Consider the following 72,089-nt stretch of genomic DNA (forward strand, 5'->3'; position numbering starts at 1 on the left):
TTCAGAGTGCAGCCAGAGTAAATTTTTTTGCACAAGTCAAGGTAATTTTGCAAATGGACAATGCCTTCTCATTGAAAATTTAATCACCCTATTCATGGGGTTGATAGCTTGAGCAAAGCTAAGATCTCTGTTCATTTGTGCTTTCATTTTGGGATGTTGCAGCTTAGTATGCAAGAACAGCAGAAATCAGTGCAATAACTTTGGCAATTATCACAGTATTCATTTTGCTTCATGTGAACAAGACTGATTTATATGGGTTGCAAGTGGCCTGAAGGAATAGCCTACTAAATTTATTTTCCCTTGATGTAAATTCTGGATCAATGTAGCAGACAAAAGGAGCTTTGCTACCCCAGTACTCCACATTCATTCTTTAGGCGGCTTGAAGCTCAAGTTTGCTTCAGGGTACCGAAGAGCTGGTGGCAGATACTGTGCTAGAACATCAGTCTTCCATAAATTCAGTCAGCTGTTCCCTCTTTTACTGGATTTCATGGAGAAATGATGACCCACAAGCTCAGAAGCAGTGATAAAGATTTTCTTTGTACAGTGAATGTTCCCTGTTTTGAATATGTATTTTAAAGTCAGGAGTTAATAAGAAATGTTACAGAGTTTTCCCTAAATTATAATGTCTTAAAACCCATAAGAATTTTTCTCCATGTAAGATACATTGCAGAAATACAGACATTTGCATGACATTCAGTGTCCTTTTTACTATCTCCTCTTGGCTGGCTGCCTTTACCTGCTTTTTCTTTATGACTACTAGAAGGTTCAGACCTTTTACCACTTCACTCTCAGTCTAAGAACTGTTGTTTGGTTTGGGTTTTTCCCCCCAGCTCAGACTAATTGTGTGAAAACGGCTTCCCATTCACTTTTACGTAAAGACTGAGCCCTGTGTCTCCTTGGGGCTGCGGCAGCAGCGGAGCAGCAACAGGTGCAATCTCTCCTAGATGGTGGGATGCACTTATTGTTCCTCCTGCCTGCATCCAACTCAGCGAAGGGAAGGCCATGGAAAATACTGTTAACACACAGCTATAGCTTGTTAGGTTTTGGGGGGTTTGGTTGGTTGGGTTTTTACAAAGCAAAAGAAAGCAATGTAACCTTGTTTGCGGAAGCATCAGCAATATGTGCGGAATGTTGGTCAATCAGCTGCCCTTGGAGCAATGCACAGCGATTTGCTTGGGTTTTGGTATCCATACTAGTATTGAGAAATCTTAATCAAGATGATGGCCTCATTATTCCTGTACAAACACATTCAAGAAAGCAAGTTATATTGCAAATATAGTAGACTGACACAACATGAGTGAAAAGAAGCCTGGACAACCTGTGTCTATGGGTGGGAGAGAGGAAGGTAGAGCGGCAAACCCAAGGTCACCCCGTGCCTGTAGAGAGCTGGCTATAAGCATAATCTAGACATGATGGCCAAACCAGTCTGCGCATCTGTTGACAAGCGCGGGGGATAAAAATTAATGTACTTAATCTAAAGAGCATGAGCTTTCATCTGTTAAGGAGAACCAGATGCCTTCAACAGGAAAGAAAAACATACCCCAAAATGCTTAATGGGCTCACCAAGAGAGAGGAATTATAAAACATTTCTGACTCACCAGTATATTGAGAAGAATTTGTATTCTGTAACAGAATTCAGGACAGTTTGCGCTACTTTCTTGTAATAAAACACCATAAAGAAACAAATAGTAATTATGTGCACTTCCTTTATATGCAGCTGAGAGATACTTTTAAGTACTGTGACAGCTTGCTAATGTACCACTGTATTTGAATAAATACCTGAAGTAAATAGGTTTATGAAACCTCTCATAAACTGCCAGGTGGATAAGGGGCTATTATGGAAGTACCAAAACTTGCTCTCCGTTCTCTTTGTACGCGCTGTTCCTGACCAGATCTATAGGTGACTGGATGCAGACAGCTGAGGCAGACACGGTATTTCAAGGAAAAGGGCACTTTCATGATGTGAATTCACCCAGGCTGCACCAGACTATGAAGACCAAATACCCCAAGGTATACCTGTGAGTTGCAATTTAGTTTTCAGTAATTAATCTCAGACTACTAAAATTATAACCTTCCTCATTGATTTTCTTGGAGGTCGTTTGGAGGCCAGCCTTAAGCACTATCTGCTGCTAACTCAATCACCAACATCTGAAAACCTTACCATTCAGTTTTACGTGATTATGTGTTTTAAAAGATATTGATATCAATTACAGGATAAATTTAATAATTTAGAAAAATATAATCCCAGGATTAAACCTATGCCTTTTATTTGTAGTGGTTGGTACTCAATCTTAGGCCAAATAGTGTGTTACAGCCAGGCTACACTGTATTTTTCCTCTTTTTCTATCAAAGCACTGAGTCAAGCACCTTCTGCATTTTGGGTTTTTCGTAAGTTCAAGAACCATAAAACTGTTCAGTTTGGAAAAGACCTTTAAGATAGAGCCCAACCCAGCACTGCCACGGCCACCACTAAACCGTGTTCCTAAATGCCACATCTATGTGTTTTTTAAACACTTCCAGGGATGGTGACGCCACCACCTCCCTGGGCAGCCTGTTCTAATGCTTGTCAACTCTTTCTGGTGAAGAATTTTTTTCTAATATCCAACCTAAACCTCCCCTGGCACAACTTGAGGCCATCTCCTCTTGTCCTATGATCCCAGTCTGATTCTCTTCTCCCCTGCCCCCCGCGTTCCCCCACCCCCGCCCCCCATCCCCGAAAACTGTAGAAATCTCAAAGTCTTGTTATCCTTCCCAGAGAGTGACTATGTTCCCATTTCATGGTAGCTTACAAGGCAGATTGTTTTTTTGGAGCAGACTGCACGGGGCCAGGCACTTGACCTTGGCAGGGATACGTAGTTATGTAGCCCTATCAGCAACAGGGTGGCCAGGGGAGCGAGAGCCACGAGGTAGCACAGCTTCTCCCCCTCCTAACGTGCCAGCTCCAAGGTCTCTTCCCATGGGACCAATCCCAGCACTTTAAGGCTGGGATAACAGTCAAAATATTACGCAGGTTTTCCTTCTGAGTTATGTTTTCCATTCCTCATCTGCTGATTAAATCTTTTTATTTCTGTAACATTTTGTATTTAAAACACTTTAGCCTGGCATGAGACATTTGTTATCTAAATGATAGTGGGGCTACGGATGCTCTCAAAAGAACACTGACCTTTAAGCATATGTACAGCATCTGTAGGAAACAGCTGGAAAGCATATAAGGTGTTTCTTCAAGTGAAAGTGCAATGTCGTGTTCCTGCAACACCTTTTTCAAACCTCTTCTCTTCACATCATGCAGCACACAGCAGTGCTATTCATTAAAAACTGCAAAAAAAAAAAAAAAAAAAAAGTCCTCTATTGAGCGGAATATTCTAACAGAGAATATAAAGTTGTAGAGCTTCCCATAGGTGAAATTGGTAGTGCAAAGAAAAAAGAAAAAAAAAAAGGACCAATGAACTTTTTACTACTGCTTTTAGCTTTCAAGCACTCATTTGCTAAATAGCCTCCTTTTTAACGTCCATTTTTCTCCCTGCTAAATATGCGCTACTAAAATGACTCCTCCTGTCTAATCATTCCTCAAGTATTTACATGCATTAGCTAATTGGTTTGCAGGGGTTAAAGTGAGTGGTTAGTAAACCTCAGATAATGCTGGTAAACATTCAGAGGTTCAGATAATTATCCAATATTTATCTAAACTCACCTCAGCCACCTCTGGCTAAAACCTCAGAGGCTGCACTTACAATAAGGATTGCCATTTTTTCTTGTTTCAGGTTGGCCGTAAAAGCAGCAGGTGTTTTGCTTGTGTTGCTACTTTCAGTTTTCCTTGAGACACTTTCCATGTGGATATATGCTGCTTATATACACCCGGCTTTTATGGGCAAGCAATCTACCTAAGTGGATGGCGGATTGTGAAGGGAAGGGATTTTGTCCCCAAGTTTAGGGCATTGTATTCTGGATTTGCTCATGCAGCTACGTTATGTGGCCATGGCAAGGCCCTGTAGCGGGGCATGCTGTTGGTAGTTTCTGATCCGTTCAGTGCAGCCACTCCAAGAGCATCCACCTTGTGCTGGTGCCTGCACTTGTAGCTTTTTTTTTTTTCTTGCAGGATGCAGCTCGTGACGCACATGACCTTGGCATGGAGACCGAAACAAACCAGTCTTAGGCAAGAACAGTCTATGGGTCTGGAGAAAAGAACAAGCCTGACCATTTGGTACATTCTTTTGGCCGGGCTGAATAAGTGGTAAGTTGTTCTAAATGCTGCCTTGTTTTCTGAGGCAGTCCTCTGTCCTCGCCTTACGAGGGCTTGCTTTAGCCGTGGCTGCTATTACGGTAAAACCAAGCCCTGCTTCCCAGCTACAAAGGCATTTCTCAGCTCTCTGAGGCTTTTCACGTGCTCCCTGCCCTTCTGCTTTTCTCGGCCGTCTGGCCACTGTGGGTTGGCAGCCGCCTCTCCTGCTTCCCACTGGGCAGTTCCGATGCGGCTGGGGCTGCTGGCCTTGCAGGGCACGTGGGGGTGTGCTGGGGGCCACCAAGCGTGATCGTGCCCCTGAAGCAGCCCTGCCTCTGCGCATCGCCTATTGGAGCAGGGGCAGGAGAAGCCGGTTTCAGTGTGCTATGCTATGTAAACATGCCATAAAGCAGAGCGCCTGGGTCATTTACTCAGCATATCAGACTCGCACCCTTCACCCCTGCAGCTAAAGTAAGGGTAAAAGACAGTGGAGGATTTGACTGTCAGCTTTAGAAATACATAAGCACTCTTCCCCTCTTCTGCTGTCCCTGAACTTTGGGCTTGTATTTCATCACTATCTGAATGATCATGGAAGGTTTAACCTGCAAAATTACGCGCTGCAAATGACAACCACTTTCCTTTCAAGGTGAGACTTGGAGACAGAGAGAAAGAGGGAGAAAGAGGCCCAGTTTCCATGGCAACCCTATGAAACTTATACGCCATAAGAAAATGTCATTTTCCAAAAAAGACAAAACTTCATGGACAAGTGGTACAGTACATCAGAAAAGGAAATTGCAGTTTTAAAATGAAAAGCTAATTTGCATTTATGGTTTTGAGTTTCATTTTCTAGTTACAAGACCCAATTGTGCACAATTTAGTGGAGAAAATTATATTCAACATTTCAGGTGGGTAATGTAGATGAAGATCAAGTTCAGCCAGAAGTTCATTGTGACAGACTCGGGTTCGGAGAGCGCAGGGGTGGATGGATTCTGCTTTAGCTGGGTTAATGCTGCTGCATCACAGAAATCAGCTGGCATTTTACACTCTCTAACAGACCTTGTGAAGTCAGGATATGTCCCTGACTGTCAAGATTCCTGCCGCAGCTTGCAATTTCAGCATGTAAAGTTATACCTTCTAGATTCCATGTTACCTTTGATAACATCAATCACCATCCATTGTAAGCCACACTGCATAGGAGAGCGTTTTATGATGAGCATTAGCGTCGTAATATAGCAAAGAGCATTGTTAATGAAGCGTGGAAAAAGAATAAATTCAGCTAATGGGTATATGTGTCAAATTTCAATTAGGGATATGTTGGAGACTGAAAGAGAGAGATGAGCATACAAATTAAACCTTTGACCTTCAGAGTAAAGGGAGAAAAATCTGAGAGAAAAAGGGGATGTTCAGAGATGTTTTCCTTGTTGAATGCCAGAAAGTTTGAGCAGAAACTTGGAAGTACCGTTTTCTCTTGAATTACAGCTATATAAGGAGTGACTAAAAAAACCACCGGTTGGATTCAGCTGGTTTATTGACAGCTATGTTAATGTTTGTGCTATTTACTGCATGGGGAACTTAGAAAGGTGGTGAGCAGTTTATGGTGATGGAAGACAAAAATCTCACCTATGTGAAGCCCAGGCAAAGGATATTAAAACTGCCTGCCTGCGAAATGCTACTGGAAAGAACCTTCTTCTTGCTCCTCTTAAGCTTTCAAACAGGCCTTTGTGCTTGAAGCCTCAAAGTGTGCTTTAATGCATAATCTGATGATCACGGGTTTTGAATGCAAATAAACAGTCGCAGGAGGAGTTGCAGTAGGAGCGCAGCTGAGCAAGCTGCAAGGTCCGGACACAGCCCACAGCACCTGGGAATTGCTAGTTGATGTTTGTTTCAATACTGGAGTGCACGATGGCTCAGATTGGCAGCAGTAGGTTTATACAGGTGCTACTGCACCCATGCATGCACATGATTTAATAGTGGTTGCTCTACTAAGACAATGTGGGTTGAATTCAGCTTGAATTTCTTAGGGCAAAGTTGCTGTTAAAGGCATCTATGTCAGGGTTTGATTTAACTCATTTGTCTGCATGAAGAGCAAGAGTCTCTTTCGCAGAGCACTGCAGCTCCTGGGAGAGTGATAAGACCTGAACGCAGGCAAGGGTCACCTCTTAAGTACCGTTGCCCTTGCAAAAGCTAACGGGCTGATGCCTGACTGAGAAAGGTGCTTCCCTTGGCACTTGTCCCAAGGAGTCTGGCTGCTCCCCGTACCTGTTACCTCAGTGGATGCCTGCACCCCCCTCGCACCCAGCCTGGGGGGACACCTCAAAGGGGCAAGGCATGGGGATGCTTCCTGCCTTGCATGAGGGCAGTGGGCCAGACGCGCCAAGCAGATGTTTCACAATGCTTCTGTGATGGATGTGAGTTTGTGTTTCAGTTGTAGTCTTGGTGCAGCAATTTTGTACAGCACAGACCTGAGGGCAGTGCTGGGATGGACACCTCTGAGTATGCCCCATCAGGTTCAAAGGCCAGGCAGAAAGTTGCTACTCATTGGCAGCCTAGCAAGGAAATAAAATCCATTTGGATTATTTTCCCCCCAATCACCTAATATCTGTAAGTGCCAAAAATAGTTGAAGGTTTGGCCAGAAGACCAATCCTCTCTAGATCTTTTAGTGCGGTCTTGAGTGGTTGCCATGGATTTTTATTTCCTACAAAAGTTCATCATCGTGAGGCTCTTTCTTATCTTTATTTTGCCTTCCCTGACCACAAAAGCCGTTAGGCCCTTGATGGTGCAAGGCTTTCCTCTCATTGCCAGACATCCCTTCTGTCATCCCAGGGAGGCCACCTGCTCCATGGGTAGATGCAGCCAGATTCAGATTTAAACATGGTACGGTGCCCTGGTTTGAGTCAAATTCAATGCAGGAGGCAAGACTGCCCTGTTACCTGCTGTGCAGTAAGACCTGGAGAGGGATGAAGGGAGGGAATCTCCACGTCTCGGGAACACTTCTCGTCTTCAGTGTCAAGCAACCTCAGGCTCACCAGTGGAGCCCATGTGGGCCTGGAAGGACCTCGGTGCTGTCTGGCCAGGTCTTACTCCTGCAGGGTTTGGTTTCTGTCTACAGACGTAAAGCAGGTTTTTCAAACTTCACAATCCCTGTACGCCAAATACTAGATTTGTAGTAAGTATATGTAAATGAGTGCTATCAGGACGGTTTATTACATGGAAAGTTGTGTTCTTCTTCAAAAGCTTATGAAAAGACTAGAGAAACATTGAATTTATCCTTCACTCAGAATAACTAACGTTTTTCTTAGTAAATTTTTTCCCTATGACAGGTAGCTCAGAAATATTGGCATGATTATGCTTAGCATTTGATAATGGAAATATGGAAAGCAAATTAACCTGTGAAGTCATATAACATCACTTCTTTTTCATGGCTGAATGATGTATGTCTCTGTAAATTGGTAATACAGGAGTATTTTTAAATGACTAAATTTGCTTTGACAAATCCTGCAGTCTGAAAACTAATATTATTTTTTTTCCCCTCTGGTAGTACATATTTAAAACTATTTTTCTCCTTCTTTTGTGTTTACATTTATTCAGTAGTTAGAAAATATTTTCAGTAGAATAGCTTCTCTGGTATAAGGAACACCTACATGTTTATTTCTAACTATGTTGATGGCCTTTAATTGCCATAAATGGGTCACGTTGTTATTATTATTGGATAAATATACCGTGGAAGCATATTTCCAGTGTTAGTATTCTCATTCACAGGTTGTAGAAGGAGGAACCTTCTGTGAACTTCCTCCAATATTTACTTTCAGCTTCTGTTTAAGTGAACATTTTTGCTAGAAAAGTTGTTCAATAGCTTATTTGGGGAATGCAAATACAACAGAAAAGCTACAACAGTGAACTGAATTACATTTCTTCATCAAGCGAAAATTCATCAAGCTCTGTGTGAAATGAAGAAAGTCAGAAACTGGCTGTGTAGCTGCTTTCAGGACATAGTCAAATCAGTTTTCTCAATCTCAAATATTAAAAATAAAAATTGTTATATTGGGATTGCTTTCATCATTTTAATCCAGTCTCATTTTAGTCACAGTACCTTTCAGAGTTTTTAATTGCTGTAGTGGTTTTGAACTGTAGGAAAAATGCCATTATATTTTGTATTTTTAAAGCCAATCCCACAACTAAGAAAGGCTTTCTTTAAAAACTAAACCCTACATAAGCTGAAGTTCTCCAGGCACTGCAATGTTCAGATACTGCAAAGGAACTCGGACACATCTGTGAGCAAAGACAGCAGTTTACACTGGGAAACGAGGTCCTCCAGGTTCTCATCTGGCTCACATCATCACAGAACCTGGCATAAAGATGCAGCTTGCAGAGCAGGTGAGTGATCCAGCACTGTTTTAACTCAGCGTTTCTGGAGTGGCTCCTTGGGAGGTGGGTACTGCAGAGGCCCCCTCCGCAGCCCCTCTGTCCTGCCTGCATCAGTGTTCCCCAGCGGGGAATTTGCTCCTCTTCAGGCAGATGCTTTCCAAATAGGTACAAGCCTCAGATAACTCTTTCTTCCTTTCCACAAGCAGCAGACGTGATCAGCTGAGTGCTATGGGCTTAGTCCTGCCAGGCAAAGGGTTCACGACTACAGAACTTCTTGTCAAAATCAGTGAGGAATGTCTTGACCCAAAGCTACATCCCAATTCTCTCTTGCTAGTGAGGATGAAGATCTGCCTTCCTTGCCAGCTGTGGATTTCCCTTGCTGATTAGAGACGATATCTAACGCAATATAAATCCAACACTGGCGTGGTGCCACCAGACATAGACATGTCCAGCGCATTAGAAGGAGGTGCTGGGTGAGTCTGAGAATAAATTAGCCTGCTTTAATTTAGGTCTGGATATGTGCACCGCACCAAGAGTTCAGTATGCTCAGAGACTTGAATGGATCAAATGCAGTAATTTGTTGCTGAGACAAAGGATTAAGCAGAGTGGATGTGTGTTTACATTTTATATCCCTAACCTTGCCTCTGATGTGCAGATTTTAAAATTACGTCAGTGGGAAGAAGATGAGTATGGCGCTAAATTCAGGTGTAAAATGGGGGGCTTAGGAAATTTAAGAGACTTTCTACAACTCAAGGAATTTTTCAGGACCTTTTTGCAATATGTGTTTCTACAATACATTGTTAGGAGAATGCCATAAAAGATAGATTAATGATTGCATTTTCATCCTTTTGATGTGCCATTTAATGAAGTGTATGCTCTTTCATATTTGACATCAAAAAGACAACCGCTGGAATTCTTCACATATACATCAAATGAATTTTTCTGTTAATAGGTATAATCATCTAGGCAAAAGAATGCTGCTTTTATATCAACTGGTTTACAGCTGATTTGATATAGACTGTCTAGCACTAGTGTTTACTTACTAGAGTAAAATGAAAATGTATATGGAAGTTTTGCAGCCCCCGTCGATTCTGCTTCCCAATCCCAAATGAAAGGGAGCAAGGTCTCCCTTTCTGGAAGTTAGATTAAGTTTGTAATTTAAAGACTAAATACCTAGTTATCTCTGGTACCCTTGAAGGATAGTAACTAAAGGCGATGAAGTATATTAAAGCTAATGAAAGCAGTGTTGCAGTCAGGCTTATCCATTCACTGCTCTGCTAATGCTGGTATTTCTGTAGCCCTGAAACACGTAGAGGAGGGAAGCTGCTCCTGGACCCTTGGAGAGAGGAGCATGGACTGAACTTCCTGCTTCCACCCCTCTGAGCTTTTTCCATTCCTTGTGGCCTCCCAAATGAGAATTAAGTGTTGTTTGTTGATGAGACGTGAAATAGGATGTGTCTTGTTTGTCAGCATGTGGACCCAGCAGTTTGACTCCCTAAACACATCTCGTATTTGAACATTCAGTAGCACTGCAGTTATTCTTTTCTGTTATTTGGCTGTTCTGTTGGTATTTAAAAAGAAAGATTTTTTTTTTTCCCCCCAGTCTTTTCTAGGCAGGGAGTAGCACTTCATGGGTAGTGGTCATCATCAGGCTGTTCACATCATAGACTGACAGGTCCAAAGCAAATCTTCATGGTACCAAAAACATAATGGTTGTACTGATAATCATACCTACAGTTTCTCTGAGTCTGTGCGCACACTTTTAAACCTGTCCAGCATACTACCAGCATTTGTAGCTTTAATTTTAATCAATGTCCTCCTTTTCAAAGGGTCCTACTTTTAACAGTTCCAGCTTTTATGATTGTGTCTATAAAGTGAATGCAATTACTCTGAAAGCACTCAGCAAAAAACTTGTCAGGTGGTATGTTTGAAAGATGTTCAGCTTTTCGTAATAGTCAATTTGCTTCTGCAGGTAACTATCATTTTTAAGTAACAGTCACACCACAGGTATCTTGAGCAAGTTTCAACTTGCAGAAAAAATTACCTTCTAGAAAAAAAAACGGTACATTATCTGGCTCCGCTGTTAAAAGGGTTTCATTTCACTTGAAACGCCAGGAACATACTGGTGTCTCGGTTCAGGCAAGTTGTGCAACTTTTACTGCTGGTGGTGCCCTTGTACTCACGCAAAAGCTATCAGTGTTGGGAGAACATGGACAGACTTTCTTCCTTCAGAGGATTTGTTCCCATTGCTTTCAAGCAGTGTATTTAACTGTTGGTTAGCTACAAGTGCAATGTCATTGAGCGTTTTGGTTTTTGCACAACTTCATGGTGTCCCTTAGTGGGGCTAAGTCATTTAGCATCTGGCCACTGTCTTTGACTCCTTGCCAAGTCTGCTGCCATGGACATATTATTCTCTGCCATTTCAATGGCCTTCAACGTGGTTTGAACAAGTGTCCCAGTAGATAGCAGTATTGCCTTTAAGTGTTGGGAATTTGTATGAAGAAAGCTTTCTACTATATATTCCTAAAATCCATGCTATATCTTAAGACTATTCATTCAAACACAATAAGGGTAAATTGCAGGATGTCTCCCAAAATATAAGCTGTAACAAGTATGGATTTCGATATTCAGTCTTGTACATTTCTGCATTTTATCAACCTGTTCTGCTCTGTGCCACCCAGTCATTTAGCGCTTAGATTCTAAAGACAGTCTAGAAGACCTGTGGAATGATTTTTTTTAAAAAAAACCCAAACACTAATGAGAGAGAAAGCTCTGTTTTGTTTTAGAAAAAAAAATATTAAAATTATGATCTCCAGTCTCATTATAATGATTTGACACACAAAAGCTCTTTTAAAGTTCTTTCTCTCTCATCCCCAGTGGCAGGCTCAGCTGAAACATTTCTCTAAAGCCACACAGGACAGTCCTATGTGCCCTTTTGCAGATACGCCATTGCTCTGAACCAAGCTGAAGGTTGGCTTGCTTGGAGCAGCATGCAAGTGAGTAAATCCGCTTTTTTTTTTTTTTTTTTTTTTAAGTATTGGGATTATAGTAATACATGCCTATTTGTCACTGATTAATTGCTAATCTGTTAACTATAGCTTCAGGTCCTAAATTTAACTACTGCTTTCCTAGGGTGGTAACAGCAAGGGGATATATGGCTAAAAAATGTCTTTTGAACCACGTTTGTAAATAAGACAGATGATTGTGTAGTTATTGTGTATATGTTGCCCAATTTTCTTAAGTCTAATTTCACCAAGTCCTCTCACTCTGACAGTAAACTTTATACATATATATGTATATTTATTGTAAGAATTTCTGAAATGTTAAGCTGCAAACTAATGATAATTACAGTGTTGAAAGTTTTGAGCTAGAAGCCCATTCTTCCCATGGACCTTAGACTGACAGGTGGCTTTGCAAGAGTTTTTAAATCTATCTTTGAAGATTTAAAAATAGTTTTATACCAGAAGGCAAATATACAGTTGCTTCTTCTGTGAAGCTTATCTTTCAATTGGCAATAAATAGTGTATGGCTCAGGGATTTTTGATACAGTTTGGCCTATTTATTCTGTTATACCTGAATGGATTGCTTTAATATACTATTGAGATGAGCTCCAGCTCTGGAAGGTCATTATATGGTAATGAATTATCGTCTTTTCTTATGCCAGATACTGCAGCACAGCTTTCTCAGTCTGCAGTGCTATCAATAGGGTCTGCAGTGAGAGGGCAGCGGGGGAAGCGCTTCAGGCGCGGGGCTGTAATCTGTGAGGCACGGGCAGCCTGCAGACCTTGCCTTTTATCAGCGAGCAGCTATCTCCTGGGAGGTTGCCACGTCTTTGTCACACAGTAGACTTTAAAACATATCTTTCCCCCTGTGACTTTCTACTGCTAACTTCATTGGGAAAGGTGACATTTAAAGTGTAACATCATTTTCTATATTTTTGTTTCTGACATTTGTCTCCTTCTCTCCCCCCCGTTATTTATTTATTTGTTTAATAAGCATTTGTATGAATATTCTCTAAAGCAAAGCAGATTTGGCAGGAAAGCATGGATTTGTTTTTTTTCCCCAGAGGATTATATCATAACAACCATATAGAACTATTAATAACCTCTAAGTGAAAACTTCGTTTACCCCATGTTTCACTTTCTAAGTATAAATGAATACTGCGTGAGTAAGATGTCTAGTTTGAATGGAATTGAAAATTAAGGTGAATCTTGGGGAGCCAAGTCCTTGGATTGTGTATTGGCTGAAGTTTTTCATTATTCAATGCAGGTAAAATAGCTTTTATTCAATACATGTCCTGAAGAAGACAGTCTGTGATATTAGGGGATGCCAACTAATACATTGATAACTGAAGGTACATTGTACGTGAATTCCTCTTACACACAACTCTTCAAATGCTGGCAATAACACAATAATTCTGATAAATAAGCCGAAGAGCAATTATTGAGCAGTGGGATGGTTAGCTACCTCCTGAAGGCATAATACTGTAAGACAAATGCACGTGGACTTTGACAACTGATAAGATGGCAATCTAGACAGCAGAAAACTCTCCCCCCACTTACCACTTTAAAATAACGTCATTTGATTATTATCATCCATCTTCCACATTATATGGAAAATGGTGTTCTAGTGGGGGTGAGGTACCTTAGAAGTTACCTACTCTTTCTCTTTTATAAGTAAAAGGTCTTTGTCCTTACAGTATACTTTCATACAAAATCTTTTCTGTCAGAGGTGGCCCCATCCCAGCTGATCCATGGCGCTCCATTTTCAAGGAGCAGGCCGAAGGGCCTTCCTGTGGGTGAGCGGCATTACGGTGTTACAAGGCAGTAACGGAGCTGTGCAGAGGTCTCGCCAAAGCTGAAATTCATCACGTTTCTTCTGTTCTGAGTTCAGCTGCTGCATCTGATTTAGGAAATGTGCTGGAGAAAAAAAACAAACCCATGTTCAGCCCGTTTAGATATCACCTGTAAATATAGTTAATTTTATACAGGTTAAACGTGGTTTTAAGGTGACAGGAAAGTCAATGATGCATAAAACAGGCCTTCCAGAAAATAATTCTACATTAAATTGTACTTTTGCTCATAATGAAGCTATATATAAACTATACAATGAGGCAAGTCATACACATATTGAACTAATGACTAACGTGCCAGACTTGCTATTATTACTTAATTATTCTTGATTCCCTTATTTCCTACATAATTCTGTTGTTTACCACTTAAAAAAATATGTTATTTTCTGTATAAAAGAAATCACAAAAGTCAAGAAAAGTATTACTATGAGTATATACTGCACATAAACTGAATGATTTGTATTGTCCTTCCACTCTTACAGAATAACAGCAGGATCAAGTTTTAAAGATCCATAGATGGTTCAGGAGCACACATTAGAGAAGTAGTGGGATGAACAGCATAGTCTGTTGTCTACATTTTAACCTCTGCTTCCTCTTCGATGGTGGTAAGTTTTAAAAATTTGACTATGGGATGTATTGTCTAATCTAAGGAAGTGGGTAGATTGACAGTCTCCGTTTTCATTCTGTCTGATTGCATAAGAATGAATGATACCTTGAGAAAGTGTTGCTGGAGAGGGGAAAGGGCTGGTCACTGCAACCACTCTGCCATCGTTTTTGGTAAGCTCTGTGCATCCTGGTAGACAGAAGCTTGTCATGTGGCTATTTATGTAACAAAGATTAAAGGCACGTTTTAACAGACATTTGTTTTTTTTAACTTGCTTATTAAAAGGAAACAATGGCTTTTTTTCCCCATGTGCTACTTTAACATAATGGAAATCACTGGGACGAGCAATCATTTTTTTAAGCAGGTGCTTAGCATCATTACCCTGTATTAGGAAATATAAAGACATGATATATAAAAATGAATCTCTGGTGTCACTAACTCTCTAGTAAATGAAAAATAATTTCACTCCTGTCAGGTGAGCTTAACCAACATAACATTAGTGCAAATGAGATCAGAATAAGACCCTGAGACTATGCAAGACATCGAAGAAGAGATAGTGAAGTGTATTATCTGTTATTAAATTGATTTTGTATTTCCTCAAACTATTCTTGCTGTCATGAAGTACGCTGACTCTATTTTAAATATAAATATCAAATTATAACCTGAGTACGCTTTATTTGTGTAAGCTGTAAGTTAGAATTTGCTTGCACAGCTAGGAGTGGCATTAGCAAGGTATTTAAATAAAGGAAAAATCATGATAGGTTTACTAAAGAAAACAGTAGAAATATATGCTCAGCTAGAAGACCTTACATTAAGGAAACAATCTACAATAGCAACATGTACTGAAATCCTTGCTAATTGTTGCACTTAGAACAATGTGCTGTCTGCTAGAATGCACCATAACTCTTGAAGGCCAAGAGCAAATTATTTTCTTGCTGAATGAAATTCAAAGACAGCAATCCTTAAAATCATTTTGATGTAAAAACCATTCATACAGAAGTTTACATACTCAGATTTGGTTTAGGTCTCGGTGTATCTGTATGAATATTCTTGATTATTGCTTGCTTAATTGAACGTAAATTTATATTTGTCATGTGTAGATAGTTGACACATGGGAAGTTTACATTTATAAATAGTTTCTTAGGCCCACAGACTCTAACAATCCTTGAAAGAACTCTGGTCTTAAACTACTAGCCATGCAACTAATTGTTTTTCTGTGGTAATTGGAAGCCTCAAAACATTTTGCTGCTTTTTAATTGGAAACTGTTTCCAAATTAAGGATTCTTGCTCAGACTTTGTGCCTGTGCTTTGAGTGCCCCAGGAAATTAATCTTAATAGAAAACAATCAAGTTAAATTTATGTGTGCTCTGAAACCCATGTAGATTAGAAGCTAAGGTACTTTTTCATGTGAAAAGCTGTACCCCAGATCAGTCTGACACATAAAAACATTCCCCATCCAGAACCGGTTAGGCAAGATGGTGTTGAATGAACAACTTTTCTCTGACAATGGGCTTTTGACTGCGTAGGTACGAGTGCAGCCTCACACAAGGCTGTTCTTCCCTTGTACTCTCATGGCAAGGTGCTACACCTATTGCTGCAATTAGGAATTCAACACATTCTAATTTTGGAAAGCAAATAGCATTCTTAGCGCAAACCTTTAGTTGGGAAAAAAACACCATACTAAGCTATAATTCCCAGAAGTCTTTGACAGAACATTTTAAAGCTGGCAGAGAAGAGAGAAATGCAAAGAAAAGAAAACACTTTGAAAGCATGTTTGAGGCAAAACATTTCAAAATGCTACCAATAAAAAACCAATAAAGGCTTCCATTACCACATCACTTCAGAATTGTAAACCTGTGCAAATACCTTTTCTTAAAGACACCCCAAAAAACATCAAACCTCTTCTGAGGAGTCACCACCCAAGCAGGCCTAATAGCAGCTGCCTGGGAGTTCAAGAGTCTAGGTGAAAAATTGAAGAAATCCTGCAGCTGCTGACTCACTTCACACAGAGGCGATTGCAGATGACCTGAGCTAGGTCCTGCCTAGAACAGAATGGGGGAAAGTCACAGAAATGGGCTGAGGCAGGTTCTGTGTCCCAGTGGCACAGCTGGTGGGACAAAGTTAACCATCTCTTGGGTTTTAAGCCATTGGTGAAGGGAAGAAAACCCAGCAAAACATACGTACCTCTAGCTAACCAGAGGAGAGAAGATGCTATCTGAAAATATGAGAGAGCAAGACTAAAGAACAGCCTGGAAATCAGACAGAGGAAAGACCTTTCATTAGGTGGATGCTCTGACTTTTGAAAAAAGTTCAGGTCCCGTTTTGTCCTCAAATGCCATATGGCTCTGTGTAATGGCAAGATCTTCCGAAGAGGTCAGTCAGCGAGACAGAAACTAGTAACTTGGGAAACCATAAATATTATAAAAAACATTGTTAGAGGGAATTTATTTCTCTTGTGTTCCCATGACTGATAGGGTTACCTCCTCCAAGTCTACTTTTGCAGTTACACATGGCGACATTCAAGCAAAGTAGACAAAAAGTGGCGTACTTCACACAAGATGCACTTTCGGGCTCTCCTAACTACCCATAGTAAGACTTCATCCAGGTGAAAATAGCATCCCATAAATGAGGCCATATCAACCAAGAAGTCGTTCTTCTGTTATCTTAGAAAAATGATGGATTCAAAGGCAGTAGTCCAGCTGGGATACTGATCGACTGTTTTGCAGTCTGCTAAGTGGTAATTTGTAACAGTCGGAAGATATGGTCTTCCTCTAAACGTGGCAGGATGACACCACCACTCATGGTTCTGGGACTTCCGGGGTGGGGGTGGGGAGGTGGGGGGGAAATGGCTGAATTCTGTAGGTGAGTCTGGTTTTTGTGTGCATTTTTCAGACACCCTCTATCTTTAGGAAGATACTTGGGCAAAGGCAAAATGAAGTTGGGATTTTCCAGGGCAGGCTAAAAGTGCTTGGAGATGCTACTTCCATTAGCATACAAAAGCTGAAAAACAAAAGCAGATGCCGTAGGAAAACATTTCATGAATCAGACAACTGTTTGCATTGCATAGCTGCGCTTGGTGCTGCTTTCCAAATGCAAGTGTCTGCACAGGGTTCTGAGTGTTACACATCTGTTTATGCAGTAAGACTCCTCCCTCGCCAGTAAGCGGAAAAGTGAGGTAAAATCTGGGTTTTATGGATCTTAGGTGTTACATCGAGTGCAACATTTCTGAAATCCCACTGAGACAGACCTCAAAGCCTTGTTTTCCCCAAGTAGAAGACGCACTGCACCTGGAGTATTTATTGTGGGAGATGCATTTAATCAATGGATGTGCTGAATACTGTGGTAGGACTTCAGATCTAGTGGCTGCTGGTGGTTGCTGCAGAAACAGGGAGAAACACCCCCTCAAACAGGAAAACGGAATGCGCGGGATGAAATCCTTTTGGACCCTCTGTCTCATGGCAGGGTTTAGTACGTTTGCTGTTAGGTGAAGGCAGCTGCATAAGGTAAATTTCCTCCCAGATTTAGAACTTGGTGAAGGGAATTATTGATTACTGATGCAATGCTAATACCAGGATAAATGCAATTTATTCAAGAGGTTGCTATGCCATTAATGAAGGGAAACATTACTGAAGCCGAATTTTTCAGGCTAATGTAAAAAGCAGTGCTCATGCACAGGATGGTTTTACAAGGTATATGAAGAACATTTTAGTCAAAATAGCGGATGGAAATTCTGGGATTCCGTTATTAACATTGTGCTGTTGCGAAGCCTGTATTTGGTTAGAATACAGGAAAGAACGAGCATCCCCAACAGACTGCTTACTGCCCCGGGCGCTGCGGCGTGGGGCCATGCAGGGCAGGGGCTGGGGCGCTCCCAGGGCTGGCACTGGGAGCCCTGGCTGGGACTGGGGGGCCAGGAGCAGCCCCGGGACGTGCGCCCCGCAGGAACAGGCAGCCTGGAAGGGGGAGGCGAGCAGAGGAGCAGCTGACTTGCTGGCAGCATGTTTTATTTTAGTGGAAATTTGCAAATTTTGAGAGAACCGCAAAATAGTCAAATGGAGCTCATAAAGGTCAAGGGGCTTAAGGCAGCAACGCAACACTTCTCTGTGGCACTAAAACTTAGCATGGAAATTTTTGCAGATGACTTTTACCTCTCTGAAAATCAAGGCTGGTAATGAAACTGTGGACATGAGCTTAATGATCCCAGTGTGAAAGGGCTCCTATAAAATGATTTCTCTTTTTGTTGCCTGCTTCTAACCAATACTTTAGAAACATGCAAACAATTTACAGAAACAAAGGGCTTTCTCCCCCCACCCGACCTGAATGTAATAGTTGCTGCATTTAGTTTATGGTTGTCCTTTTGGAAAATAAATAAAAAAAAAAAAAAAAAAGGGATGACGATCAGAGCAGAGGACATGTGGAGCCAAAGGAGGTAAGTGGCAGATGGTCACTGAATGACCACACAAAGTCATAACATCAGAGATCCTGGAAAGGACTCTGGTCCAGGGAACAAGTAGCACGGCACAGTTTCCAAAACTTAAGTAGGTACTTTTGAAACATAACTCTAACATCACTCTGAAGTATTTTTAAAACTCCTCAATATTGTGCCTGTGGGGGAAGCTATTTTTTTGCATTGGCAGTGATTTCAGGAATGAATTTTGGCAAGCTCAGCTGAGTTCCCTCACTGCACAGTACATGGTAATGTTCATTATGATTATATCAAATACTATCCATTCTGTGCAGAATTAAATTTGATCCAATTTTGAAATGAATTCAAACTCCTTAATACCCAGGTGCATTCTGGAGCCAGATTTTTCTTGGAAATTAGTCCACCACTCCCTGATGGTTAATCTTTAAAATTTTGTACAACACTCTTACGGCATTTTACCACTTTTCGAATGGAAAATATTTAGCAGTGCAATAAATGGGTGTTCTATTCTATTTTTTTGTTAGAGGCCAAGAAACCACAACAATGGACCACAACGATCGCAGAGCTCGCTCAGTGCTTTGCTCCTGAAGAAGCAGAATACCTTTCCAATCTCCAGGGCTGAAGCTCTGGAGAGTTTTGAGTGTTAAAAGTTTCTAATCTTTTATTCTGCTTTACTTCTCCAGCAATACATATTCATGAGGAAGGTCATTATAGCAGCACCCAGTAGTGTGGCTCCAGTTTCGAGCAGTGGCACTCGGCGCTTAACAGCCAAACTCACAGAAGAGCATTGCAGAACTGAACACCGAGGTAGTTAGAAGAAAGCAATTTTCTGAAACCCAATGAAACCAAAAAAGTTTTCACTTGCCTTATTGGGCTACCAGGGGGAAAAGAGATTTCTAACTTATTTGAGTCTCTCTTCCTACAGATTTTAAAATGCCATTTTGCCTTGAGAGTGCTCTGGCAGGGTGCAGCATAATGGATTTTTCAGATGTGATAGGAGGGCTGCACATGGCAAGCAAGGCTGCTGGGCTGAACGCCACGGATTCAAATAGCCTGCTTGCTGAATTTCAGCAAAGAGCGGGCTGGAAAGCAGTGCAGGGGTCAAGTTTGTTCTGCTGGGGGCTGTGGCTGCTCGAGACCTTGATGACAGGCTGGACAAGACAAGAATACTTTCAGTGTAAACCAAACTCATACCCAAGAAAGCTCTGGGTAGCGATTAGCTGCAGAACTGAGAATTTAGGGGAAGCTCCTGGCGTCTCCCTCAGCCTGCCTGAGCTCGAAGCTCTGCATGTCCCGGTGTTATCCCAGACCTGTCCACTGGTCCCAAATGTGAGTACATAGAAATGCAACATTAGGGCATCCCTCCCGTAAACTGCATTTCTCAAATACTTTAAATCCCATCCACCTTTGAGTACCTGCCTCACATCAGTCTATTTGTACTTGCAGTACATTATAAAACTATTTTTAAATTTTTTAAAAACTGATTTACAGTTTCATGGTAGTAAAAGTGTATGCAGATTACTTAAAGACTTAAAGACTAACATATGCTAGACAAAATGTTGTTAGCATTCAGATATGTTTTTTTAATATTTCCTAAATCAAGCATTTAATTCAAATTACTGCCTATATCACTGTCAACACATTTCGGTGTACATAAGTGTGCATGTGTTTGGCTGAGTGGGTGGCAGTAAATATAACATATAACCAACATATTTCTATACCACGAGCTCGATATTACTTTCTTGTAAACTGTGTTTTGCCAGAGCATTAGCTTGACTCATTAGCTCAAGTACTCATGCATGTATGAGCAGCACAGGATAACATAACAAGACATAACAAAGCATCCCTATCCCCCAGCTGAGTCTACCTTTCTTTGTCTCTACTCTTTGATCACTGACTTTATCTCCTTGTCTCTTTCACGTTCTGCAGGTGTGACCATGAATGCAGCCTGCGGCCTGGAAGAGGAAGGCCATTTCCACCCATTCTTACATATTAATGCCTCAACAGGAGGAACAGACAACGCTAACGCGAAAGGCTGGTGCCATACTGCGTTTTCTGCAGGTGACTACAGAAGAAAGCGAAAAGAAAGAAAACCTCAAAGTGGCAGTGAGTCATTTTGTATGCAGTCTGGGGCTGATAGGGTCTAAACAGAGAGCTCACTGCTGCTGGTGTTGCTGCTCACCCACCTTTCTGGGACCTGGTAGCTTCTGGAGGAATCGTGCCTCCTGTCGGTACTCACCTCTCATTTTGGGATGAGGGGGATCAAGTCTGGGTCCCGAGTGTTTTCCCTTTCTTTAGTGTCAGCTTTTATCCTCACTGTTCTGTGGGACTGGCTGTCTCTGCACTGCAGTCAGGGTCCCCCACCTTTTTATTTCAGTGATTACAAGGTAAGATTTTGTTGTGTCCTCATCACCATTGTGATCCTGGAAACAGCTTCTGTACTTCCCTGCACTTATTGGTATTCTGCCCATGATATTGGTCTGAAAAATTGTTTCTTCTCCTCTGAACGTCACCTTTCCTGCTTTTGAGCCTGTGGCAAGTGAATGTGTCTGACACATGCCCTTTTGGCCTCCCTGCCCATCTCTGGCATTGGCTGGCAAACTACAGGGGATCAGGAGGTCTTAGCCCAGAACTGTGGGGCTGTGTCCAGGCTGCAAACCCCACGCTTGCCTTTGGCAGACTTTGGGCTGTCGAACTCGGGGCCACCCCTGCCCGAGCCCCAGCAGTGCTGCTAGGTGAGGGGAGATCCTTCAGTCAAGCTGGCCCCATGCCAGCACGATGCAGAGCGCAGTAGTACATAGCTGTTCATTCCTGCTATTTGCAGTACTTTCGTAGCCAAAAAAATGTCCTTCTCTTTCCAGTGGTTTTAAAATGGCAACTTAGTTTTAGAGTTTTTTAAAGGAAGTGATTTTCCACAGCCGAGTTAGCTTTTATCAGACTATCCTTAATATTAAACAATGATGCCATTCAATGAGTCAAACCCACCACCCTCTAAAGACTATTAAAAATTCAGTAACCTTGGCAACAAAATAAAAAGCAATACTGGTTTAGTTGTTGAAAATGAGGAACATACACCCTTATGTGTGTGAACATATTGTTAACAGATTGGTTTGGGTTGTTTATATTTTCCTAATCGTATGGCTCAAGCCTACATTTCCTCCTCTTGCTTCCTTAAACATTCCAGTATTAGAAAATACCATTTTTTCTTCATATAAAACCTGTCCTACATCACAGAACATCATCCGATCAGGAAAAAACAGTAAATCTCTCTGAAACAAAACCAGAAAGTCCAGAAAGTGGGGCAGGAGCCTATAGACACTCTTGTCAACTGACTATAAACAGAAAATAAAGTATGCACTCAGGTAATTTTTCCAGGCAAACTGAGTAGTCTCTCATGGTTATTCTCATATTAAATCTTTTAGAGGGTGTATAAACTTGCTCTCTTCTAGTTGGTGCTTTTCAAAAGACTAGATTTGCATTTAAAAAGGCTAAAAAGTGCATGAAGAGGTAGATACTATGTATTCCAGGTTAGGAGTCAAGAACAGAAATATTCCCTTCAAGAATGAAGTCTGGTATAGGTCCAGAAGCTGAGCTGTGTGTTAAGAGACAAGTTGGTGAGTTTAAACAGTGCTCCTAAGCATGGAAATATCTGGGAACAGCAGGAAAATCCTGGCTAGCCGCTTGCCCCAGCACCCAGCATCACTGAGGCTGCTGGTGCTCTGCGCTTCTGGAGGGATGTGTTTGAAATTTGCTCTTATATTTGGCTGCCTGAGTTTTTGTGTGTGCATTTGCTTTTGCAAATTATGCCGAAGCATTCTGCTCATTCATTGAAGGGGCTCAAGGCAGTAAGTTCAGGCCATCTAACAACAAACTCCAAAAAGTGCTGTATATTTTCTTTGTTTGAGTTTGTGAAATAATTTGTTTCCCCAAGCTAGTGATAATATGGATTTGGAGCACAGCTTTCCAAGATTTATTTAATAAAAGGTTACCATTTTTCTTCTAGCAGAAACAAGCGGAGAAAAGAAAGCTATTCTCTTCTACACAATGGAAGGTAGGATTATAGAATAAACGCAAGGGAGATAAGAAAGGTGAATCAATTTAAATGACCTTTATTCAAGCTTCATTGAAACAAATGAATAAGAGGATTTATCCCCCAGAAAATAAAGCGGAAATAAGAAAATAATGACTAAATAGCAAACTAAAGGAAAAATTCTAATTATATTGAAAGCGATTTGCCAGGGTTTCTTAGTTTAAAATTAGAACTAACTAAGAGTATGTTAAAACATGTATAAATTAAAGCTGAGCAAACACAATAAAACCACTTGGATAGCTAAGCTGCGAGTAGGATATAGTGCAGTGCTTGCAGCTGAGAAATGGCTTTGCCTGTTTACACCATTAACCTTCTAAAATTTAGTCCTCCTACCCTATGGATCAACTGTTTTAGAGATTAATTGGCTCTCTAATCCTGTGAAAACCTGGATTTATATTTCTTGCATAGGACAGGACCCTAAATATTCTGTTGCAGAGCTAGGCAAAAAAGCAAGTAAGTGGTGTTTTAAAGGAGTCACAAGCAGCTGGTGTGGGGCTCAAGGGTCAGCGGGTCAGGGAAACCCTGCCATGGTGCACAGGACCCTCAGGCTGCCCTTGGGCTCCCTGGCTGTGCAGAGCAGGGGCACCTCGGAGCAGGTTTCAAGCACACAGACACCTGCTGTGCAGCCCCGGGGCCAGCCTGGGTGCAGCAGCACCCCTCGCAGCCCCTGGGCACCCGCCCGGAGCCCTTGCTGCTGGCGGCCAGGTAAACGCTGCTTCTAAGCACGCTGAACGTCATCAGCCCTGCAACGGTGGGCAGAATTTTATGTGGTTTTTTTCTGCTAAAAAATATTTTTCATATGTTTAACGAAACAAACCCTTTAACATAAACTGTATATGCAGTTCTCCTGGTGCCTTTTGTTTTGTTTGTTTGTTTAACTTAAAGCTTTGCATCTTTTTGGTATGGTGATCAACCAACTAAAATTGTTAATTACATGGTGATAAATTTCTGCCAGTGTACAGATCCTAGGGTAATAGATCTAAGTGAAGTGATGGAATTTGGCAGCTTTCCTTTCCTAGCAAGATTATGGCAGTTGCTCCTAAATCTATCGATCCGGTGAGACAGTAATTAGGTAATTTAATGAGAAACAAAGGATTTTTAGTCTGCAGAATTTACGGTACTAACAAGACAGGTTATTATTGGAAGCTATTTCTGATAAAAACACTTCCATCAACCAACAAGAATATTGTCCCTTGATTAAAAAAAAAGGGAGCATCGTTTATTGTTATTGCTGCAGGGTTAGGCCACCACGAGAAAATATCCTACACTTATGCTGGTGATGGCGACAGTTACAGAGTGTTTTGTTCTAAGAGCATTAATATGAATCACCTTTGCAAACATGTTTTTGTAGGGTGCAACCATGTGCATGGATGGTTTTGGTTCAGTGTGTTAATTATTTCCCCACGAGTGAGGCAATTTCTGCTGGTCCCTGACTGCTGTGGCTGCCAGGTAGCTGCCGGGGACAGCGCGGCAGGCAGGGGAAATAAGGCTTTGAATTGGAAAATGTGCCCAAGCAGTATTGGTTTCAGCTGAGGGGTTCAGTACAAGCTGAATGTACAGGAAAACTGTGTTGAACTCGCATGATACTGGAGACTGTCTTTGCCATATCTCTAAGAACAACTAATTGATCCGAAGCAACATCCTAAGCCTGGCATTTAATTTAATTCCATGGAGACGCAGCAGCTCTGCTGGTAGCAGAGACAAGCAAAGAAACCGAAACTCTGCTCAGTAAAAGAGCAGATCAAATAAAGCTAACCCGGAGCTGACTAAATGAAACATGCAGTTCACCCGCTTGTGCTGCGCAGGGGCAGATACAAAAGCAGACAGACACCCCTGGCCCAGATCCCGACTGTGCAAGGGGCCCCTGGTAAAGCAAACAGCCTGTGGAGCAGTGTCTCCTGCAGTCCTGAGAAATCAGAGCAGTAGCCAGGAGCTGTAAGGTCATCTCCACATGGTTTACATGATGGGAAATAGATACCAAGTGACTGTGGCCTTTGCTTTTGTAGGTTGTGGCTGCAGCATGTGCTAACCTCAAGCTGTGAGCGAAGACGCAGCGCCAGACGGTAACACCACTCCTCTCTGCAGTTGTCTCTGATTCAGGCTTTCACTACAAACTTCATGGCTCCTCCTGTGGGTGATATTGCTTATTCTCCAGCACCTGTTTTGCAAATAGTCTGAAGACTTCAGATGGCTATGCGGAAGAAATGTGAAGGTGAGAAATATTTTGTGGCAAAGCTTTTCTTATGGCATGAATATTTAGAGAGGCACGAACTTCCTGAGGTGCTTATTCAAAAGTATCTTCTGTTCACTGTGAGCTCCAGAATCACTGCATAATATCCCCATCATACAAGTAGTAAGTCAGTTTACACATAAATATAAGAAGTTTGTCTCTTGTATTTATCTTTGCTTACATAAAATAGACATTTGACTATAAAAATATTGTGATTAATTTGGGGAATTAGTTGGCTGAGTACTTAGACAATTCTCCTACCAGAGAAAGAAGTATTTAACTAAAGGAAGAGTCAATGTCTTCTCTGAGGATACTTTAAAAGATTATTTAAATCTTATAAATATTTAAGGGCTTGCATAGAAGGTAATAGATTTTAAAGAAAAAAACAAAACAACAATGTGTTTACGAGAAATACCATCTTATCTTCTACAAAACCAATTAAATAAGAGAGCAAATCCTGTGTGGTGATTGTGTTTTGAAATTTACCTCTGTTGAACTAGAGCATATCTCTGGTGAGATACAACTGGGATTTTGTTGAAAATAACACGGACATATTTCAGCTTAAGTAGGTAGAGCTGCTGCTGCAGGAGCATCGCGCGGCCCTAAAGAACCGATGTGAAGATCCATGTTCCTCAGCCTTCCTTTTCCTTGCTGCAAATCAAAGGCCCCAGCCAGTACCTGATTCCCACGCTCGTTTTAAACTGTGGTTTGCCTGAAGACGAGACCTTCATGGTCTAAAGAATAGCCATGATGGTTCTGAGGGGGTTAAAGAAGAAATTCAAATCTGATTAACTTTGTTAATGAAATGACTCAGTGCAACCATTTCTTTCTTCCTGCTGCAGGTGACTGTGTGCTTAAGCGCATATTTACGCACGTACCTTGCAGTTGAAGGTGAGCACATAGTAAAGCGTGTGGAGAGGTGTTTGGTTAGGCAGGTCCTCACACAATGTGTCTTGGCCACCCGTGAGGAAAGCTCCCTGATTTCCACAAAGCCCCAGCTCTCACAGAAATGAACCTGAACACCTTCCCCACCTGTCCTGTTTGGGTAAACACAAAAGAGTTTCATTATAGCTCTGTGTGCTGAAGGCGCATTTTCCACTTGGTCATTAAGCTTGCTCACGAAGACAAGAACATCATTTGCACATATTTTGAAGACAGAATAGCAGTCTGATTTAATTTAATTCAATACAAAGCTGGTGTGCACCATGTCTAACTGAGAGGAGAAAAAATGTCCTTGTTACCGTAACCCTTGAACCTGTAGAAAGTTTAAGGTGACATGAAAGGTGTGGGTTGTTTTTTTTTTTGTTGTTGTTTGTTGTTGTTGTTAATGCTCTGCTTTATTCTCACAGAATGAGTTGACAAATGTTAAGATGAAATCTCAGCTGAAGGAGACTCTGCAGAAATACTGTCCCCCTAGCAACGCTGTTACTATGCACAAGGAGTATATAAAACCTCATTCCCCTAAAAGACTGTGTTTGAGAAGGAAATAAAATTTTATTTTATTTTTAAATAAAGATAAGGTGCTTGTAAATGTTTCACGTACCTCTAAATATACCCTAAGCACAATTTGAATAGAGGCAGGATTCATAATATAAACTCAGAATAAAGACTGCAGTACCAAAGCAAATAACTAGCGGAACCACAGATACAGATCTTTTCTGTGAAAAGCGTGTTTCCACCATTATGCGTGGGGAGAAACAGAGCATTTGAGTTTGATGCCAGAGAAATAGAAGTGAGGAGGACAATAGCATCCACAAAGGGTAGCTGCTACAACAATAGGAGAGGGCATTTGAATGGGGAAGGCTTGTGGCAGCTAGTTATCGCCCAGAAGAGGCCTAGACCCTGCTAAGGGAGATGGTTCACAAAAGACAGTCCTGCAAGAAAGCAAAGTGAATAGGAGAGGAAAATGAATCTTTTCAGTGGGCAGATGAAGGATGCACTCAGAATAATGTGCCTCTAGAAATAAATCCTCTTTCTCTTTTCTCAGCAGCTTACTTAGGAACCGGAGCTTACAGAGTATTAATGATTGCAGCGAGTTAATGAATATGTGTTGTGTTGGTGCGGTTAACAATTGACTAGCAAGAAGCAGGCAGCATTTTTGAAAAATTCTGCTGTATCCTCCAAACTGTTGCTAAGGAAGAATCGTGTCACCAGGAATCTCTAAGCAAATTCTTTGAATACGTTGCTGTTAGTGATTGTATATTTTCTCTTTATTGCCTAAAGTGTTTGCGAATGGCTGGATGCTGCAGTGCACGTCTGTCACCTTGCTTATACAAACAGCTTCAATAAGATGCGTACGGTTTATAGCCTTATACGTTTGGCCACCAGAAACAAAGGTGTTCTTTTCTGTTCCAATAGCACAAATGGATGCAAAAACCAGACCGGACTGCTGAGAACTGTGGGTCACTCGTGCTACAAAAACTCAGCTGGTATCCTGGGAAGAGGGATGGGACCCAAAGTCTGCGGTGCTCGCAGGCTCTTGGGCACCCCTCGCCATGAAGCTTGCCGAGTCGGGCGGTGGCTGGCACAGTGAGTCATTTTGATGCTCAGCAATGGCTGTTCTGCACCCTTGCTCCCCAGGGAAGCCAGGGCCAAAGTCCCCAACAGCTGCACAGTAGGACCCTGGTCCTGCAGTGCCTGCTGCTGCCACCCCCCCACCGGGGACACGTCCCCAGCAGCCTTACCAGCTCCTGCCACGTCTCAGCAGCTCAGCCCCGCTGCAAAGCAACAGAAGGAAGACGAAGGTGCCTTTTTTCCCTTCTAAAAAAGCCCATTTCCAGCAGCAACCGCTCTTGTAGCCTCTTTTACTTTCCCAGCTGAGCAGACCCAGTGCAGGTGCCACCCAGTGGAATTGTTTTGATTTTGTACACCCACGATCACGAGTCTTTCTGAAATGGCACTTTTCACGCTTGTGACAGAGGCTACCAATTATACTGCATCTTACATGGCAACTGTTTACAAGAAAATTACATTGTTTATATATTTTTGTTGCAGTTAACAAATTATCTTAAATGTCAAGTTGCTTGATAGAGAAATATGGGAGTCTACCGTATGCTTTAAAGCACTACAATTGTTGGTAAATGGCATTCAGCACAGAATTATAAACATTTAAACGTTTAGAAGGAAAATACTTTCCCAAAGGATTCATCTGACATCATAAACCATGAAAGTGAAGGCTTTGCAATTTATAAATGTCAGCAGCATAAAACCACCCAATTAGTCACGTGCAGTTAACGGTTTAACTAACAGTTGTGCTGTACTGCTATTGATTTCCTATTGCTTTCCTGAAATTAATTTGATAGCAGTTCATTTTTCATTAATCGTGTTGTGAGCCTTGTAGGGGTTTGCGAGCATGGAGGAGGTCAGCTCATGGACCGGACCCAGCAGTTTGCGGCATAATGGTGAAAAGTGAGCCACATCTGTCATTCTGCACGTAAGAGCCATCCATAACCATCATCTCATCCCTGTCCTCACCGCTGTCTTCTGTGTCACCCTGGCAGCACTTTAGATCAGCTAGGGCTATTAGGCACTTAAAATAAAATCAGTGTTTTCAGGTTTCATACAGAGGTGCTGCCAGGCAGGGGCTGGGGCAGATGCGTTTCCACACCCCTGGTTTCCTCCCGAGTCCCCTCTGTTAGTGCAGCCTGCACGCGCAGGTGCTCTGTGCTCCCCACCCCCACCCCCAAACCCACGCGCTCCATGGCGAGCTGCCTGCTGCATTCAGCTGCTGCTTATCTGGGGGACGCCACCAGGACTTCGCTTTGGATCAAAGGTTTGGGTAAAGGAACCCAGTTTTTCAGGATCTAAAGGACAGGATACCCCTCCAGTGAGAGCTGCAATTTACCTGTGGTGGTCTGGCCAAGCCCCGGCGGGGCAGCGGTCCCCTCTCACCCAATTCCCAGCGGGAATGACTGATCCACAGCATCTCAGCAGACCCCCGTCGCAGGCCAAAGGCAGAAGGCCAGGGCACCATGCCTGTCGCTTTGCTTCTTGCCACTGCGACTTTGTGTTGCAACAGACGGGGCATGGCATGTTCCACAAGGTAAAGCTGTGTCAGTACCTCGTCCTTCTGATAGAAATCCTTATGTTTTCCACTTACAATGGTAAATCATTAATATTTGCTCTGGTCTTAGTAATGAACATCAGTCCAAAACTTCAGGAGTGCCACATTTCTGCTTTTGTCTGTATTCCTATTTATGTATGTCCTATTTAAATGGAGTAGTAAACAGGGGATAGACAAGTCACACAAAAAATTGCATTAGAAAACCATCACCCATCCCCGCATCATACTTTATACCTTCCGAGCCACTAGTGTCTTTCTGTACCTATCCAGCAGCGGGTCCCTAGTCAGTGCAGAGGAAGCTTCACTATTAATTATGATGATAATGTAGTATGATTTGCATTTGCTTCATACATATTACATATTTCACATGGATAACAAGGGGAACAGCGTAAATAGCCAAAGAAATGGCTTAATGGGTTATAATACCTATGGGATTAATGGGATCCCAGAAAGAGAAAGAAAAACATATTTGTTGAGAAGTATTTTGGGGAAGTCTGAAGCAAACGGACCCTGAACAAAACTGACTGTAGAAACAAGAATTAGAACAGCCCCAAGAAGAGCACTGTTTCTGTATATTTCCTCTGAACTAACTTGCGATTTAGAAGATGAACATCCTATGCAGACTGACATTAAAAATGAGATTAAATAGAAGAAGGGAAAGGGGAAAGGAAGAAGAATGTTCAGAATAAGGGAAAGGTGAAAATGTTGCATGGATTAAAACCAGTAAATTGGCACTCAAGTAGCAGTGACAGGGGTATGACAGATAAATTGAAGGAATATTTTTTCCTCAACAACAGAAAAATTTCAAGCACATTTCACTATGTCTCTTATTTAATTTTTTTTTTTTTTTATCATTACAGACTAAGACAATGACAGTGACAATTTTTCTTCAGCTTGGAGGACAGTCAGTGCTTGTGAAGGAAGATTGGTCTACAGCAACCCAAAGGCTGCAGACAGCTGATGCCAACTGGCTGGTCCCAGTCAAGTCCCTGCACTCCATGTGCCTTTTCTACAAAATGAAGATTGTATTTGTTACAGTTGCGATGAGGAATTAACTCATAACTTCAAAGAGCTTAAATAACAGAAGTGCCCTGCCAGGGATACGTACTGTTATGGAGGAAGGAGATGGCTCATGCACCAAAGACTTCAAAACAGGAACCCCATCATCGTAAAGCATTATGGTAAGGAAGGGTGTTGTTTTCTAGCTTCTCTTCTCTAAGTGTTTACATGGGATAGCATCTCCTATATTAGATAGCATTTCATTATCTTTCATAGTAATGCTCAAGTCGTGTATCGTATTTTCTAATAAATCTTAAATTTGTATAAATCTTAATAAATATTTTCTAATAAATCTTAAATCTAATAAATTTAAATTCAGCATTGGATACACGGGGCTACATCTTTCACATGTTTTTTTCTGCAGTTTATCAAAATGAAACATGACATCTACTGTAAATGATATTCCCATTTAGTGCTTAATGATACATCTGCTTCCCATCATACACAAATTCTGATGGTTTGCTAAACAGATATTTTGTTTAGTGACAACGTATATGCCAAACTGAAGGTTCGTTAGCTTCAGACTATCAACAGTGGAAGCTGGTGTAATTACAAGTTAAGTCTAAGAGGTAAAATGGCTTAGTTATTACAACAGGAAAAAACCAAAAAAGTTTACAAATATTGGATTTAACATTGTGCTGACTTCTGGAAAAAAGATCACTTTTAAAATTTGAAGTGCCATCAAGTACTGTTATTGCTTTCCACTCAACAGTGGAAAAACGGTGCTCTGCCAACAGTAGCTCGACCCAGAAGCTACCGCTATTGGGATGGAAAATGTAAGAGAGAGCATAGTATCTTTTTGTTAGCTTCTGGTGTACTTGATAAGCCTTGTGGACACAGTCAGAATTTCACGGGATTCAGGGGCAAAAGAGCATAGAAAAGCCTATTGCTCCACACACACCCCCGCACCCCCCGACCTGTGCCCTATTTAGCAGTCTCTAGGCTGGGGAGCACCCTCTAATGTTCAATATGAAACTCAGCAGGGTTAAGTACCAGAGATCTGGACACTCCATTTCCAAGTGTTTTTTGATGGCAGAACATGCAAATTTTGGCAGACCTACAGCAAGGTGATTTTTGAAAGTTAAGGTGTGGGAAAAAAAGGTTAAAAGCAGTTTATTCATTTCTGTCTTTATATTTTCTTCTTTTTTTGTCTTATACTCTAGTCTTTTTTAAAGAAAGTTTCTGAATTGTGACAGAATCAGTGGGAGTCTCAGTGGTGTAAATTAGCTCTTAACTACACCGAGGCAATAATCTGAAGGAATTAAATGTACACGTTTCTGTTGTCATGCATACTTAGTAAAAAAGCACAGTTGTGATTGCTATCCTGACTGTACATCTGAGACACATTTTTTATCTTGTAATATCTTATATGAGTGGCGGTTGTAATTCATGGAGATTTTGATTCTGTGGACAATCACACTAAGTTGGCTCTGGAAAAGGGAGACCTAGACTTGTATGAGTGAGGAAAAATAATTATTTTTCCTGATTTCAGTTACTTTCCAAGGGAGGCAATCAAAACTTTCTTTGAGCAAATCAGAAAGAACAGTACATAGGTCCATACTTAAGATCTGCTTCTCATGCACCATACCTAATATAGCTTTACATCGTGATAAATAGGGTGATTTTTATGAACTGATAATATGAGATTTCTATATAATTATTAGAAATTGTTGGCATAGATAAATAATGATTTAAAAAAGAATCTCCACAGTAAAAGTCCATGCCATGACCTAAACTGGGATATGTTTCATACGTTTTCCTTTGACCAGCCGTAAATTAAAAAGCCAAGATGTATCTGATCCAGTTTCAGCACCAAGCCACTAAATCCCTTCAGTCTGAGTGTTTAAAAGCTCAGTAATTAGAAGCCTCTTTCTATTGTTTGTTTCAGAGCCATCTGTCCTCACCCTGAGCTTGTCCCTGGAGACTGCATGTCCATAATTTCGGGACAGAACTCAAGGAGTTCCCGCTCCCCTGACATACGTTGCTTCCCTGACAAAAATCTGCAAACCACAGATAACCCAAAGTTAACTTCCATTTCCATTTTCAGCAGCAAACCTCCCTCAGCCAGGCCTTGCTTGATATCATCATCAGTTTTAGAGCTGCTTCATAGGGTAGCAAATTTTCTATACCATTATGCACTTACATTTATTAAAAAGTTCCACTCTGATACCCCCGAAGTGGCTGTAGATGATTATAATCAGCGACGGTTGCAGGAATGGAAGCGCCAATACTATAGCCACGTCCGATGCCCCAGACCCTCCTTGTTTACTCCAACGAAGATGACAGTTTACTTGCAGAGAGTGGGCACCTACGACTCTAGAAAAGAACATGTACTAAGGGAAATTAAGATGTATAGAAAGGGAAAAAAAAAAAAAAAAAAAAAAAAAAAAATCTCCATTTTTCTCTCTGGAGAGAAGCTCTCCCCAGCTTTTGGCCAGGCTGTGTGCAGGGAAGGGGCATTGCCTCCTTTCTCCATTCCACTCACGCCGAAGCTCGAACTTAGGAGCAGATGGCTCTCTGGCTGTCCCTCAAACCTCACCTGCACACTTCTCTGACAATGCATCGAGCTGTTAGAGGTTGACTGTGATCCCAAGCATCCCGGGGACATGGCCTTGTCAAAATAAAGTTGACCTCTAAATGACACTCCAAATATTAAGACATCTGAGATGCTACTGGGAGAAAGCAGAAAGTTGACTTAATGTGAGCTTTTCACCTGGATTTCCAGCCTTTGCCATGCTCACATCGGGTTAAAGGAAGAATAAGAGGCAAATCATTATTTTTGATCTTACCTGTCACTCAGTGTATTTCCTCCTAAGAAAGCTGGTACCCAAGAGACACACCCCAGGTACCATTTTTTGGCACCTGTCCCAAAGGATAAGGTAGCAATCCATTACTATGAAAGATAGTTCAATATTTAACAAGAAATGTAGTTTCTTTACAATATTACCCATTTTCCAAGTGAAAACTCTACAGTCGCTTGAGAAGATCGTATCTATACCTTTCCCTAAAGCCTCCAGTCCTGCAGACTCCTCTTTCTGCAACAATGAACCCTTTTTTATATATATATTTTTTTTTACACCCCAGGAAAGCGGTTCTGGTGACTGCAGCTGTTTCTACACATCCCATCCTAGACTTGGGGCTAGACTGTCCTCCCTCCTGGACCACCAAAAGTGATGCTGATTTCCTCGTGCTGCTTCTGCCTTTGTCTCCGTAGTGACACTGATGCTTTGGCTGTCACCTGGATGCCATCCCTCAGCCCTCCTCTCTCCTGCCACCGCTGCGGCCCCCCTTGCTGTGTGCCAGGGCACAGGGATGCTGCTTGGAGCTGAACCACCACGCTAAAGTTTCATTTGCCTTCATGTTCCGCTTGCTCTGCTCCAAACTGGTTTTGCTTCTCTCCTTCCAGTTTAGCTGCCAAACAAAGAAAAACAAACAAACAAACAATAAAAAACATTCCTTGCCTTAGCCATACCCAACGTGATCCAAGGTCTTCACTGTGCTTCTCAGCCCTGTCCTGGAATTGCATGCAGCTCTCTGTAGTTATTAGAGGAAATTCACTTCACACGGACTACATCTCCAACACAGGAGCAGAAGTAACATTAAAAACTGTTTGGCTGTGTAAAGCACTTGATGAAAGGCAAACGTAATGGCCAAATTGCCTTCCCTCATCTATATCCCTGCCTGGCCTGGCACAGACCCCATCGGGATGAATGGAAGGACTCCCGCTGATGTCAGCGGGCTGGGGATCAGGCTCTTCATATCCATGCTTTGAGGGGCTGAGCAAAAAGCACTTTGTACCAGACATAGCTAGGTGATTTTAATTGTGGCAGTGGAGTGAAACAGCACCGGCAGTGGCAGGATGGAAAAGGGAAAGCTAACAAGGGGCTGTGAAGTGCTGTGAGACAGGGGAACTGCCTGCCAGTGGAAATAACGAGTCTAGGAGATGTGTAAGTTTGGGGTTTTTTTGTAAAGAAAATGTAAAGTGCCTCTGCTTCTCTGTGTCAGTGCAGTATTGACTTTTGTTAATGCATGGCTCACTGGACATGTGTCCTCCCTTACTGAGATGCAGTGGAGAGCTGCGCTCCTCCCCAGCTCTCCTCATCCCTGGCCAGCAAAACCAGCTTCTGCTGGACAACAGTCCCAACCCCTCTGCTCCTGAGAGCAGGATTCAACTACCTTCTATCTGCCAGATGCACCTTTTCTCCTCTGAGCGACCTTCTCTCCTGCCTTCTCTGTGGTGAGAGCTTCCCTAGGGGTGCAGGGCAATTTCCTCCATCCACTCTCCTACGTGAATTGCTCCCATGTACTTTATCTCCAAGACCAGCCTCAGCGTGCTGCACGTAAGAAACGCCTGATGATACAGGGAGAACAAGCCTGAAGGATTAGCACGCGTTTCACGCCACGGGGAGTTGTAACTGCTATAATTTGCCCACAGGACAGGAGATCCAGTCTATCCTGCTGCTTGATCCTTAAAATAGCTTCTCTATTTTTCTGTTTGCAAACTAGTTCAATTTTCTGAAGATTAAATTCTCTCTACATTAATGATGGAGGCAATCAGCTTTCTTACAAGAAGTTTCTTTAACATTTCCCTCAGCTACAAACAAATCTAAGCTTTGAGAAGTTGTATTTTAGCACGAATGCCTGGGAGTTTGAAACGCTCATGCTCTTACTGGTATTACAGGTCACTGCCCTTCTCAGCATTTACCAAAGCTGAAACACTAAATAGCTTGTTATTTCTATTTAGAAATGTGTCTATGCTTGCACCCGCTAGTAACCTCAGTGTAGCAAAGAAAGATTAAACATTCAAGTAATTTAGCTTAGTTCCAGTTCATTTTCAATTAACAGGAGAAAATCCTCTCAGACATAATAGGCTACTTTAGGTTTGGGTTTAGTTTATTTGTCTGACAAAAGTAAGCATTTAGGCTTACAAGTTAAAATCACTAATGCTGTTAAAAATATAGATTATTAAATAAAAAAGAAATAATAAAGAACAAATAATAGAATAATAGAAAATTAAAATACTGGTTTCAAAGGTATTTTCCCTTTCAGAATATTTTTATAGTAGTAAATACCCCAGAATGAATACAGTACAAAACATTTCAGGGAAGAAATTGTAGTGTTGTTATATAAGGTTTTATTTCCTAACCTTTCTATATGTTTTTTTACTGTACTTAGAATGTAAAACCCGCTCCTGCCCAATTTATCGATGTCAGCTTGTCTTTTCTGATATTACTCTTGGCTGTTACCTGTGTTGAGCGGGGAAGGTTTACCCAGATACCCACCTTGCTGAACATATTAGGCAAGAAGGTGTTTTCTGAAGACGTCTTCTTGACTTTACAGGCAAGGGCAATATGGGTCCGGGGAAATTAGAAGGTTGGCTGGCCAATGTTTCCCATTGAGGTTGAACACTGTGTGATCAAACAAAAATTACAAAATAGTTTCATCAAAAAAGGATGTTAATTATTAGGAAAGACAAAGTTTCCTCTTTGTGTGTCAAATGAGGTCCAGCAGTTTCCATAGGTAGAAGATCGAAAGTGTAAGGGTGAAGAAGAGAGCAGACATACCTCAGGATTCTTGGGTCAAATCTCATATAGATGGGTACATCTGAAAACTCACACATCTCAGCTGTGCTGGTTCCGATTTTTATATTAAGGAATTATTTTTCCCAAATGACTTTCTGCCCAAATCAGTAAGACCTCAGACTAGAACTTCCTACTCCACCTGCACCCTCAAGCTGCTAACTTTTATGCTTTATGTGTTTCTTGTGTTACTCCCTGTCTGAAAAGTTATAAGGCCATCAATTTTTTTTTTTTTTTCATCAAATCAGTTAGTTTCCCATAGCAGGACAGAAGCTGTGGATGGGTACATACCAGTAAGCTGCACTGGGAAAAGCGGAACGGAATAAAGGGGACAAGAAAAATACAAAGAAAAATGCAGAAAATCCTAGAGTATTTTTAAACTGCCTGGTGCACCTTTGATGTAAAGCAAGAGCTCTGGTAAGGAATAACAAGGAAGTTAGAGGTGCAAGGGATCAGCAGTGCAGTGGACACTGCATCTGAGAGAAATGCAGGAAAAAAACAGTACCACTGTTTTCAAGCATCATAGTTACCTCTTCTCCAGCAGTTCTGGCTGAGCAAATGTTTCCTCTTGCCCTCACCTGGTGACAGAAGGAAAACGTGTGTATCCAGCTCCTCAGAGACATCAATGCTTCAGTTCCAGGGCAACCTGTGTTTAGAAAATCAATTGGAGTGAAAAGGAGACCGATAAACATTTAAGAGCAGTGGGAAGCTAATGATCCTTTTACAGTCCAAAGACACCACAATCATTGCAAGCTTTACAGAAGACTGAGAACAGCAGCTCCTACCCCGAGCACACGTGGGAAACCTCTCGCCTCTCTGGGGACTGGGTGCTGCCACAAGGCAGGGTGCCACCACGAAGCTCTACCAGCGGGAGACGCAGGACAGCCACCATCCTGGGCTAAAGGCGAGGTCCGTTTGGTGCCGTGTTTAAGTTAAACTGAGACATCTTTTCATTTCCGTAAGATATTTTAGTCCTTTTAAGGTCTTTATTTTCTGACTCACCTGGACGTTATTTTGGCACCTTTGTACTTTGCCATCCCCCATTACAAAATGGAAAGAAGAGCCAGGAAAATAACTGCCCTGGGGCCTGACTGGCTACATCTAGGCAAAAAAACCTCTTGCATGGTGGCGTTTCCCATGGAAAGATGCCTCGGTGCCTTGTAACTCAGCCTCTGCCCTCGCCTCCCGACTCCTGGCATCCCCAGGCCGGGCACTGGTAAGGGAGCGCCGGCAGGGCTCAGCCGTGGAGCTGCGGGTCCCAGCCAGCTCTGCCTGCCAGAAAGCTGCAGAAACCCCAACTACTGACATTTAGCCAGCTTCCCATGACAGAAGTTTACTTTTTCTTTCCTTCAGGAAACCTCTTTAGTCCTTTTCTTTTTTTCTTGGTTGTTACAGATTGATAAACCTCAGTTTGAATCACAGACTTCAGGATTCACCTGAGTCAGAAATTTTCCTCTAGTTCTCTAATTTTATCCATGTGGATTTTTATGTTTTCCACTTGTCCTGCATAATTTATCTCCTATATTCTTCCACCCCACTTCTGTTTCCCTTGTGACTGGTCTCTTAGCACATTGCCCTTCCACCTTCCTAAAAATAAAAAGTCTTAATTTTCCTACGGATTGCTCTGCCACCCACCACTGCGATTTATAAAGACCTGTCACCACATTCAAACGCCAATCTTCCTCGGTGAGCAAATACCATTCGTTGGTGCTATATGTCTTCCTGAAACCGCAGATTCTGCACTAGATCTGACAGACCCAGGCTAGTACAGGAAAATTTTGAAGTAAAAATTGGATGGATGGGATCGGAATTAGGCAGCATCTTCCTGGCACTGTTTTTTCTTTTTGTTAAACCAGAAAAAGCACTGACGTACTTAGCCCAAAAGAAACTTTGTGTTATTGATTTCAAAGAGCACCAAATATTAATTCAAAGCCTGAGTACTAAAATGCCCCATTCTTGGTCAAAATATTTCCATTTAGTAGCTTTTTTACACAGCCATAGTTAGCTGGGGCTTTTTTGCTGCCCCCTGCTCGCCCCACAATACACATAACTTAGAGATACAGTTTATGCAGGTACCATGCTAGTCTTCAAAACACAGAATTAATGGGAAGTTAATCTATCCTAATGCTGAAACAATCTCTTTTGTTTTTTTACTGACTGAATAAAGACAGATTCCTGGAAATTGCTCTCTGCAAAATAAACAGTTGCATTTAAGGACATTTGTCACTCTTTAAACACGTGGGTCTTAGAAACTGTGGGTAAGGTTACGGTGTCATACCACTGTTCTCTGTGCTTCTGACGTAAATTAAGGTTTAAGTACCAGGTTATTTTAAGCAGTGATCAGACTGAACTAGAAGTCATGACTGATGTGGTTTGTCTTTCCTAATCAGAAAAAAAATCCCATGAAAATCACCACTGCAAAGCCCCGGTGTTCTGGCTTTGAAAGGAAACAAAATGACTTGTCAGCAAAGACAGGCATCTCAGCACAACCACTTTCGTCTGCAAAACTGCAAATGGCGTGATGGAGCGGTTACGGCTCTGAAGCAAAGTGTACCCAGAGAGGCCGCCCCGCACAGCTGTGTTGTGCTTAGTCCAGAGCCCAGCTACTGGGCCTGGGCCAGTTGTTTTCACTTACAGATTCTTTAAAAAAAAAAAACCTCAACTCTGAGATAATAATCTTAATTTTTTCATTTATAAGAGGATTTTCTATGATTTTCTGGTTGTTTGTCTCACTTTAAACTTCCTACTGAGTTTCCATCCTTTGCCCTCTATTAGATTTTGTCTGCACACAGATTGCTTTTTCATTGAAATTTATTCAATTTCCTTACCAGTTTTAGGAGAAGACACTTGAGGTTTTCTCTTACCTGGTAAAGGAAGTTCAAGATGGAAAATGTTTGAGTCAAACGCAGCTCTTTTGTATAGAAGAATTAGAGTCTGATGTTTCTCTTGATGCTGGAAGAAATGAAAAGTCTTTGAAGTAACTCCATCAAAGTCAACAAGCACACAGTAATAATAATAAAAAAAAGCTGTTTATGTCTTCGTTTTTGTTTGCTTCTTCCCTTAATCTGAAAAAAAAAATTCATCTGAATTATGATTGTTCTTTGTGTGTGTGAGGCATGACAAATATATTCAAAAATGTAGACCAAATACAGTTCTGATAAAAAATTCAGGATTATTTCCCTTTGTTTTCATGGGCTGAGTTTCAGCTTTTCGTTTTGATTTTTTCAGAATTCACATTTACCAGTGTGGGCTATTTTACTTGGTTTATTAATATTTTTCATATGAACAGAAGTGACAGAAGTTCTGCTGCACTTTTGACATTTAGAATTGAAAACATATAATGAGTCAAAATAAATGAAGCTCACAAGTTTCTCTCCATTTTTGTTTTTAATGACATAACTGTGAGTCATAACTTTGAAGCAATGGTGAGTTATAAATTTGATGCAGTGACTGTAAGAAACACATGAGTAAAGGGGAAAAATCTCACATAGGAAATTAAACTCAGAAGAGAACTGGATTAACTAAAATGAATTAACTGTTTTTCCTGAGATTAGATTAATTTTCACAGAAAGAAATGGCAAGTGATTTCAAGTGTATGAATACAATGATAAAAGTGGAATATCGGTGTTCATTCAGAAAAAAAAGATCAGGCTATTTAAAGCCTGAGGGTTTTGGATTTTTTTTTAATTATGCAAAATTAAATTACAATGATTATGTTGAGAAGAATAAAAGCATGAACGAGGCACGCATTTTGGCAGGGGTGGAATGTAGCTGTGCCAGAATTTCTGCACATAAAGATCATACAAGCAAATTTTAAATGGAGGGAAAAAGTCAGAGCGAGCTCCCTGGGCGCATGGCGCAAGCACTGGCCAGCCCAGCGCAGGGCAGAGCGACTTGAACGCTGGGCTCGATGCTGCCGGCGCTCCCGCCGTGCCCCTTCCCACCTCTGCAAGGTTCAGCCCCAGTTTGGGTTCTCCCTCAGTTTTGATTTGCTGGTCGGGCCTTTCCTTTCCTTTCTTTGCTACTTATGTGCTTACCGTTAAGCAGGCAGCAAGCATCTGGAGCAGACTCCTCAGTGCCTTCTGGCACCTCCGTGGAGGGTCGCCCCAGACTTCCACTGGTGGAACACAAATTTCCTTCCCTGTGCCATTGCAGGGACAACCTTCCTGCCTCACAGGGCTGGGGAAGTTTTTCTAAAGTCTACCACGAGCAGCAAATTACCCCCAACACACTCTTTTCAAGGCTTTACAAACAATGTGGGTTTTGTGACCAGAAGAAAGGTGTTCCAGGTAGCCTGTGAATCCACATACCCACTGAGCAAGCGCTTTCCCACGGTCCCTCCTGACTTTTGACTTTGTCTTGTATTGCCCCTGAGAGCAGCTATCAAAGCATTTCTGCTGTGGCAAGGTGCCAGCGAGGACCCTCCCAAGCGCCAGCAGGAAGGTTACCCGCTGTCCCGGCCGAGGACCTGCCTTCTCCTGCCTGCAGAGAGAGGGAGGCGGCAGCCGAAGCCGGGGTGCGGGATCCATGCCAGGGCTCCGGGCTGGCCTCGTGGCACGCTGGCCAGCACCAGGAGCAACTCCGCAGCCAGCGTGATGGAGGACAGATTGAGAGAGATTCCCCCCCTGTTTAAACTATAGAAAATATTATTCATCCAGATAATCCTAATTGTACGCTTAGAAAAAGCCTGAGGAAAAGCATAGGTAGGGAGAAGAGAAGCAACGGAAATAGCAGTAGGTGATGTAATGGCCTAAAATCATGAGGGACCAGACAGCGGGGTGCCAGCGGGCACGTTTACGTTGGCCATACCTTCATTTCTGAGGAATCTGTCCCTCTTCAGGGCTCGGCAACACTTGTAGCGCTTGCCATGCTGACCTAAATCAAACTGACTAGAGAAGTCAGTTTGCTTTAGTTTGGGTAGGGAGAAGGGACACATTTTTGCATCACAAATCTCTTCAGGGATCTGAATTATCTTTGTTTCCTTGCAGTCCTAAGAAATATGTGTTCATCCCCTATGCCTGTGCATGGTTAGTGGCTCCTGGGGGAAGGAAAAAGACGCTATCCTTGTTGCCTGGCGAGCATTTTAGGCATCCCCAGAGGTGCTCCACTTCTGTGCATCCTCAGGAGGGCAACCACCACGCGAGCACAGGCGGATCAGTCAAAGACACTGTTCAAAGGGAGGTGAACATTGTAAATGATCCTGTCATCATCGCACACAAGTCCTAGAGCAGATTTTGCCGGGAAGATGCAAACATTACAGCTTTTGGAAGGAAACAGAGCCACAAAGCAGGCACGGTGAATACAAACACGGCCCCAGTCCTGCAGCCGGGGTGACGGCGCAGCAGGAGCAGGAGGGAAAGTGCAAGTCGCATTACTTCTTCTAAAGAAATATTTAATCTAAAGGAAAAGGAGGAGGCGGAAATGTCAAGGAAGCATCGTTTAATTATGATAGGGGGAAAGATTATAGCTATATCAGCATGGAAGATGTAAAACCTATTTTGCAAAAGGGATTATTAAAAATTTGATTTCAAGTACAGAAATGTTAAAAAGCCTCTCCCATTTCAAGATTCTCTGTAAACAAACTGAGAGCAAGTCTTGTTTAAGAGCATAATATTTAAGTGCAATATCACTGAAATGAGATTGATTTCTAAAAATATAAAGGATAATAAAGCAATTAAAAAAAAACCCCAACAATCTCTTAACCCCAAATAGACCTAATAATTTCAAATTACGGCTTTCCACATCACCTTTCTGCCCCGTCCTCCAGTTTTGATATCAGTGACATATTTGCAAAGGCTATGGAGACCTCAGTGAAATTACCTCTGATCAAAACAAAGGCTTCCCAGGCTTTCTGGGTCTCGCTCCATCCGTGGCGGTAACCAGACATTAAAAATAGACTGTGCCCTTTCACTCTCCCTCTCGCTAACTAAAACGCAATCGATACCTCATCATCCTTTCTTCTGCGCAGCAGCCCACAGGTTATTTAGCTTCAAAACACTGCTATTGAGACAGCCACTGGCAAAGGAAGCTGCAGGATTGTCTTGCACTGATGCGATTCTCTCCCTAATGTGGTGGCTGGGAAAACAGGTTACCTCCATCTCTTGTGCCACATCCAAATTGCATTCAAGCCTTTATCAATTCCGTCCTTTCTGTCCTGCAATTGTTTTCTTTTGTTGTGGGAACCGAAGAGGCTCAATACTCCTTTAATAATCTCTCACTGAAGATTTCTAGGAGTTACTTGGGCAGCCCATGTCTGAGAGGATCTCCTGGTGGGATCTCCTCAGCAGATCACTGCCAGGGCTGTGGCAAAAGGATTTCGGGGCTGCGTGCCTCTTGCTTTGTGCTCAGACTCCTTTCAGAAAGTTTTTGGTGATCAACCTTCACCGAACCTAAGCGTTAATTTTTGTGGTGTGGGGCTCAGTAGCGTGCAGATTGTTGTGTGTAGCTAGAAACAAAAGGCAGGCACCCTCCTGAATGGCTCACCCTTGCCTGGTCTTTTCAGTTTGGGGATCAAGGAGGAATTTCACCGGTGCGCTCCTGCTGAGGCTGATTCAAGCTCTTTGAAAATGCTGCAAGATTATTCCCTAAAGACCAGCTTTGTTGTGCTCCACCGTCACAAAGAAGTGGCGTTTCTGATGTTGGGTGCTATCAATCACACTTTCTGGCGGTTTCTGTGTTCTCCAAAACACCTGCAGAAGAGGCTCCTCTGGCAGTGACCTCTGCAGGTCACTTCTTGTCTGCGGTGTGAAATGTACTTGTAAGCTGCTCAGCGCAGAAGCATAAGCTCATGCTCAGAGAGCCTCAAAGTTTGCACGATGGCATTATCATGCTCTGCGAAGCTGTTGGCAACTGCCAAATGCATTTCATTTATATTGAAGTCTGAGAAAAACATAATTAGCACCTCATATTAAAAAGCAAGCAGTGTGCTGTTGACAACAAGCCAGGAAGTTGATAAACAGAACTTCCTCAAATTAAGTTTTCCTGAAAAACCTAGATGAGGACATAAATTCTGAAAAGGACGGCGTTAGCAGCTGTGCAGCGCAGTCACAATTAAACTCCAAACCCTAATGTTATTGCTTGCTTTTATAATACATCTTTTCAGAAGGTTTTCAAATTATATCAAGCAAATATAATGTTTTGGGTGCGGGCCCTCTGGGCAAGGGATGCTTTGCTAAAATAAACACCATGCAGAAAAGAAGCACGTAAGTTGCTACAAAGCTCCTGTCGTTCCAGAGCAGGTTGTCACCCATGTGTGCTGCGCAATCCAAAGGCCGGCACCGCTTTGGGTTTGTAGCTACGTGGAAATGTAGCTTTTCAACACAGAGATCCCTTTAGCGGGTAGAGCACAATTACAAAGAGGAAAAGAAGCGAACCCATACGTTACACAGCCTCAGGCCTGACACGTGCTGTTCCTAGACCTCTTGTCGATGTGGCACAACCTTCACACACCCCACATTTTCTTCGGGGCTTATCCCAAGAAAGTCACGGTGCGACCTTTCACCATCTTCTCTGCTTCCTCCTCTCATCCTTCACCGCCCCGTCCCCCCGCCTGCATAAGCTGGGCTTTCTTCCCCCGCATATACCTCTCCCTCCTCCTACAACTTAGTAACTGTTTCTCTCTAATTCTGTTTATTCTTTGGTGTTCATATCCTTCTACTTTATTAGTCCTTTTCTCATTGTGCAGATTTATGTGATGCTGTAGCAGCTTCCAGGTAATTTTAATGTATTGTCTGCCAAGCTTTCCTTAATAAATATTAAAAGACACACACATGTACGCTCAGAAACCTGAGAGAAGCTGATTTCTAGAAGCACACCAGAAGGCTGCCTGTATTTTTTGGCTTGGTCCCAAATGCTACCCCCAGTTCCACCAACATAAGATTATAGTGGGTGCAGCTGCTTTCGGTGATGCCAACTGCCCTGGCAGGAGGGCACAGTTCTTCTGAAAGCGACTGGTGAAAGGAGTAAGAGAAATATCAAGAAAAGAAACTCCCATTACCATTAAATGCGATGATTTGTGTGGGTATCTGTACCTGGTATCACAGTGCAGCTCAGCAGAGATTGCACAGGATTGTCTGCTGGCAGCCTGTGCGAAGGGTGAAGAAGGATTTTTCATTTCATGCATCATTTGCAACTACCTTCAATAATTCAGCAAAGTCAATACATATCCTTGATGCAGAGTTAAGAGAAAAACCCTGAAGCAAACAGACAAAAGTAAGTAATCCAGAGAGTGACCAAGCATAGTTAAATCCTTTTTTCTCTTTTTCCCCCTTGTCTCCCCCCTGCCCTGCTTTGGCTACATCCTACATGAGGACATGTAGTTGTTTGCATAGAGTTCATTACAGTCATGGAAACTCCTTGAAATAAATACACTGGGAACCGACCCCTCTGCACCTCAGATTTCAAGGGATTTTGTAGTGTCTGTGTTTGCTCAGACCATTCAGTGTTTGAACTGCTCATTGCCCAGTGGTAGAGACCACAGAGCGGCCATGGGAGAACATTTAATCCCCAACAGCAAGAAGAAACTGTCATTTAGATGTGTGACTTTGCCCTGACCTCTGCTTCCCAAAATGGAGAGGAAAAAATGGGTAATACAGAAACTAGAAATCACTGCAGAATGACCCCATAGCCCACAGGCCAAGGTCAGACAAGTGAGGACTGACTTTGTCGGGATGACAAAAGCTCCAGATTTGATACGCGTCCTACTCCTCATGTGACAAATTCTGACTCTGAGGGTGGGCATGCCACATAGCCATCCCAGGGCAGGCAAAGGGCTGAATCGACAAACCAGACCCTCCTTGTGAGACAAAGCACTTCTTTATCCTCCGGGGATTTTTTTTTTTTTTTTTTTTTTTTTTCTTTATTCAGGAATGTGACCTTCAGCTTACTGTAGCATCAAGTAAATGGATAAAGTCTTGTGACCTCGACAGACTGCATGGCTCTGCTGAGAAAATGGTTAATGTGGCAGACTTGAGGGAGATGATCATTCCATGAGCAAGGCAAGTCTAGAAGCCCCACAAAACCCCTGCAGAGAAGAGGAGGAGTGTGCCTGGGACACACATTTGGTCATGGGGTCAGCAGGTTGGTAAGTACAACTTTTCCTGACAGCATCTTGCTCGAGAGCCAGGGGTGGTTGTTTTGGGGACTAGACAGGAGTGGCCCATTTGCTCCCATACCGCTGGATGACTGGGCCGCATCCTGCGGTAACACCTATTACTTGCAGAAGTAACTGTCTCTTTTTCCACGCTGTTCCTCTCAGACATGGCACCAGGATGGCAGTGCCAGCCAGCCTTGCAGATGTGCCGACCTGCTCTTCAGTGTTTGGAAGCCTGGACTGTAAATGGAAGAGCCACAAAAGCCACTGCTATGTGGGCAGAAGAGCAAACTTTCTTACTCATCACAGAATCCCTCAATTATTAATGGCTTTCAGTCTCAACCTGCTTCCCAGACGCTGCTCATAAAGCCAGTTCAGAGCAGCCTCACGTGTGAGGCAGCAAAGGCGTTCGCCACTGGGGCAACACGGGGGCAGCTGGGTGAATCACTGCACGCAAGAGGCGAGCTGGACTCGGACACCGCTGGAGGAAAGACTCTTGGAGAAGAGTGTAGGCAGTGTTCTGGGGGTTAATTTTTCTCCAAGTTTTCTTTGGAGAGAGGTTCTTCTTTCCTGTGAAGAATTCAAATTTCTTTCAGCTCCTGCTCCGTCCTCTTGCTCCAGCAGAACACAGCACACACATTTCATTTCCTTTCCTGCCTAGTGGGATGCTGAGGAGATGTGATCTCTGAATTGGTATACGTTTCAGCTGGCCCATATTTGCAGCAAAATTTATGACACATGCCAGTGCCTCCGCTGGTTGATTGGATACGGCCAGGGAAATGGAGAAAGCCTCAACTCGCTGAGCTTCAAAAAATGAACTTCACTTAAATGATGTATTGTTGTTTTTCAGCAGAAAGGAACACCTGGCTTGTACAGTGGGGAAGAGGAACAAAATGCAACATTCATAAAAATGACTGAAAAGGGACTGGAGAATATGGTTATTTTTGCTTCCACATGACAGAACGTGCCACAGAACAGTGTTTGCAATTATAATCTGGCTGCTTTCGTTTGCCGTGATTGCATTGCTATGTCCACTAATTCAGTTTTAATCTTCATTAACATCTCCCGTACTTTACAGAACAGATTCAGACTGTCTGATGCTTCCCATGTCACTTGGAAGAAGCATTAGGAAATTATTATTGCTTTTCTTATGACACTAGATAATGACTTCTTCAGACATAAAAGTAATTTATATTGTATGAGTGAGATTCTGGTTTTGCTTATCCCACTGTACATCTTCAGTGCAGATGTGTTGGCTGTATTCTGAGATAAGTGAGAGTAGAAATGACTCCAGAAAAGAAAGATTCTTGCATGTAGCTTCAGTGCAAAAAAAGATTTGCAAATATTTTTTAGGTAGCTTAGAGTTTAGAATGGTGAATAGGGAGCACACGTTTAATTCAGCTAAAATAAGAGTTAACTCAGATTGTAACTGGGTGGAGAGAAGCAGGGAGGCACGGGTGGAGGGCGAATGACCGGAGAGGACCCAGAGGCAATCCTTTACCTATTGAGCTACAACAGAGTGTACAAAATGCCAAGTCTGCATGTGTGTGCATGTGTCTGCAGGACAGACAAGATCTAGATTTACATACACATTCATAAAAGAAAAACATAAATCAAGGGATAAACTTTTAACAACAGGATATATAATGCTACAACACGCACTAATTTCCTTTTTCCTCAATGCCACAGAAAAGCGAAGCCTGTAGCAAATTCAGCGCAAAGATATAGACAGACCAGCACTTTTTGAGCAAGTAAACAAACACAGCTGACACTGACTCTTATTTACATGGACACACCTGCACTCTGCACCGAGCAGTAAAAATTTTGAGCAGTTTTAGTGCTTGATAAGTGTGTTATAAGGTCTGAGCACAAACAGGGATGAGGTTCCGGGGAGAGCAGAGGTACCTTATGGCTTTCTGTTACGGGCGTGCAGATAAATGGCTCTGCATCTGAGTGCTGGTACAGAGCTACTACCTGGGAGCGTTAATAGAGTTAGCACCTAGCAAGCCTAATTGCAAATGAGCAGCTCCACCTAACTGGTCCAGCAATATTAATATAATCAAAGTATACCCATTTTCACTGGGACAATGTGATGCCCGTTTTGGTCTGTATTGTTCCTGGAGATATCATTGGAGACTATTCTTGGGAAGCAGAATCCATTATGATGTATATCTTTTAAAGAATAATTACTTGCCAGTAAGTGTTGGTCCCAGAAGAAATATATTCGGAATTGATTAGCACTCAACCACCGATCCCTCCATAGAATTGGGGAGTCCTGTAATACCTTTCCTAACTTTTCAATTAGCTTTTGATTTGGGAGCATTTTTGCCTCCTGCCACGGAGGGAATTGGCTGGCAGAGGGCAGCGAGCAGAGCAAGGAACCGTGCCTCCCCCCTCCCCCCCCGAAGCCACTGCTAACTACTAACTAAAACTACTAACACTGTGTTTTTCAAAATAATATGGAAATTAAACAGTGCTGCTAAATACATGCCATTGCATATGCCCCTTGGGTTTTTAAACACTTGGCATGTGGGTTCCTCAACATTCTGGCGCTTGGAGAAGGCACCGTCACTCCTGCAGAGATAGATCACTGATTACAAGCATTGCCGTGAGCGCCTTCGGTTGGGTGATCTGCTAAATAAGAACAATTCCTGAGACTGCAGTGGACAATCCCACCCTGAGCATTACTCTGCCACTCAGGATCAATCAGGAGGTGACCAAATCCCTGGCACTGAGCTGTGGGGCCAGTTACCTTCTGTGGTTACATGTGAGCAAATCGTACCAATACGGAAACCACAGGCAGTTTTAGAATGATCTGCCAACCACAAAATGAAATAAATTGGCTGGATTATTTATTCACAAAAAGGTAATTCCACCAATTTTACCACTTATTCTCCTCCCTCTCTAAATGGAAGCCTGGAAAAAATCAGTTGTCAATGTATGTATTTTTTGAGTAGTATTGTAGGAGAAATGATCATCGCAACATGCTGTCAACAAAGTTATGGGAGCACCTTGCATTTTTATTTCAATAGAGGAAAGGAGCTGCTCATATGGAAATTACATAAAAATATAATAATGGTGATTTCCTAGTATTGTAGAGAAAGCCAAGAAAAGTACAAGAGGCAATTCGAAAATAGGATGCTAGGCACACTGCTTCCATCAAACCAAAGATTAATTGTTTAACAAAGGCCTGGTGGTCAGACCAACAATTATCTGCTGTTTCATCATAATAATTATAGCAAGCAATTGAAAAAAAAATAAAAATCTGTGCCAGCAAAGAAAATTCCTTAACTGCTAATTCCAAAACAGTAGCCTGTTTCTGTCTTTTTGCAACAGCAACTTGGTATAGCAGCATTTTTAGCATAAATACTTGTTTCTTTCAAAAACAGTAACAAATCTTTCATTAACTCTGGGAGAGAACTAAAAAGGAGGACTACTATATTTTACTTTTATTTCTACCTCTGTTTTAGTTACAAGAGTTTGTAAAGTCCCTTTTAAATGTGAATAAGTTTGTCTAAATATCATGATTCCTTCCCCTGTCCTCCCTACGGTGTGGATGTGCCTAAGGATAAGAAAGGATGTGAGACTGGGAAAATATTGCCTACCACACCATCTCAGGATGCTCTTTTATGCAGACAGATTATCAGTACAGCATCTTTGAAAGCAGCTGCTCAATTTATTTTGAGTCAGGTTAATTTTGCTTCTGATGTCATTTACTGATAGTCTAGAAGCTTGTTTGCATTGGAAGGCAACTCTCCGGAGTGAAACGCGCAGAGAGCTGGGCTCCAGGGAATGCTTCAGCACGTGCTGGTGCCCTGGAGATGCTGGACCCGATCTGCATTTCGCCCTGCTAACTCACAGCTCACTTGTACAGATTCTCTCACGTTCTTCAGAAGAAAATATTTTCTGAGAATACTGAAAAATATGACCAAACCAGCAAAGCTGGTCAATATGAAAGGCTAAAAAAAATATAAATAACAAATAAAACCGACAGCAAGAGAGACTGACTCCCCATGTCCTTGCTCCCGAGCAGGAGTACCACCGTGCTGCCTCCTCCCGGGAGCTGCATCCCCCATCGCGGCTGGCTCGGAGGAAGGACCCGTGCCGGCCGCAGGGGAGGACCGGCCGCGGAGCTGTGCGGCACCCCTGGGTGACAGCGCTCTCAGGGGAGGACCCCGCGCTGGGTCAGTGCACCGTCTGCTGGGGGATGACTCATGTCTCTATGCCACTTGGTGCAAAATTAATGCTGTCAGTGCACAGCCCAGGGTCTTAACTGTAATTCAAGTCTTATTTTCTCTGAAACCGAAAGATCATTTCCAGGAAAAAGCAAACTCAGCCCTTGGGGAAGCGACCTTCCTACAAGACACCTCCCAGACTTGAAGCTGCCAGCATGAGGGACACCTGCTGGGGAAGGACAAGGCGGGTGCTTTTGGCTTTTCCGAGTGTTGCAGTGGTGATGAAACACAAAACACAGAACCGACACTGCATTTAGCACGTATCGGCTGCACAGAACCTTGGAAAATAATTTTATAGGAACTGGCAAACAGCACTACCAACCCCTGTGAAAGGGCTGAAGTTTCTTTATCACTTCTTTTAGCTTATGGCCCTGGTACAGGTGCTCCCTGGGCACAGCCTTCCTCTTTCAGCTAACATGAGATCTGCAGAGGAGCAGAGAGGGGGGGGTTGGCAGGTCCCGTTACCTCCCTGCCACGAGCAGAGCCACCCTGGGGAGCCGGTGCCCCAGGATGCCACCGGCCACCCGCTCTCCGCTCAGCGGGCTTCACCTGCCGGCCAAACAAACAACGAGGTGGGCGCATCGCGATCTCTGAAAGCAATGTAAACTTGGGGGGTTTTAGTAGCAAAGGTGTTGAAGATGTGTTTGAGGCGATGTGAGTGTTTTGTTAGAGGAAGGATGAAAAACTGGTAAAGGGGGTACCACACAGTGGAAGCAGAAAAAACAACAAACTGTTTTGCTCAGAATGGGAAAACTATTGTTCCGCTTCTGTCACTGAACTAAGACTTCACTCCTGGAATAAAGACACCTGCTTTCATTGCAAACACTAAAATCACAAGAGCTTGTCACAGCTCTGGGATCAGCAGATCCTTGGTTTTTCATGGCAGTTGTGCTCCCCAGCCCCTGCTGTGCCCTGTGCAGTTGAATTGTTCCTTGAATTACTAGTGCTTTCCCAAGTAAAAAAAAAAAAAAAAAAATTAAAAGTGCAATAATCAAGTTAACTTGTTCTACAAGCAGTGACACAAGGCTTTTTCTCTATTTGGCATTCAGCTTCACTGCCTAATTAATTAGCATTTGTACAGCACTTTGAAAATATGAAATGCTATTGAAGTGCTAAGTATTATTATTAATATTAGCAGCAGCACCATTTTGCTCTACTGAATGCTTTTTCCACCAGACTTGCTATGAAAAAAGCAGTCAAGCCAGCTGAACTGACGTGCTATAAACCTGAAATGCACTTTGAGCTTCTTCACCATATTTGATTACAGTGAGCCAAATGGCTGAAACATCTGCATAGCTGTGCAAATTTTTTTAATTATTAAAAAAAATCAACCTCATATAGCATAATTTGTTCTGAATCTGTCAGTAAGGTAGATATATTTTGCTTTGCAGGACAATTTTTGGATTGTTTATGAAAAGGATTCTGAGATGCTGGAACGCTGAAGGCTACCTCATGTATGTATCCAAATGCGCAATCAAGAGAAAAAACTGCTTCTGAGCTCTTGTAATTGTATCTTTCTCATTTAGCACAGAAACTGCTGATAGTTAAAAGGCACCAACTTCTAAATAGGTAACTGATCCCTGTTGCCCTCAATTTAAAATATAGCTGTAACTTGTAAACGCAGGAGCTCCTGAGACAAATCTTTCTTGATTTACATTTTGGTAGCTGCTGGTTTTGGCAGTGGCAAGAGGTTATCTGGCCTTAACCTTCTGAATGGGTTTTATTTCAAAATCAATTACTTTTACCTTGTGCTGGCTATTTGATGCTCACATGCTTACTAACACGTGCATGGGTTAGTAGCTGCAGTCAATATTTCTTCACCTGGTTGCTTGTAACTAACAGATTCTTATTTCTGAGCAAGCCAACTTGTTCTGCTCGAGGTAATTTGCAGTAGGCAAGAGCTAACTAGCACTTGGCTGCCTTAGGCCAAAGAGAGACTGCAAGTGACTGTAAGAACAGATCATTAACTTCTTGCAGTTCACGCCTCCTGATGGCCCCGGTAGCCGTCCAGAGAATGAGACACGTGCCCGAGCTGTGTCTCCGTCGGTGCATGGGCTGACCTGGGGCGAAGCTGCCTGCAGAGGCGGCAAGCTGAAGCTGCCAGGCTTTGCACAGGAGCGGAGAGGGAACATGCTGGAAATCTTTTCTGACAGTCCTGCTACAGGAGTGGTACCCCCACTTCAAGATCTGCTTTCCTATCCCCGAGTCCATCCCTGCCCGTGTTCCGCAGCGGGAAGTGGAACCCATTGACCTGTGAGGGACGAGCCCTCGGAGTCCTGCCCAGCTCGTCTGCTGCTGCACCAGAAGGCACGAGGGGACAGCAGGGGTCGGAACGGGCACCACTTCGTTTGACATTTATGGCATGACCGTGTCTAAATATTCTGTTTATTGCGCCACAAGAATTTCCCTGTGTCTTGACCCCTACCCGATTGTGCATGAATCAAAATAAAAATAATCAAAGTTCAAGTTCATGCTTCTCAGTTCCCTCCTAACAGTAGCTGTTATTGCCATGCTGGTTGGAGAGGGGAGTTTCATAGTTGCAAGAAAGTAATAAATGCTCTTTAGTTCAATATCAAATAAAACGGGGCACCAAGGCAGAACAACAGGTAATAAGACTAGAGACCCCAATGCCACGGGGCCCGAGATTGCACCCAGAGCTGTAGGAACTGCCCGGTGTGACAGGCACGTACCCACCCCCAGCGCAGCGGCGAGGTGGGTCAAAGAAAAGCCCAGCTTTCGGGGTGAGCCAGGTGATGGGCACAAGCCCAGGAAGCAGGCAACCTGGCAGCAGAACCGGCACCGGAATCTCGAACAGCTGATGGATCGCTACAGACAGAGAGCATCCAAATAGCAGCAACAGCAATACAGAGCAACCCTGAACTGCGTGGAGCTGACAATTTTCATTAAAACATGGCATTCAGTCATAAAAATATTTTGCGGTTCTAGTGAGCGCTTCACCCTCCCCTTCCAAATCCCCTGACACCGAGATAACACATCCCTTCAAGATGCATAATAGCGGAATAGAAAGATCTTTCACATTTCAAAGCTGTGTGCTGCAGCGTTCAGCCAGCGCTAAAGTGCTGATGAAGATTGGCCTGATAGTTTTCTGAATTCTGGGGATATTTCCAGAGCCAGAAGACCTGTTAGAAAGGCTGATACATAAAGCAAAACCAGCTCCTTCATTCATCTCATGTGCAGGGTTCAAAGGAAAGACCCTGTGAAAACGTTACGAAGCACTGATAATACAAACCTCATGAAAACGAAGGAGAAAGAAAATACCCAAGAAACAAAAAGCCTCCAGAAAGTCACATAATACAGAACTCAAACCCTGCAAAGTGGGTCTTTGAATACAAGATTGGCATAATACATTTCCAATCTTCAGTCATACAAAAAATGTCTTTTTGCATATGAAAAGTCTTTGCAATTTTTGCTATCATCACTATGAGCCTCAGATGCATTCTCTTTGATTTAGTAAACAATAAAAAAAGAAAAAATTCAAGAGTTTTCTACAGATGTGTAAAGATGCTTTTAAAAGAAATTATTGCTTCTTCCTCCATACCACTTGCAGAGGGAACTGCCATCCATAACTGCTTACATTTTCGTTTGCTCTTTTTTTCTTAAAAAAAAACCCAAACAAACAGCAAACCAAACACAAAACCCCCAAACCCCAACTCTTAGCCTGCCTGCCTGAGTCTTTCTGGGGAGAAAGCGAGGAAAGAAGGCCAGAAGAGAAAGGAAGGTTAAAAAAAAGAGGGGCAGTGGGGTATACTTAACGGGAGACTGTGCATCAAAGCAAATTAATAAATTAATAATACAAAGCATATGCTACTTCCAAATTGAGCCAGGGGGAACTATTAAGCATATTTCAAAAGGTATTGTGTTTTGAAACAACTGGAAAACGTGAGTTCTGTAGGCTTAGAGTTTCTCAAAGATCCAGTACTTTTAAAATTACTCAGATATTTAGTTGTTCGATATTTATTTTCTGAGGAATTATTTTTCCTCCTGTTTGCATTTATCTAGTGTTTGAAAGAGGTACGAAAAGTTTGCCCTGAAGAAAAGCAGTTCAGTTTTATGTTCCTTTACAGAAAAGGCATAAAATCGGAGCCTGAACTTACGTCCCAGCACAATCCCACAGAGGTGCCGGCAGCCCAGACCTCCCCTCACAGCACCAAGTCACTGGGGGCCTGTGGGATGCTCCGAGTGACACCCACAGCTCCCACCCGATTCTCAGCCTGCAAATGTCATGTTTGGGCAGGACACAAGGGGCCATCTGAAATAGAGGTGGAGAACAGCGAAGGGACCCCGTGCTTTCATGTTGCCCAAACGTCGCAGCCATTACTCAAGGAGCCTCGCCTGTGGTGTGACGGAAAGGCTGGACCATCTGCATTTTATGGTCACCCACACAAAGTAACTATTGTAGTTGTTTAACGTGTTTTCATTCCTTGATATGATATCTTAAAGCCTGAGCAGAGTTCAAGAAGCTCATTTAATTTTAATGTATTTTATCCCTCTAACCAGAACAATTTTTTCTTCAATTACCTTTAGCAGAAATCTAATCTAGCAAACAAGAACAGCAACAAAATATGTCATTACAAATGATTTTTACAATTTTGTTGCTGCTCTGATTTATTATGGTGTCAAGTTTTTCTAATTTTGTTTGCCGATTTCCTTTTAGAAAAAAAATGTGTCTTTGAATTTGCAGCAATTGCCAGCAACATGTATGTGAATATTCGGATGTAAAGAGACAATTTCAATAGCCATTTAAACAGGGTAAAATACCTGCTCAGATGCAGACAGTAATGAACTCAGGTCTGTTTACCAACGGTTTACAAAAAATAGTACAATGCTCTACAAGGCTATTACAACGTACAGCTGATAGCCAGAATTTAAAGTGGGATAAATACTTTCTGGCAAGGTCATAAAAGGAATCAATGCTGGAAATTTAGTCTTTCATCACAGAACTATACAGATAATTGCCAGGCAACAAAGAATATGTTGGCAATGACCATTTGTTCTGTCCTTTAAGAGATACAGGTGCATCCACAGTTGCAAATGCTGTAGCGCAAGAGCAAAGGGTCTGTGGTCGTAAATAGCTAATGCCGTGGACTCAGCATCTACTGGATTTACGTTTGAGTTGTGCATTTCTGCCTGGGTTGATCTGGACCTTGGATACAGATGGATGCTCTTCAGGGACCATGCAGCGCTGGGTGCCCTCCTGGAGGTTGCCTCTCAGGTTAGACTGGGGCATGAAGGGACGATTCCACAATTTGCTTCAAAAGCACTGCCTTGACCCAAAACCAGACGCGGGGGAAAGCACTCCTACTGAGGAAGCTGGTCCTGCCCACCACCGCTGTGCCCTGCTGCGACGGGCGAGCCCCCTCCACGGAGGCCGGCAGCACCCAGCTCCGCATTCCTCCTGGCCGCTCCTGCTGGGAGCGCAGCCCGCAGGACCCAAGCGGCCCAGGGCAGCAGGCGCCTTGCTCGCTCCTTCCAGCCGGGCACAGGGACAGAGGGTCTCAGGCACCTCCGGCGAGCCCCCCATGCTTGGTCTCCCACAGGCCCCACGTGCCACCCACAGTAGGCTGAGCAGTTTTGGGGACCAATTTTTGGACTGAGGATGGAGGAGCCAACCAGGCTGGCACTGAGCTCCTATCGCCCCCACTGTCAGAGCCAAACCCGGAGCATCTCTCCTCAGGCCACACACAATTAAAAGGAAGACTCTAAAGACCCCACCTACTGGAGGTACGCATGCAGCTTCGAGTGGTTTTCCTGGCCTTGATTTCTGTTATTGTATGTCGACAAAACTGCAATAAAAATAACGTATCGACTTCCATTCCAGATCCAGAAGTAATACAGAATGCAAACCACCAGATATATTGCCTTTTCTTGAGATATAAATTTTGGTTCAAAAATGGATATTGATAAATAGAAAATATTTCATTGACTGATGGCAAGTTCTTTAAAATTTTACCCCACAGGAAAAGTCAAATATAGTACAGAGCATACAGCGGGGAAGGGGAGAAGGGAAGGCCATGGAAAGCTCCGGGAACCAGCTGCTTCCTCTGAGGCCGACACCACGTAGCAAGTACCCCTGGATGACATTCAACACTTACTGAAAAATGCTCTTCTAAAGCGCATCTACTCAAGGCCTCACACTATTTTGCCGTTACAGCTGCCATTTTACCCGCTTTTGAATTCTTCCAGCTTTATGCTGCCATTCAGCTCAGCTTAACCACAGGCAGCAGCGTTTCCCAGCCTTTGCAGTATTCAGTTCCAATTCACTCCAGTTAACTGTTCAAGTGCAATAAAACAAACAAAAAAGAAACCCCATAGTTTCTTTGGAGTTTTAAGTTATTTATTTTGTGTGATGACAAAAGCCAATGAGGAGGAATGCTGTGCCAATTGCTAAAACTGTGCAACACTTGCATGAATTTCCAGCAAAGAGCAACTCAGTTAAACAAAATCTGGTAATCGCTTTTTTGGTGACTTTATCGAAAACTCTTTGTATCAAATAAATCTTTGCTTTGAAAGACTGAGGAAAATGATTAATAAAATCAGCTGGAGCTTGAATTCCTTTTATTAAGAAATTCCTTTGATTTTATCAGGGCTAAAAATCAAAGTTGAAGTCCTGTTTCAGAGGGGTCTTTGTGTTTCTATTTTTTAAATTAAATTAGAATAATGCTTATCAAAATTTTACTTCAAGTGGTTGTCAGGAATAGTCTCTTTTCTTCCTCAAACCTCCAGAGGCTGATCCTAACTATCCAAGTTCAGTAAATAAGTTGTATAAACAGTGCCAGATAGTTTCCCGATGAATATAAATATTTTATATTCAGATAGCTTCTTTTATTTCTACCCAGGTATATCAAGGTCATTTTATTCTGTATTTGTTCATAAAACATTTGTTACTAGTCACACGGGAGGAGTACTGGCAAGGCAATACAGGCGGCTTTCCAGCAGAGGGGAAAAACAAAACCCCCATAAAGCATCTTAAGCACTCTAGGGTTTCTCCTTTGTTTATTCCCTAAGTGAAAACGTGGGGTTAGAAGCCACGTTTCTCAACTATACTTGTTTTCCTTAAATCAGGTGAACACAAAGGCTTTAGGAAATGTTCTTGAGGAAAACAATTCAACCGTAGCCACCCTGCACTCTCCGAAAGCTGAAACACGTGAGAGAAGGGCGACAGGAGGCCAGGGGGTACCGCAGCTTTCAGACCTGGAGCACGCCTGGGCTCTGCTTCTCCAGGAGAAGGGGGCATTACGCGCCGTGCAAAAGGAAAGGGCAAGAGCCGTGTTTTCTAGAGGCTCCACAATCACCTGGAAAACTAAGTGCACGTTCGGTAAAGTAAAAGGGTCTTCCATGTCCCGCTTCTTGGTGACAAATCAGTTTTCCTACAAGTTTCCTTAATTAGGCAAAGCTTTTCACTTCATAAGCAGGCACCCTGGGCACGGGGTACCACAGCCTCCAGGGCTCGCGCATGCTATAGCAATCCAGTAGCTCTTCATGTGCAGTAAAGACACCGTTACATACTTCTCCATGGATATGCCGGCCTATGACTCACATGGGCACATCACAGTGATGTTTTTTAAACCTTCAGAGAATAAAAAGCTAAAAGCCAACCGGACAGATTCTTTGGAAAGCAACAAGAAAACCTGAAGAAGATGTAGGCTACAGGGTTTTACTGCTAGTCTAATGCGGATTTTAACTGCCAAGCAGTGGGAGGGTAGTTTGCTTGCAAGCCACAAGCCAAGCATCCTGCTTAGACCTGCAATCTAGGAAACCATGGACTTCACACCCTATAAAGCCTCGGGATGGAGCACTGTGTCCTTCTGCTGCTAGAAATACTTATAATAAACACCACAGAAACCAGCTTCCAGTTATCTTTTGTTTAAGCTCAAATGCTAGGCAGCGGATGGAAATTTCTACCCACTTTTGAACTTGCTGTTCAGCCCTCCAGAGGGAGGTTCAGCATCTCCAGCATTTATCGCCCTCAAGACAGAGAGGCCCCTAGATGCCTTTTGTCCCTTCCAATTAAGTTACCTGCTGTGCTCCCCGCATACACGCAAGGAAATCTGCTAAAGCCACCGCTCCTCTCTGCTGCTTTCATGTTGCTCTCCGAGCAGCCATCACGCAGAGCAGGCCATATGTTGGCCTTTTTTCACTAAACGCAGTTTAATGCTCCCAGCCTTTTCTTAAAATACGCTGAGCAAAGATAGCGCAGAGGACATTTGGAAATGCCTGATGGCAAAGTGGGAGTGTTCCATCCCATTCTGCTTTGCACCGGGTGCGCGTGCGATACCGATGTCACTCCACGTTACAGATTTTTGTCTTTAAGGACGGTTTGGTGGAGGGGGGAGGTCACATTTCCCTTCCCTTTGCCGTGGTGCTCTTCTAAAACTGTATGTGACATAGATAGGCTCTGAAATATAGCAGCATTCCCTATGATCTGGATGCAGTTAAACAGAAGAAAGCAGGTAGAGGCAATGAACATGGAATTATGTAGGTATTCTGCCTTTCAAAAAGCAATCCGACCTTTCAATAAAGTGTCGCTTGTAACATTTTCAGCTATAGCTTGTAGCCACTGGTGATGAGCCTGACTTCTCCATTTTGCTTAAAGCGACCCAGAACACTCACGTGTCTCTGAATGCATCGTTATTGTACGGGAACTACCGAGAGCGCTGTCTTTCTTCTCCTAACTAGAGAAACTAAGCCCTGGTGAACATACATAATGCCAGGCTTGATGGGCTGGTGGTTTGAGGGTTTTTTAATCACAATTCCACCACTCTGAGCAAAATGAACTTTGAAGAAAATAATTTCATTCTAAAATGATATCGAGAATTTGTGGTTTTGAGGAAGGAAAAGCAAAAGAAAGTATAATTGTTATGGGTACTATTATGACATAATGTGACCCAACACATCATAAATTACATACTCATGAAATGGAGTTATGAGCTGGGCACTGTGTTTGACACGAGCGATCAATCAGACCTGCTCTGCAAGTGCCATATTAGCAAAGCAAACATTCTGGAAAAGCAGGGATTTAAATGTATTGAGAAACAGTTGCAGCATGTCTCAGCTATTTTATTTTTTAAGCTAGACTACAGGCAGGCTATAGCAGTGGGTTTAATGCCATGATTTGAACATGAAAGCCAACTGCCAGGTAAAATGAGAGATTATCTTTTGGCAACTGCCCTCTCCATTTCCTAAACTAAATGACCTTCAACCAGAGCAGCAGTGAAAATCACAGCAGTCTAATCTTAAATGTGAACCCTGTGGTGAAAGACCAGTGGTTCATATTATAAGTAGAATGCATAAATGCTTTGAATCATCGTCAGATTAGATGAAAAATGCCAGTGTGTTTAAAAAGAGCAGCTATTACACAAAGAAATGTAATAGAAAAAGGCTTAACAATGTCATAGAGACAGGCTAATGGGTTTCCCCATTTCTTTCAGATTCATGAAGATACTGTTTCCCTTGTTCACCTTCTCAATGCAGATAATTTTCTACAGATTATCTTTTCATCTGCCCTAATTAAAAAAAAATATGCATGCATTGGCTGCTACTTAAGAGAAAAAGTAATCACTTTAATTTCTGTATGCTAGCTTTGTGCTCCCCCCAACGATGACCTTACCTCTCCCATGATGTGCACCATACAAGACAAAGTCATTTCATGGACAACCGTCCTGTTCTCCTGAGTGCCAGCTGCAGGCGGCAGTGACCTACTTTTACTTGCTTGCAAAGTAGTTTTAGGGCTTTCACCTGCCATCCTGACCAAACGTTTCAGGATAGCAGGAGTTTTTTGGGTACCTCTGTTCAGCCTGGAAAACAGGAGGGCTCATCCTCGCAGTCCCCCAGTCTCTGCTTCGCTCTGGGACACCCAAACCCTTCAGAGCTGCCAGGGAGTTTCAGCCAGCTGGAAATCGCTTCTCATTTCCTTGAATTATAACCCATCCACTGTGCAAACGAGGCAGCAGTCGATTATGTTTGTTGCAGTAACTGCAAAGAGCTCCCACCTTATGTGTTAGTGGAGACCAAGCCTCAGTGATTTTCCCTCTGCAATGGCTGTTGTTAAGCTGGCGGCTCCCCAGCCCCTTCCAGGTATGTTTTCCATGTAACAGCCTAAACTAGCAGACCTGATCCTAGTTGGCCAAGCAGAAGTCTTGATTTCACAGCCAACCCGAGGATTTACCAGGGGTAGCCATCTGCATTGGTGCTTTTACAAGAACGGTTCATTCTTTTTCCAAGTTAAGTGATCCCTGTACCTTTGGGGAGTTTGGGTTTGAAGGTCAGAGCAGAAGGCAGTGCTGGTTCCATGCTGCATCCCAAGGCATCCCAGCAGCTGGTGTGCAGCGGGGTCTCTCCTCCCTGCCCTCCCTCCTCAGATGTGCCTGCCTACATCTGCCTCCTGCCTGCTAAAACTCTGCGGCAAGGAGAGCACTCATCCCTGTGTCAGGGGAGCAAATGTCCTTGTCCTCACATGTCCCTCTGAACACACCGACATCCCATCTTTAAGTCAGAGCATGAGCCAGTTTGGCACATGAAGGGCGGCAGCGGGTACCTGAGCGGTGCTTGCTACAAGTAAGAGAAACACAGGGCTGCCTTTTGTTGCCAGCTCTCTGCTGAATACATATACAATAAAATCACTCTGCTGAATACATATAAAATAAAAAAAAAGAGAAAAAGGATTGTTCCAAAGCTTAATTTACAACAGCACATTAGTGACCAAATTAAGACTGAGCAGAGAACATGGCAAATCATTAAAATGCTAATGACACCACTAGAAGATATAAAGACCAAGGATGCCTGTTTTGTGTGTGGTTTGGTGATAGACACATTGACAGAGCTGATACTAAGCCACAATTGATGGTGCCTTTCTAATGTGATTTTAAACGCCTGCATTTTTTTCCGTAGGAGTTTTCCATCTCTGCTCTGTGAAATATCATCCTTGTTGTTTCTGTACAATGTAATTTCCCTTAAGCACCCCAGCACGGAAGACAAAACTTTAGCGAAACCGAACTGCGCTGGGGATTTTCCCATACTGGCTGTATTTCTAGGGAAAAGCCGCTGCACAGAAAGGGCTGGTGGGAGCTGGGAAGCTCCTTACATTTCCCGACCCCAGAAAGGTCAATCACCAATCCCTGCTAAGGCAGGTTGAGATGGAATGTAAGCTCCGCAGAGGCAAAGCAGCACGGCGAATGCAGCGTAGGGTGGGCAAGGCCTGGAGCCAGGTGAGTGGAGGCAGAGCTGGGTGCTGCGGGCCCGGGTGCTGCGGGCCCGGGTGCTGCGGGCCCGGGTGCTGCGGGCCCGGGTGCTGCAGGTCTGGGTGCTGCAGGTCCGGGTGCTGCGGGCCCAGGTGCCTGCCCAGCTGCTCGGCGCCGCCGCGAGTCCAATGTGCTGCTGCAGCTTTGCACCGCAAGCAACGGAGAGCGGAGCTACTTATCTCTGCACCGTCAAGCATTTGTGACTTAATGGCATCACATCTTCTACTTGGCATCTGATCTGATGCCACGCTGATTATACACTTGAGGCGAAAGCTCCTTCTGTGAGATTGCCGATTTCTTTAATGCAGGTCAATACATCATGGTCAACCAATGCATTACTTTCTAATCTGCTAGATACACAAGCTTGCCAGCCTTCAGGGCAGCCCTTGCCCAGGTGCTGCTGAGTGCTTGGAGGAATTTGGGTTTGAACAGAGCCCCAGAGAAACATCATCGACAGCAGAAAAAGGTGGCAGTAATTCCTTGTCCGGTACTTCTGGTTCAGTAGCACTGGAATACCGGTAGCCCTTTTCTCTTGGAGAGTGGCAAAGTAGTAGGGAGGTTCAGCATTGAAAGGACTAAAAAACCAGAGGAAAGTGAATCAGAATATCTGTGTACCTGTGGCTATCCTGCTGGCACGGGGGGCGACGGATGATGGCATGTGCTCAAGCCCCTGCTCCCCTCCAGGAGCACCTGCCTTCTCCAGACACTTCAGACCTGCAACCCCAACAGCCCCTGCCACTTGCAGTGACACCCATTAGATCACCTAATGAAGATGACTTCACCAATTCCTTTGACCCAGGCTGAAGGAAGACAGGAAATTTTAATCCAGCTGGGTCTGAGAGACCAAAACAGCAACTGGTGTCAGGCAAAAGCCCTTTAGCTGCACATAACCGCGGCACTACAGGACTTGCACCAAGTCGCACAAGTGCTTTATTCGTAGGACAAAGGAGGAATGCAGAAAGCTTTACTTCCCCATACTGATTCCCAGAGAAAATTACCTCCTAGTACTTCTTTATTTTCTTTGAAAGGAATTACACATATTTTTCTTCATTACAAAAGGCTAAATCTTTGTATCCTCCCAGCTTCAGTTAAACTCTCTGGTGTGGCAAGAGATAAAAGGTATTCAGAAATTAAAATATGTGACTTGTATAAATACATAATGAAACAATTGGCAAACATTACAAAAAATAATATCCCTACTGATAGAATACAGAATCTGGAGTCCCTTTAATAAAACTAAGCATTTGGTTTCTGCAGAAGAGAAAGCTCCTAAGAGGCTTAACAGCATTAAGAGAAGAGAATAAACTATTGTTAACTTAATTTACTTAAAAAAAAAAAAAAATTAATCCTACAACAGTAATTTATATTTTTCTGACTCAAAGGTGCTACTATGAGTCACTTTTGTTCCCAACACCACTTCAGTATAACGGAGCTCAGACCTGCCTACCACACCGCTGATTTATCAAGCTGTAAATTGTACACTCTTCAGTTTTACAGACCAGTCACTTAAAATCTTTGTGACGATGATCTGTGCTGGGAACGGGTCTAATTCCCCCCTCACCCCCCTTCTTTTTGGGAAAGCAGAAGAAACCATATGGCAAAACTACACACAAGCCTACCATAATTGTTCCAAAAAGCACAGGGGACTTTTCTCTTGCAGTCTTTTTAGGTTTTTTTAGTAATTGTAAAAGAGTTGTCAAATCCACTTTTTCAGCACTGTTGCTGAAAACATCACTAGCTTTTCCAAGGATACTTCAGCTGAGCAGTGATTTTGGCTTGAATTTGTTTGGCTTACAAAGACCCACAACCTGCCAAATGTCAATCTTTTTGCTTTTCGCTGTCAGAAATCACAACTAGTGATCATGGACTTTGTCATATTTCAAAGCATGAAATACCATTACAAGATGGATATTCAAACTTGGTGTGTGGCAACAGGCTTCACAGAGAGGAAAATATTTTTTTTACTGTTAGATTCACTGCTGCTCCTCACTTCCAGATCAGCTGGAATAAACATCTAGTTTGTCCACAGCATGAATTGAAATTGTAAATTAAATAGCTTCCTATTTGCTTCATCTTGAGCTACCATATAGACCCAGAAATTTATCGTATTTAAACACAAATTTCTCAAGCTATCCATGGTAGCTTTTAAGAGACACCAAAAGATATTGCACAAGTGTCACATTACTTTTCAGAGAGGAATGAAATATGTTTAGTGGAATAATTTGCCGAGACTCAATTCAGAAAAATCATTGACAACAGACAAAAGCCGTCACAGCCACCTGACAGACGCACTGCATCTCAGCCCTGTCTCGTACCCGCCTGGTAGAGCTCCTTCTCTCGTGCCACAGCCTAGCACCTTGACGCTCCACAATAAGTGTTTTTTTGCCAAATATCTGCTCCGATTAAAGTGTCGGCAAAGCTGCTAGTGCTTTGTTAGCTATCCAGACGTTAACTGGGATCAGAAATCCTCAGCACCCCACATGGCAGGTTGGAGAGAAACCTCCTTGCCTGGGTCTGCCTTCCTGCCCCCCCCGCGCGGAGCACAGCGTGCCCCGCCGCACGACGCACATCTCCCGCGTCCTGCTCACTGATCCAGGCAGCACACCAAGCTGGGTGCGGACCCCGAGTCACTGCAGGAATAACTCACTAAAGCAAGTCAGAAAAGAAATAAGCCCACGCTTCTGGCAAGCCATACACGAGTACAAGGATCTATTGCCACTAACAATGGCTTCTTCAGGACAAGTGGTAGGATGCTTTAAAAGCACTCAGTAGGTTGATTTAAGCTAAAAACATCCCTTGGCTGGGACACATGAGCCATTCTGACATGAACTGTGACACACAGCATGGTCCATTAGGGGTGTCTCCCCCGGCTGCGCGTATTTGGACCAATGCTCATGAGGAGCAAAGGCGTTTTCCTGCTGACAGAGTTACCACGAATCCCATTTACATTGTCAGCATGCCAGGCGGGGGGACAGTGTTGCTTTTCTGAACTCTGGTCAGCCATCCCAGAGGTCCTCATTTGCTAACTTCCCCCCTTCCAAAAGAAAACATACTTGGCAATACATGTAGCTTTTATCTCACAATCCCAATTCTTCCCTTCCTCTCATCTCACTGAAGGCATCCTACCACTTAGGTCATTTCAGCAACACTTTCATGGAGCATGAGACAGAGGAAGAGGAAAGGGGTGAGGCTTGTTACAACTTAAGTGCCACAGCCCTGGGCTTTAGATTTATTTTTATACTTTCGCAACAGAAGCCAGAAAAGGGGGAAAAGTTGGTGAGAAAGATTTTGGTATGGAACATTTCAAAATGTAAGTGAGATGTATCCTAAATTAAAAATAAAACAAAGTGCTTGCGTTGCTAAATAATGGAAAATGCTGACTTGGGGAAACAAAATCCTTTCTCTCCTAAAAGATGGGTACTACTTTGTAATATTTGAGAAAGATATAAATGTGTAGTTTCTTGAACACATCGGTATTATTAAAGCTTATTATTAAAGTGTGACTGTGTAAGAAGGCAGAAACAGTCCTTTGGAAAAACGCTGTCGCAGGACAGCAACTGCACCAGGTGGCAAAGCTAGGTGAAGTCTGTGCATGTCGTCAGCTGCAGGGAAAAAGCCATTCCAGGGCTGCAAAGAGCCTGACACAACCACTGGCCACCAGGTTTGAGAAGTTCCTTTTACTCATGCTTAGTGTTTCAGATGATCCGTTTTATCAGTTGTAAAATTACAACATTTCTTCCTCCTTGACAAGCGAGGGAAAAAATTCCTAGCTCTCCTGAAGGCAATATGAAATATGAATACACTGCTTCCTAAGCACCCACCTGCCTTCACAGTGATAGTACGAACAATTACAATGGAAACAGGAAAAAAATACAGTTATGATGCTGCTCTTGTTTTGATTTAAATAGGACATTTATCAAAATAATAAGATGGCCATCAATGAGAACACCAGTTCTGTCTGTAGTCTTTCATTTCGCTTTATGAACAGATGTACTGCTTAGGCTGTTACATGTTAAGCAGAGACCAAAAGTCTTTGATCCTATCACTGGAAAAAGTATTTTTCTTCAATTATGGTTCCTTGCATTTCCATTTCTAATAGCCCACACAGCTGTATATTAAACAAAAAGCCATGAATCCCTTGACTAACTCAAACGAAAATGTTTCCTTTGCTGTATCCTAAAGATCTGGCTGTAACAGCTTCAACTTCCAAATTTCACTAAATTTGGTTACTAACATTTAGGGAAATGTCTCTCTCTGCACTCCAGTTCTAGCTCAGGACCCTTACAGGGGCTTTGTTTCCAGAAGAATTTCTGAATTTATGTCTACATCAAAAAATCTTTCCTTAAAGGAAAGAGAATTGAGATTAAACTTATATTTGACAACTTCCCAGGTGTGGTAATTTTGTAGGAGCTCAATTTACTTTAGGTACCTCATAAACAAAAAGAAAACACTTGCAGCTTCCCACATTAGAGATTCTGTTCTTTGAGTGCAGAAAATGCCTTAGGTCTTGAGCACAGAAAGTCTTAAACAAAGATAGGAAACAGTACTGCCCTTGATAAATGACACTTAGAAGAGTTGTGTGGATTTTTAACCCTTTCCTAAGCAAGAAAGATTAACCTAGTAACTTAGTTCATGAGCACAAGAAGAACAACATCCAAAATCGAGAAAGAACAGGCAAAGTTATTCTTCTAAACCCTTGAGCTACTACTAAGCTATAGATTACAAATATAAAACTCAAAGGAAACAGAACAGACCTTCAGTCGGAGAGAAGAAAGGAAAATTATCGCAGCCCGCACTTCCAGCACAAGGTCTCCATCTCTCCCGTTTCGGCCCTGGCCAGGCAGCCCTCCCCTGGGCTGGGGGACCCTCCTCAACAGCCTCAGCTCTCATCATTCACACAGTCACCTCTTGCACTTGGTTTCCTCCTCCTTGCTAACCAGCAGAGGCTCACCCAGGTGCATGTGTTTTCTTGTTTGGGCTTTGCCTGTTTGCTAAGGAAGCATCAACAGGATAAAGACAAATCGAAAGGGAAGCCAAAGCTGCCAGAGAGAAATTGTGACTCCCACAGGCTCATAGCACAGAGAAACTGGAAAGCCAAAATGATGATGTGATCCTCACCTTTAAAAAAAAAAAAAAAGTAAAAATCCCCACATTCCAAGAACATCTTATAGGAACACTCTACCCTGTCATCACACTAAAAAATTACATGTGCTCTCCTGGAGGGTCTTTTGAATCATAAGAAAAAGAGAAATGAAAGGGTTCAGTGAAGACTGGGGAAAAATAGAAAAGACTTCTCGTACAAAGTATTTTTTTAAAAAAAACCAAACAAACAAACAACTACCCTATATTTTAAACAACCCCTGAGATTTTAGATGGAATAGTTTCATACTTTGACAATCATCTCACCTTTATTAACTTGTTGTGAAAGCGGAGGATGAATTAACACGTCGTATCAGGCTGCACTGGGGAAGTTTCCAGATCAGACTCTCCTGATGGCCCCTTTAGCCCTCCTTGGGCACCCCGGTACAGTGCTGTGCACAGAAGGTTCCCAGCGGGTCTTGCCCTGTGGGGACACTAGCCAGAGAAGAGACCTGGTGACACTCCAGTGGTGGTCAGAGCAGATGTCCAAGCTGTGGAGAAAAACCAAAGACAGCTCAAACCCAATTGCTGGGAGCTCAGATCACCTGCAGCTGAGGAGCCAGTCCGAGAAGTTTTGCCAACATTGACCCATACTGGCATCAGCGGTGGTCCCTTTTGGCTGGGTGTATCCCAACGCACGGTAACTCCTGCCTGAGCTGACGGCCTGGCTGGAGCTCCTGCCATAGGGAATTTGCCCAGGAGAGCCCTGGAGAGGGCTGGGCATGGTGCTGGACTCCCACTCCTCTGCTCTACCTGGCTGGTGCAACAGGGCTGAGGGACTGGTGTGGGTGCTAAAAATGAGCACAGCTCCGGGGGCTCTGCGTTTATGCCAGGGGTTTCCCGTCGCTGGGGATGGGGAGGCACAAGGGGGGCACATCCAGCTGTTACAGCCTCCTCTGCAACACCGCGCACCTCGGAGGCACTCAGGAGGCACTCCGCAAATGAATCTACAGCTAGCTTGCCCATCTTAAGAAGTTTTCCCCTTTTTAAAGTTATTTTCTTTTCTTTTTCTTTTTTTTTTTTTTTTTTTTTGTGAGCAGGATGAACATTAAACTGTGTCATGCCTAATTTTTACTTAATTCTGTCTGTTTAGAATGTTTAGAATTTACCTTGTTATAATTTCTTGCAGAAGGCACCTGCCTTTTTCTTCACTCCAGAAATGCATTCGCTATCTTAAATACAGACAAGTGCCCTTCTGTCCCAGCTTTCTTGGCAAGCTTGCTGAAAACTTCAGAACGAAAAATGAATGAATATGACACAGCGTAACACAGTGTTTCTGACGCCTTTCGGCGGTTCCCCCAGAAGCCCTCATGCGCCATCCCCAGGCTGAGGCCACACGCCGCGCCAGGCGAAAGCCACCTCCATTCTTATTTCTTGGAACAACCGTATCTTTACACACTGAAAATTTCATTTTGCTTTAAAGGCCCCTTCCCTGCTCCAGCCTCCAGAGACGATATGTTTTATCAGTCCAGCGTCAGCAAAGCGATAAAGGGTGCGGCGCTGCGGTGTGAGCCAACCCCCGAGCCTTGCTCAGCGGTGCAGCCGAGTGCCTCAGCGCTGGTGATTGAAAGCGGAAGCTTAATGGGGTGAATGTGAACAAAGAATTAGAACAAATGCCACCTTTTGAAATAGAAAGCAAGTGGCTAAATGGCTTGGGTGAGGCGGGAAAGCAGATGTAGGGCAGAAAAGCAGTGCTGCAAAGCCAGTCTGGATTTCAGATTACAGTTGAGTCATTTTGTCGGCCAGTACACCGACAGCCTGCCTGGGTGGCCTCCTGCCTATCAGCAGGTGTGACGGGGAAAAAAAACACAGGCTTCTCTTGCAAGATCTGATTTATTTCAGCAAATGGTTCCTTTCTGGTCTCCTGAGCAAAGCTTCTTCTAATTAAGCATTTCGCATTAGAACATGCCACCCCAATTACCTGGACATATATCCTAATCTTCAGCCTGATATATTTTCAGGCTTTAACGGGATAAGCGTAATCATCTATGAAAGCTTGTGCCAGATAAAGGAGAAGGAAAGGGTTTTTCCTTTCCACATTTAAACCAGCTAGAAAGTCTTGGGAGAGTTCTTGTGCCAATGGCAAGCCAGTTGAACCATGAGAGCCCCACAGCAGCTCACATCACATCAAGGTACAAATGCGACGGCATTTTAAGAGAAGGGGCACACATGGCTCTGTACCTCCTCCTGAAGGACTCCTTACCTGGTGGTAAGGACTGTCCCTGTCCCTGCAGAGCCTGGAAGGACCGTGGTGAGCCCTGGAGCATGCCCAGTGAAGCAAGGGCTGAGCTGGCTCCGAAGGCAAGCTTAGAGCAGGCTGGTTGCTCCGGCCTTGCGGGGAGTGAATTCTCACCATCTTGGCCAGAGGTGGCTGTAACTTGGCCGGAGGAGCGAAGGGTCCCACTGCCCGAGGGAAGCCCCGGAAAAACCAGAACACTGGGGGTGGCGGGGGGAGCGTGAGGCTGAGCCCCAGAACTGAGGCGTGACATGGCATTTGTGCAAGAGCCGGGAGAAGAGGCTTGAGAAGAGGAACCTCTGAACCCTGGCAGCACAGTGAGGATGAGGCACAGAGGCGCTGGCTGCGTCTGGCCGCAGTACAGCTGGGACTAACGGGACGTAACTAGGAAAGCGCCTTCTCTGCCATTTTTCCCTCAGTGGTCTTCTTGTAGAGCATGTTTGATGAATGTGAATAACCACAAGCCAAGAAGTGAACAGACCTTTGTGCAGCTTGAGGGCCGTCCATGAAAATAATGGGCCAAATTTTGGTATAGATGAACGCTTCAGTAGCCCTCTTCATACTGTGCCAAGAGAAAGTATTTGGCTGCTGCCCCTGGCAGCGAGGGTAGGGGCAATGCCAGCTGCCGTTCTGATAAGGCAGCTACTAATGGATTTCACCATCAAACAACCCTCACTGAAGGCTGTCCAGAGATGCCTGGATAGACAATATTCATCAGACAGAAGAGAGGAATTTCTTTGCTGGGAGAGAGGCTTGGAAAGCACATCATTCCTACGCAGCTGAAGGGAAACAGATACTGCTCTGGTCTGACTGCTCTTCCCTGCCTCCGAATGCGGCAGCAGGGATGCTGTCTTGTCTTGGCAGAGTCGATGAGTGGTAATTATGAATATCTGTCAGATCTTCGGTGTCAATATTTGTAGGTAGCTACCTGATCACGTTTCGAAAACAACAGAGTATGTTCTGCACTTGCCATGCTATAAAATGGATTAAAAAATTTCTTTAGGAAACCAAATGTGAATCAGGGGACTGAAGTCAAATTCAATCTTTATTAATTACAATTATAACACCATTCAACTTGACACAAAGGTGAAATTGCATTCAAGTCACTTCCAGATTTGTTTGTAGCGTGTAGGAATCTGACCCAAGCTAGCGAGATGGATCTGCGTATTTGAGGAGGGGACTGCTGCACACATGCCAGTGCCCGGCGCAGGTAATACACAGGCAAGCTTTGTAATGGCCAAGTTTATGCAGCTAATTCCTCACATTCAGTACTGACTGTACAATAATCCTTTTGACAAATGAGTCAAGAGGCAGGGTGCTGCTGAGCATAATATGCGTTATTGCCTTGCACAGATCTAGGACATGTAGATGAGTGAGGATTAATAGTTACAATTAGAAATGTAAGAGCAGACTGTAGATTGTGAAAATAATTAGCAGATTCTGAAAAGAATTTCCAGCCTCACAAAAATGTTTTAGTGCAGAATACATTTCAAACGGAAACAATAAAAAAGACTCAGCCATGCTCTTCTCGTAACGATACATTCGGGATTGTTAAGCTGGGATGTGAAAGCTTGCTGGCTCCTTAACGAGGATGGCTGCGTGCTCACAGCCAGCAAGGTGTGCCGCCCACGCTGGGGGGGCAGGCGGCTGCTGGGCTTCGCAGGGCGGTCTTGGTCACATTGCACCTGCATTCCGACTTGTGCTCTTGTTCTTCTTACAGCTGTGGCTCTTCTTGCTCCCCCAGGGTTTAGGCTCCCCAAGCCCTCTGCCCATACAGAAAAGCATCAGCAGCACTGCAGAGTGTGAGCACCTGACCCAGAGCAAGGATGGGGCAGGGTCCCTGATGCAGGACCCGGGTGGGTGCACGGGAGGAGCTGCCCTCCCCTCTGGGACCATGCCTGCCCCTGGGCCGTAGGAAGACAGTAGCTAGAGAAAGCTCCTGTGCTTTGCTGTGTGCATTTGTTCCCAGCATGCTAATCGCGTCCTGCTTTAAACATTGCTAATAAAATGTGGACGCTCCCCCAGAAATTGCAATAACCTCAAAAATGGTTGATAAAGTTATGTTTTTAAAGTAAAATAACTGTTAGATTGACTTTGTTTGACTCTTAGAATTAGAGGAACATTTTTTTTCTTCTTGAGGCCAGCTCTGGGATGCCCCCGTTTTTCAGGAGCGCTGGATTTCAGCAGGGGCTCTACAGATCCAGAGACCTGCAGCAAGGTGGAGAAGTTGGCAAAATGAGCAGCACAGAAATGGCCAAACTTAACAGCCGTGCCGAGGCAGCCTGGCAAAAAGCGGTGCTGGCAGAGGCACTGAGCTGGGGCCAGCAGAACTGCACTGCTCAGTGCCGGGGCCCCTCCGGAGCAGATCCCGGAGCTTCTGTCCTTTACAGACTGGCCACTCTGCAGCTGCTTCCCAGGTGGGCTGTCTCTGGGATGTAGATAACTAAAATGCCATTAAAAAGATCATAAATCATGCTCACTCAGCAATAGGGAACAAGTCTGATTTGCCTTTCTTTTCTCTGTTTGAAGGTGATAGGCGACTGGTGCCTACAGTTCCTGAAGAAACTGCAGTCCGCAATTTATCTTTCCAGAAACGTGTCCTCTGGTGGCTGTCCTTTCACGCTTTCCAGAAGACTGGAAGAGTACTAGTACTCTGAGAAACCCAGTTAAGAAGACCCAGGGTGGGTTTCAGGCGACAGACTGTAACAGTGAAATGATGGCTTGTTGCCAGTGGTTTCACCCAGGTGAGCCTTGCTTCTGGCCAGGAGACAGCACCAGCATCCCTCCCGGCTACGGAACGGGGGGGTGAATGCCTTTCCAAAGGTGTCAAGTCTCTAGCTTGGCGATGAATAAAAAATTCTGGCAGGAGAGGAGCGTGTAATGATCAAGTGTAATGAAATGGTAACAATACATCTCGCCAATCAATAAGAATGCTCTCTTTGTAAGAACATATTCCTTATTTATAGATCAGCTAGCTTGTGCAGAAGAGGGGAGTTAACAGCTTTCAGTCTGGTTTAGGAGAAAGACTAACTGATGATGTGAAATTACCTGGAATACTTAATCATAAAGATCAAAAGGGTTTGGGGATTTTTTGTGTGTAAGTATAGCTTTAAAAATCATATTATTCCAATATAATTCCCATTGTTGCTGTCGGTGTGGAGTGTCTAAGTGCCTAATATATCTAACACAGATGTGCCAAAGGGCTACAATTAAATCACTCTGCACTCATCTTCTGGTACCAATCAACTTTTTCTCCTCTTAATGAACAGACACATGCTGTTTTATACAGAGTCTGATTGACTGGTTGATATGAAAACATAAAGTGGCAGGAGCTGGTGAAAAGTATTCATTATTCTCTCTGTTTGGAGCTGCAGTAGAAGTGAGTAATTGTTTCTGATTGTGGCAGCCACTCTCGTGCTGACTGATGAGTGCTACAGCACTGGCACAGAGGTGGCGTTAGGTGGGAGGGGAACTCGTTCATGAGGCCTTCACGGAAGCTGAAGCATCCCCAACATGTTTTATTTTGAATGGCAAACATGGCTTTGAATCGGTATTTTTCTATTACCTGGTCCATAGGAGTCATATTCACGCCTTGGGCAGATTTCCCAGGGGCCCAACTCCCATGGACCTGAGCCAGGGAGGGGCCAAGCAGGCTTCTCCCCACCTTTAGCAAACAAGCCAGAGTAACCTTCACTCTGCCGGAGACGCTGTCCGTCATGCTTGGTACTCATGTTCATATTCAAACTGAGGTCTCCTTGTTGATCTCAATGCTAGAAATTATTTTTTCCCAGAGCTCAAATACATTGCATCAGAAATGAAGGTTGATGATGGGACCAGATGAGGAAGGAACCTCTCATCTGATGAAAGACACCTCCTCAATATCTATGTGCTTTATAGAGATAGTAATGACCATGCCCCTGTACTACTGGTCTATAATCTTTTTGGTCTCCTGGGTCTGGGCAAAGCCACCCTGTTTCTGTATTACTCTTCAGTAACACTCTACACTGACAGAAAACTGAGTTTGCCCGAGAAGAAGGGCACCGACAGCCAGCTGAAGCAGTGCCCACCATCAAAATACCACTTACAGGGTAAAAACCAGTAGGAAAACACGTTACTGTTGAAGCAAACAAAGACAGGTGAGTGGGAGCACGGCACTTCATTTGGAGAGAAGGTTGATTAAATTACGGTCCCCAAAATTATGGTTCCCAAATGCAAAATATCAAACTAAAAAACATTCTTTGGAAATACCTGGGAATTTCAGTTACTTTTAAGTTCACATCTTAAAGAGCAGATGTGGTGACAAGTGAAGGGGCTCTGATTTGGGCTGGATATGAAAGCGGCCGTTTTGCGGTGCAGACAGAGGGGGTGACGTGCCCATGGCTGGTGCGCCTGCGCGAAGGCAGCACACACACACCCACACACCCCCCTCGACATGCTCCTCTGAACTGCGCAAAAGATGAAACAAAACCAACAACAAAACCAACCACAGCTTTTCATCCCGAAAGAGCACGAGAGCAAGCATTGAAACTGAATCTCAGTGTTGGCTGAGTATGTACATTTTGCTTGCAAGTACTCAATTTTATTTTCCTACACAATAATAATAAACTTTCCTTGAGCAAAGCACTCAGAACAAGTGCCGGAA

At 43.3% G+C, this 72,089-nt stretch overlaps 2 long non-coding RNA genes across 3 annotated transcripts; one reads left to right on the plus strand and one right to left on the minus strand.

The window, feature by feature from the left end:
* Positions 1-6,418: 6,418 nt before the first annotated feature.
* Positions 6,419-32,315, plus strand: LOC308068554. The gene is made up of 2 exons (XR_013930008.1): positions 6,419-20,528; positions 24,564-32,315. It is a non-coding gene; the product is annotated as an uncharacterized lncRNA (long non-coding RNA).
* Positions 21,285-56,480, minus strand: LOC308068553. Of its 2 annotated transcripts, none has more exons than XR_013930006.1 (2): positions 35,192-56,480; positions 21,285-33,320 (listed from the first exon to the last, which is right to left on the minus strand). It is a non-coding gene; the product is annotated as an uncharacterized lncRNA (long non-coding RNA). The 2 variants fall into 2 exon arrangements; XR_013930007.1 differs by having other exon boundaries at positions 34,086-56,480.
* Between the last annotated feature and the right edge of the window lie 15,609 nt (positions 56,481-72,089).

This window comes from Falco punctatus (genome assembly GCF_963210335.1).
Source record: "Falco punctatus genome assembly, chromosome: 8".
In the NCBI taxonomy this organism is placed as follows: domain Eukaryota; kingdom Metazoa; phylum Chordata; class Aves; order Falconiformes; family Falconidae; genus Falco; species Falco punctatus.